This window comes from Primulina eburnea, chromosome 18, assembly GCF_022965805.1.
Source record: "Primulina eburnea isolate SZY01 chromosome 18, ASM2296580v1, whole genome shotgun sequence".
In the NCBI taxonomy this organism is placed as follows: Eukaryota; Viridiplantae; Streptophyta; class Magnoliopsida; order Lamiales; family Gesneriaceae; genus Primulina; species Primulina eburnea.
In genome coordinates this window covers 30,119,956-30,190,721 of record NC_133118.1, presented here as the reverse complement: position 1 = coordinate 30,190,721, position 70,766 = coordinate 30,119,956, and the positions used below count along the sequence as shown (strand labels likewise).

At 36.2% G+C, this 70,766-nt stretch overlaps 7 protein-coding genes and 2 long non-coding RNA genes across 17 annotated transcripts in view; 4 read left to right on the top strand and 5 right to left on the bottom strand.

The window, feature by feature from the left end:
* LOC140819706 (uncharacterized) overlaps positions 1 to 64 on the bottom strand; it is a 1,458-nt gene extending 1,394 nt beyond the window's left edge. Inside the window, exon 1 of the long non-coding RNA XR_012115257.1 lies at positions 1 to 64. This exon is cut by the window's left edge and continues 524 nt beyond it. This is a non-coding gene — a long non-coding RNA (uncharacterized lncRNA).
* Positions 1 to 1,039, top strand: part of LOC140819704 (protein CANDIDATE G-PROTEIN COUPLED RECEPTOR 2-like) — a 4,371-nt gene extending 3,332 nt beyond the window's left edge. The window contains exons 3-6 of one of the 2 annotated variants that reach the window (XM_073179882.1): positions 71 to 230; positions 342 to 444; positions 546 to 627; positions 715 to 1,039. In XM_073179882.1, coding sequence (XP_073035983.1) covers positions 71 to 230; positions 342 to 444; positions 546 to 627; positions 715 to 792 — 423 coding nt within the window. In that variant the 3' untranslated portion in view covers positions 793 to 1,039. Of the gene's footprint in view, positions 1 to 70; positions 231 to 341; positions 628 to 676 lie in introns of both variants that reach the window. The other variant, XR_012115256.1, reaches the window with a different exon arrangement.
* Positions 1,040 to 2,028: 989 nt separating this feature from the next.
* Positions 2,029 to 5,729, bottom strand: LOC140819467 (uncharacterized). 3 transcript variants are annotated; one of them, XM_073179572.1, is made up of 3 exons: positions 5,251 to 5,729; positions 4,178 to 4,407; positions 2,029 to 4,012 (listed from the first exon to the last, which is right to left on the bottom strand). In XM_073179572.1, exons 2-3 carry the CDS (start codon positions 4,397 to 4,399, stop codon positions 2,180 to 2,182), a joined length of 2,055 nt encoding a protein of 684 aa, XP_073035673.1. In that variant the 5' UTR covers positions 4,400 to 4,407; positions 5,251 to 5,729; the 3' UTR covers positions 2,029 to 2,179. The 3 variants fall into 3 exon arrangements, with proteins under 3 accessions (XP_073035673.1, XP_073035674.1, XP_073035672.1); XM_073179573.1 differs by having other exon boundaries at positions 4,178 to 4,410; positions 5,264 to 5,729; XM_073179571.1 differs by having other exon boundaries at positions 5,264 to 5,728.
* A 4,802-nt stretch (positions 5,730 to 10,531) lies between these two features.
* LOC140819260 (uncharacterized) lies at positions 10,532 to 11,592 on the top strand. Its single transcript, XM_073179270.1, has 2 exons — positions 10,532 to 11,044; positions 11,104 to 11,592. Exons 1-2 carry the CDS (start codon positions 10,532 to 10,534, stop codon positions 11,590 to 11,592), a joined length of 1,002 nt encoding a protein of 333 aa, XP_073035371.1.
* Positions 11,593 to 14,944: 3,352 nt separating this feature from the next.
* Positions 14,945 to 16,861, top strand: LOC140819259 (secreted RxLR effector protein 161-like). Its single transcript, XM_073179269.1, has 2 exons — positions 14,945 to 15,449; positions 16,719 to 16,861. Exons 1-2 carry the CDS (start codon positions 14,945 to 14,947, stop codon positions 16,859 to 16,861), a joined length of 648 nt encoding a protein of 215 aa, XP_073035370.1.
* Positions 16,862 to 27,310: 10,449 nt separating this feature from the next.
* Positions 27,311 to 33,949, bottom strand: LOC140819364 (vacuolar protein sorting-associated protein 45 homolog). Of its 4 annotated transcripts, none has more exons than XM_073179420.1 (14): positions 33,811 to 33,943; positions 31,873 to 32,002; positions 31,183 to 31,384; positions 30,932 to 31,011; positions 30,531 to 30,758; positions 30,261 to 30,386; positions 30,074 to 30,154; positions 29,847 to 29,988; positions 29,551 to 29,729; positions 28,747 to 28,902; positions 28,132 to 28,239; positions 27,929 to 28,050; positions 27,694 to 27,825; positions 27,311 to 27,505 (listed from the first exon to the last, which is right to left on the bottom strand). In XM_073179420.1, the coding sequence occupies exons 2-14, from the start codon at positions 31,960 to 31,962 to the stop codon at positions 27,445 to 27,447; spliced, it is 1,707 nt and encodes a 568-aa protein (XP_073035521.1). In that variant the 5' UTR covers positions 31,963 to 32,002; positions 33,811 to 33,943; the 3' UTR covers positions 27,311 to 27,444. The 4 variants fall into 4 exon arrangements, with proteins under 4 accessions (XP_073035521.1, XP_073035522.1, XP_073035523.1 ...); XM_073179421.1 differs by having other exon boundaries at positions 33,788 to 33,908; XM_073179422.1 differs by lacking the exon at positions 33,811 to 33,943 and adding an exon at positions 32,116 to 32,134.
* A 10,326-nt stretch (positions 33,950 to 44,275) lies between these two features.
* On the top strand, positions 44,276 to 47,471 carry LOC140819495 (uncharacterized). The gene is made up of 3 exons (XR_012115228.1): positions 44,276 to 44,858; positions 45,260 to 45,664; positions 45,927 to 47,471. It is a non-coding gene; the product is annotated as an uncharacterized lncRNA (long non-coding RNA).
* Positions 47,472 to 48,088: 617 nt separating this feature from the next.
* LOC140819324 (uncharacterized) lies at positions 48,089 to 57,297 on the bottom strand. 3 transcript variants are annotated; one of them, XM_073179357.1, is made up of 12 exons: positions 56,826 to 57,296; positions 55,855 to 56,004; positions 55,180 to 55,341; positions 54,389 to 54,541; positions 54,119 to 54,271; positions 53,272 to 53,436; positions 53,002 to 53,190; positions 52,541 to 52,727; positions 52,246 to 52,438; positions 51,615 to 51,759; positions 48,759 to 48,860; positions 48,089 to 48,404 (listed from the first exon to the last, which is right to left on the bottom strand). In XM_073179357.1, the coding sequence occupies exons 1-10, from the start codon at positions 57,010 to 57,012 to the stop codon at positions 51,616 to 51,618; spliced, it is 1,683 nt and encodes a 560-aa protein (XP_073035458.1). In that variant the 5' UTR covers positions 57,013 to 57,296; the 3' UTR covers positions 48,089 to 48,404; positions 48,759 to 48,860; position 51,615. The 3 variants fall into 3 exon arrangements, with proteins under 3 accessions (XP_073035458.1, XP_073035456.1, XP_073035457.1); XM_073179355.1 differs by having other exon boundaries at positions 53,002 to 53,436; positions 56,826 to 57,297; XM_073179356.1 differs by lacking the exon at positions 48,759 to 48,860 and having other exon boundaries at positions 53,002 to 53,436; positions 56,826 to 57,297.
* Positions 57,298 to 57,954: 657 nt separating this feature from the next.
* Positions 57,955 to 62,061, bottom strand: LOC140820236 (probable LRR receptor-like serine/threonine-protein kinase At1g74360). Its single transcript, XM_073180574.1, has 2 exons — positions 61,657 to 62,061; positions 57,955 to 61,313 (listed from the first exon to the last, which is right to left on the bottom strand). The coding sequence occupies exons 1-2, from the start codon at positions 61,730 to 61,732 to the stop codon at positions 58,096 to 58,098; spliced, it is 3,294 nt and encodes a 1,097-aa protein (XP_073036675.1). The 5' UTR covers positions 61,733 to 62,061; the 3' UTR covers positions 57,955 to 58,095.
* Positions 62,062 to 70,766: the final 8,705 nt, after the last annotated feature.

Sequence of the window (70,766 nt, the reverse complement as noted above, 5' to 3'; positions counted from 1 at the left end):
TATTTCTGACAACGTTAAATTTAATGTGTGGTGGCACTAAAGGTATGCGGTCACTTTTGTCAATGGACAGGCAATAGTAGTCTTTGGATTTGAGGTGCCACTTTTCATTAATGCCGATGCTTCACATTGGGGGAAATGGAGTGTCCTGTTTGTTCACACTTTGATGCTTACAGCAGTCTATAGCTACATACTCTTTGTGCACTATTCCAAGTGGAAAGATAGGTTGCCACGTGAGTCGAAACAACTTCTTCAAGACTGAATTATTTCCAATAATTTTGTTTCTTTCCTCGGACTAACCTTTTAGCCTACTCTGTATAAAAAAATAATGGGACAAAATGCAGCAAGGCCATCATTCTACAACTACGTGGTTGTCATGTTCATAACAAACGTTGTAGGATTGTTCGCAAATGGACTCACTGGAATTGGTTTTGGCTTTGGACTTTGGTATGTATCATGCTCATAACCAATACCCCTCGACAGACGTCTGTCATTGCATCCTTTTATCAGTGTCCAGTCTGTTTATGAAATTGCGGCTCTTTTTTCAGGTTGTACAATATAATAGTAATCTGTCGCCATTCCCTCTATCTTCCTTTTCTGTACGTTACTTTTCTCGCAGACTTTTTCCAGGTAACTGTGTGTTTTCGTCTGATCAATAGTGTAGCCTGGTGTTCCACAGATGCAAATGATATTAGAAACAAATTAATTCATTTCCAGGAGGAAGATTGGCTTTTGGATAGTGCATACTACTCGGAGATGAAAGATGCAGGTTTTTTCGATACCGACTGGGAATAGATAGTGTGTTCATGCTATGCTATGTGGAGCATCTTTCGATGGCCTGTCCACCTTTGAATCATAAAAATCACGTGGATACAGTGTAACTTTCATACCAATCTTGTGTATATTTCACGATTCTAACAATATTTAAAAACCCAAGTGGTTAATTCAACCGTGTATAGCAATTAGTGTAGTGTCTCAACCAATGTATATGTATCATTTGATGAGATTTTAAAAGAGTTTTTACCTTATTTTGTGAATAGGATCTCTCTATATTGTCGGTATCTGTAAATTCCTATGAGAGGAAAATTGAACCTTTGCGCATAATCATGTACAATGATAAATAAAAATTAATGTCAATTTTACAAAAAAAATGATTGTGACGATTACGAAATACCAATGTTGGTTTAAAATAATTATAGTCTATGTATTATATTTTTAATTTTTTGTACCCATTTTAATCCGAGAAAAGACATTTAGGATCAGAGAGTGTAAATACATTTTGTTGTGAATAAGGGACAACAAACACACAATTTTTCTGACAGAAACTAAACGCAAGTTTAAGTCCATAGATGGAGATTAAATCAAATTTACCCATATATAAATTATATATTGATTGAGTTAATATAATTTAAAATATATTAAAAAATAAAATATTTTTTAACATTTAGTCTCATACTAAAATAACGTTTACTTGTATTAAAACCTGACTATAACGCTTTGTCACACGTCGCCCTTAAAACATTGATTAGAGTAACCGAATTCGTGACAGTAACTAATTCTTTTATATTCTTATTTTTATTTTAACGATGGTACAAAATTAAATATTTTGAGCATAAATTAAATAATCTCTATCAGCTTTTTATTACCATCTTTTAAAAAATTCTAGAATTATTTTAAAATATATTATTGATATATCAACGATAAAATACGACGACGGCAATAATCATTTGTCTTAACCTCTCCTAATCGGTTTATGCAAAAGACGAGATTTTAGTTGATTACATGTATTTGTTTTATCTAATGTCTGACTCAAGTTCTATAAATATTGAAGTTATAAATCATTATGCCACACACACATATATTTATCGATTTATCATATCTATATAATTGATATTTTATTATCATATCTCGCGAGCCAAACGGGTAGAGTTATGCATCCAATTATTACTGTGAAGTCCTACTTCCTAGGTTAATTGAACAAATATTTTCCTTTCAAGTTCCTTTCAAGTTTCCAAAAAGAACAAACTTCAAAGAATCTGATAAAAATTGTCTACGACCAAACATGGTTCATTAAACAACAATTTCATATATACAAAGCTGTTCATGCCTCTAAGGCCTCACAGTTTAATCAGTAACATAAATGATGTTTATCATATCACCTATGAAGAAACAAAATTACACTTCATACCTCTAGGACAAACTCAGATGATGTAAGAAACTTACTAGCACAACGTCTAGGACCACGTTGCCGTTTCTTTATCTTTCCCCAACTCTGCAGAACTCCAACTTTACTTCGAGTCGCCGGTACTTTCAGAATGGAGGCCTTTGTTTTCTTGGCATTTGAAGGATATGATCTGGAGTGGGTTTTGGGTATTTCATTCAAATTCTTTCCTACGTTTCTCTTTGATGAACATGTTCTCTGGAATGGTTTAACCGTGTGATGGTCTTTAGTTGCACGGCCCCTCACAGATCTACAGGACAAAGCAACTCTTTCTTTCTCTTTATTGGCATCGCGAGAGAGATTTAGGGCCTTTTTCTGAGATAGCATCAGTGTCGCATCCTTAAACTCGTCAATCCCATCTGACAAAAGCATGCAGCCATCCTTGTTGGTTGAGCAATTTTGCAGTTCCATAACTTTGTTTTCTTGGTCCTCGGCATAACCAGTCACAGTAGCTATTTCAGCAAGCCAATACAGACAGTTGCTTAAGTTAAAGTCCTGCCTTATAGCTGAGGATATTAAGAGTAAAGTCTCTGCAGCAATCCCATCATTTTCAATCTCAGGTTTAGATTCTCCTCGTTCAGATAAGAGACTAGGAGTACCAAGTAGCATATCCTTGCATTTTCCTCCCGGCGGAAAACCCTCCTTGTTCTCTGGACTCACAGGAGCCTCCAAGTCTGTCTCTCCAGCAGATTGAGTCCCAACATTGCTACTTGACAAAGATTGAAATGTCCCATTGGCGGGTACACCAACGTTCAAGTCTATGTGAGCTTCAAATTCCATTAACTTTTCACCGATCCTTGCATCGGGGTCGACTTTGACACACTTTTCTTTACTCATTTCAAGATGATGAACAGAGCTAGCATTCAAAATTACAGCTTTGTCAACACCAGAAGCTTGTGATATTTTACTTTCGAAAGAGCAAGGAACCCCACTACTATTGTCTGGTTTTTCTACAAAGGAGAGCAAATGTTTTTTTGGATCTTCAATTTTGAATTCCTGATTCGAATTCAGAAGGTCTACTTGAGTAATTACAGTCTCCGATGAACAACTGAGAGGCATAGAATTCAAATCGATACCCACGGCTCTATTTCTATCAACAGAGTCCCTACCATAGCTATCATGCCGGCAGTGTTTAGGTACAACAGATCCTGTTTCTATCTCTCCAGAAGCATAAGGATCGTGGTGTGAAAACTCCAAGTAGCACGGAAAAGGTTCCAAAGGACTAGTCGAACTTGAAGCCACTGATTCAAGTTGTATGGGTTCATTTAAGTCGATCAAAATTTTTTTATCCCGGCATCTCGCATCAAAATAAGTAGAATCTCCGGTCTTAAAAGGACCAAGTGATGAATCCCTTTTAGGATCTTTAGAAACTATTACCTCATTAAACCGCTCTCTCTCTTCTGCACCATGGTACCCAGAATCTGGAAATCGAAGGTTCGAAATTCTTATTTCATGACCTTTATTTATGAACCACGGAGCTTGGACTCTATTATAACTGTTTCTTGTCAGCAGCAAACCAGGATGTGCAGTTGTTGGTTCTTGAAAATTCTCCGCAACAAAATCTGAAGGTCCTCGAAGATTATCTGTGTTCAGAATAGACAGCTTATCATCTATTCGATCTCCAAGGATCCAGCTAGTTGTATGTGATGTTTGAGAAACCTCAGACCGGGTTTGAGACAAACAGTTATTTGATTGTGATGTGGGGAATTGTGCATGCCGAGCAAACATTTCTCTCACCTTGATTTCATCCATTAACTCCCTTTGTCTTCTGTACAATCTGTGTAGTTCCTGGAGCTGGAAGGACAAGAAAAAAGATGAACTAAGAATAGCTACTCTATAGAGATACGTGGAACGAAAAAAGTCGAATATAAATACAGGTTAAAAGAGTAAAACGAAGGTCATTAATGATTTCAATAGATAGCACAGTCACCAGTTAAAACATGATAGGGATATACATACCTGATCTTTAAATGTAGCTTCATGCTTCTGCATTATCTGGCTCAAAAACACCTTGTCATAACCCAAATGTTGATCCATATTATATGGTAGCAAAGAAATACCGTTCCCTTGTTCTTCTCCATTCTTACCATCAAAGACGAATGGGAGCAAAGAAAAACCACTTTCACTCTTATTAAAATCCCTCAGTTGGTAAGATGAAGGGACGTAGCTTGTACAATTCATAGTTCCTCCTACTTGCCCAGAAAGAAAACTTTTAGTCGTTACGTGCCACCAGGAACTTAAATAATTTCACTAACTAACGTATAACCATGAACTAATAATTGGGCATTCCTTGCAATTTTGGGGGTGTAAGAAAATATGTATATGATACTGAAGAAGACAGGGAGTTGAAATGTTGAACCGACTATTTGAGCAAAAATGAGTCAGTCTGTGGAATTCAATGTCAATGAATACAACAAGATAACATGATAACAACATCAGAAATTAAAAGCGCCAAAAGATCAAAACAAAAGAAAAGGACATATAGATAAAAAAAGCAATTGATTGGGCAAATGCATAGAGCCCAAAAGGCCATAAAGAATACAACTTTCCCATCAGTTAACACTAAAGAAAGGGAATCTTTCAAAAACACATCTGCAAAAACAAACAGGCATCCGCAAATTCAGGATCAGTATCTCTATTTCATGGTGTCCCTGATTACCAAATCCGCATTTTCCAGCTATGACCAACAAAGAAGTTTAAAGCAAGAAGCCACAAATATTAAGAAAAGAGGAGATAAACATCAGAAAGCTAATAAAATAGAAATAATTACACACAAATGGAATGAAATGGGAAAAAAATGAAACAAGACATTAGATAAATTTTATTTCCATCATGGAGAAATTCTGTCACAATGGATGGATCCTATCATCAAAACGACAGCCGACCATCAAATTCAAAAATGGAAAGTAAGAAAAGAATCAAGCTTTCCCACAAACACACTGACTACAAATCACAAAAGAAAAACTATCCCAGATGAGAGTGAACAGGACAGAGCGAAATACATGACTTATTAACTCGAGAAGCTAAGAGACCTTCGCAAATTACCACAAAATCCAAGCCCAAAAATCCCACTCGAATCCACCAGCAGCAGCAGAAACAAGAACTACTTTTCACTGGGAACTGAACAAACCTCGAACATTAAAAGCGTGACAAACCAAAAAGACAAAAGGGAGTATTTTTTCAGAGGAAAAATAGAAAAGAAGTGAAATGGTGAGAACCCATTACAGAGAAAACCTGAGGAATCGAGCTCACAGGCTTTGAGAAAGCTGTCACACAATGAGAGAAAAAGCAGCAGGGATTCGGTTGGTGCAAGGAAAGGGGAAGAAAGCCATGAAAAGAAGGCTTGAATTGGTGAACACGCAAAGGCCAATGGAAAAGGGAAGCTCAGTTGGAAAAAGGAAAAAAAATGGAGATTTTTGGATCTGATGGGGTCAGAGGAACACAGTTTACTAAGAAAGTGGGGGAGGAAGAGCATAAAACTTGAATGAGGAGACATGGGATTTGTCAATACCGGGCCCCACGAGGGGAGGGGGTGTACTATGGTGTGTGGGGGATAACAGGGGAATCTTGTTTGAACTTTCAGTGAGTGTTGTTCTTAGGATGATCTTTGGATTTCTGGTAATATCTCGATTTATCAAGATACTGGATTTATTTTAAAAAAAATCGGAAAAACATAATTTCTTTGTTCAAATTTAAATCGATCAGAATGGTATTTAGGCTACTTTCAAACAAGGTTTGTCAGACACTTTTAAAATCAAAGATTAATTTAGAGTATATCTTTCAAATGCTAAAAAAATCATGAATTTATATGGACTTAAATTTCCAAAAAGTTCAATAATTGTTGAGATTTATCTAGTTTGAAGAAAGAGACGTCCTTTCCAAAGAACATTAATTAATATATGACAAAAATTTATGTGAGACAGTCTTATGAGTTGTATTTTGTGAGACATATCTCTTATTTGGGTAATCCATGAAAAAATATTGATTTTTATGCTAAGAATATTACTTTGTATTGTGAATATCGGTATGATTGACCCGTCTCACGAAAGACCTACTCCTAATATATTTGTAGAAATTTTTTAATATATATATATAAGAAAAATTACGTGTTTGCACTCTTTGATCGACAACAAAATGTGTTTATACTCATTAGACCCGCGTGTCTTTTTTTGGATGAAAATCAGTACAAAACATTAAAAATATGATATTAGTATATAATATTTGAGTACCAATTGTTTCAGATCGAGTACTAATATACGACTTCGAGTACCCAAACATATATAACAAATATTGATATTAACGACACATACGTCTTTTCGGATAAAAATTAGTACAAAACATTGAAAATAGAGTACTAATAAATGATATCTGAATAACAATTATTTCAGATCTTGGACTATTATATGATTTTTGAGTACTCAAACAGTCAAATATGTGTAACAAATGTTGATATTAATAAAGTTGTCTATATTTTATACTCAGAATCTTATCTTTTGTACTAGATATAAAACAGTTGATATTCAAATATCATATATCAGTACATTTTTGCAATATCTTGAATTGATTTTCATCATAATATATAAATGTATCATTAATATCAATATTTGTTATACATGGTTGAATGCTCAAAAATTATATATTACTATCATAACAACCAATACTCAAATGTCATATATTAATATCATATTTATAATATTTTGTATCGATTTTCATCCAAGAAAAATATATACGAGCTCAAATAGTTCAAATACATTTTTTTTTGACACGAGAACTGAAACCAAATTTTTGTTTGTTTTTGGATATTTTTGAGCAATTTACCGAATATATTCAGAGTATTTCAGATTTTTTTTTTTAAAACAGGAGGATGTCACTCAAAAATTCTTAAATTTAGAGGGTAAATTTGAATCCTTCTCTTATCGAAATATAATGTGAAAGAATATTAAATATTGCTTTAAAAAAGAATATTATTTAAATTTCAATATTGTTATAATAATCAAGACCATATACTGCCTGATCCTATAAAAGATACAAAAAATCAAAGATGTGTATATGTGTATATTTGACTCATTATGGACCATTGGATCAATATCTCACGGTACGGTAGGCTCCTTTTGGATTTAAAAGTTTTTTGCTTTTAAAAGTGTTTTTTTTAAATGAATTTTAAAATATTTTTTTATGCAAGTTATGCTTCTATTTTTTCAGTGTTTCCCGAGTGACCATCCCATATTCGAACTTTCCCATCGACGCAGCCTGTGGCAATATGTCCAGAACCTGCTAGCCAAAGCAAACAAATGACTCCATCCTGCCTGATGTGACCGGGTGAATTGGGTGTGAGATAAGTGGATAATTTTACCGGGTCGAGTTATATTCTTTCAGGAAGAGGTTCTCCTTGGCTCTGGAAATATTTGCACACTTAAAATAACATAAATCGTTAGTGGGGCGCCGGATGATTTTCCGGCGTAGCCACTCCGATGCTCAAGTCAATATTTTATGAAGAGAGTGAATATTTCGTTTGCAAGAGAATATATCTGAATATCGGATAAACCTGGTATTTATAAAAGGAAATCAGGGAGGACTTGGTTTTTAATGCCCAGCTGCTATTCATGATATATAATTGCACATATTCTGCTTACTGTCAAATCTGACAACCCATGCTTAGTCCGATCGAGTCACATCGCTCTTGCATGCTTTGAAAAGTCTCCTAATGATGATTAAGTCATGACGCCCCATACCTTATGAGTTCATACGTGACACCTGCACTTTATAATGCCTAGGAAAGCATCCTTGTGGTAGAACTCCCCTCGGATGCTTGTCACTCGGGTATTACTACCCGGGCCCTCCCCTCCCGACACCAAAGATCTACCCGAATTCTTACCACCCGGGCTCCAAGATGAACCTTGCCCCTGCTGACCTTATGGGCTACCTTAAGTCCACCCTGGAGATGACCGAGAACAAGATATTCCCGGGGTATCACTGCCAAACAGGATGAAGATAAGAACTTGCAAGGACTACCCACGAATGAATGATTGGTAGATTTGATCCAAATATATAGAAAGTGATATTAAGTTGCATGTAAATATATCTATGTTTGTTAAAAGATGGACATGCTTAGTGTGGGATCAAGACTGGATCTAACCAAATTTTCACTGCCTCGGTAGGAATCTCAAAATATCCCCCTCCAAAACTGAACAGCTCCTATTCAGTGAATGCATCGCCACCAAGAAAAGGACTTTTTACTGAGAATCTCTTCTCTGTTACATTGTCATCATCCTGAGAAACTACAAGCCAATCTGCAACCGAACGTTATAAAATGACGCTATCAAAACGACAAGTCGATCGAACCATAAAATACTAAGTGACCCTTTCTTATTTAACACATACTTCAAACTTACTACGTTAATCTTAATTGCCTCCCATCAACACCCTCACACTTGGATGCACTCAACTCCATGAAATTAGTTTGACTATGAGTAAATGAATTGTCTGACTCCAGTAGTAGGCTAATAGTTTAAACTTACATGGTGAGGAGTCACTAGTCGGTAGTGTTGTGGATTGTAGAGTATGTTTCTTACACTGTGAGGAGTCACATGTGCAGCTAGGAGATGAATGCTGTAGATCCCAGATAATAAGCTTATTATCCATGCCTCTTGTCTCAGCCATTGGAAACCCTCCCTGAGTACTTCATTCCAGTTTAAACCAAAAAGGATTTAATAATAATGTCTGGCGAAAGAAACTTGAATATATGTTCTACTTCACAAAACATCACATGAAAACTTCACAAAGTCCCAGAATAGTTTAAGTTAAATGTAAGTATCGGTTGGAAGGTGAAAGAGTGTTTAGAAAGGGTGGTTGATTAAACACTAACATTTTCACAATCTTTTCTCGATTTATGAGTCAGTTTAGTGATAAACTGATACTTGGGAATATTGTCAGTCGATATCAATCAGTTAATAATAAAAATGCGGAAATAAACTGACTGATAGATAGAATAAAATTGAAATAAGGAGACAGAAGATTTTATGGATGTTCGGAGATTTCAAACACTCCTATGTCACCCTTTCTATCACAAAGATATGATATTCACTAAAAGACTTTGATCGATACAAAGAGTTGTACAGACCCACTTCAATTTTGGACTTAAAAATTGCCAAACTGAAACTCTTAGTTACAAAATAGTTTACAGTACTCAGCTAGACTGAAATAACTTAGCACAATTGATATCTTCAAGATCGAGTATTTCAACAATAACAGTTTGTGCTTGTAAGCTCGAAGTATAGCCTTGAATGTTATGAAGGTATACAATAAGCGTGAGCTTTGAAATTTGCAAAGATTTCAGGAGAGTAACAACTCAGTTGATAGTATATCGATTGGGTTGATGGGATATTTGAGTGTTCAAAGAAATTCTCAGCTGCTCTTCTCTGCTATATATAGACTTTGCCTCCAATGGTAACATGTACTAACATGAATTCGAATGCTTGATGAAAGGAATCATGGATTCCACATTTTATTGAGATTTTTTTTTTGCATTTCTAGATGAAATTAATGATTTGTTTCCTTAGAAATAGATATTTATTTTATGCCATGATTTATACCATCAGGGAAAATATCTACAGGATAGGCCATATCTTGAAAAGAGTTTGATTCCTATTAAACACATTTGTTTCCTTGATTGTAGATTGAGATAATCACGGAAGATTGTGATGCAGATATAAATAGATGAACATGACCAATCAAATTGGTTACACCGAATAGAGAACAGAGAGCCACAACATACAAACCTTCTTGAAGGAATCGTTTCATGATTTTGACGAAATTGCAGATCAAAGGAGGAAACACTCAGACAAGAGTGTTCTTTGCGTTCTGGTGTATCCAGCATATGTTTGGGTGTAGAATCTAGTTTTGGGTTAAAATTTATTTGATGCTATTTAATTCCTTGGTGTGTCGAGGAATTTAGGTTTCGTTATTTTCACTAGTATTGGTTTTTGGTGTAAACGACTTACATAATTTTTCTAGTGAATTTGTTGCCTTGAGGCATCACACAAGTATTCATACTTGTGCATAATTGAATTCTGGTCTCTGGTTATTTTACTTAATTTATTCGTAATTTTGATCAATCAATTTCCGCTGCAGTGTTGTGTGACAGTGTTGCCAACACCGTAACACAACACCAAAATTCTGATTCATATTTAATCAATATTTCCTGTGAACTTATGCGTAACAGCCCTTACAAGTGGTATCAGAGCCAACGCTTGATACACTAAGTGATTGATTCTGGTCTTCTGCTGTCTTTACAGGAAATAATCAAAGAATTCAATGGATCCGTTAACATCTGGCACGACTTTCAGACCACCAGTCCTGGATGGGTCTAATTATGCTCTCTGGAAAGTCAAAATGAGGATGTTCATTAAATCCATTGATGAAAGAGCATGGCAACGAGTTCTAGATGGTTGGCTTCCTCCGAAGACTGTTGACAATGATGGAGACAGTTTAGCAAAACCAGAAAGCCAATGGTCAAATGATGAAGTTCAAACATCGAATTTTAACTCGAAAGCTCGCAATGCTATATTCACCTCTGTTGACGTTAACATGTTCAGTCTCATCACCAACTGTATTTCTGCCAAAGAAGCTTGGGATATTCTTCAGAAACACTGTGAAGGGTCTGAGAGTGTCCGTCGGACCAAACTGAGGATGCTAACCTCAAAATTCGAAAGCCTAAGGATGGAGGAGAATGAGACCATTGTTGATTATGATCGAAGACTTCGTGACATCGCAAATGAAGCTTTCAGCCTTGGTGATCCTATGTCCAACGAAAAATTGGTCAGCAAGGTTCTAAGATCTCTTCCTGAACGCTTTAATATCAAAATTTGTGCCATTGATGAATCCAGGACACTTCTACACTCAATCTGGAAGACTTGATAAGTTCTCTCCGAACGTTTGAAATGAATCTGGAGTTACAGACAAGGAGTAAAGAGAAGGCAATTGCTGTGCAAACCACTGATGATTCGGTAAACAGCCTAATTCAAGAGGTGAATGAATCTGATCTAGGTGAAGAGACAATTTCCTTGATCACCAAGAAATTTGGTGACTACTTAAAGCGGATGAGAGACAAAAAGAAATATGTGTCTGCATTGAAACCCTCATTCGTCCCTACTGAAAGAAACAAAACTTTCGTTCCTACTCAAGGAAATTTCAAATCAAGGAATGAAACATTAGGTCGACCAGAAACAAAGAAACTTGACTCAGTCCAATGCCGAGAATGCTCCGGATTTGGCCACTACGCCAATGAATGTGCCAATCGGCTTCGCAGAAACAAAATCATGGCAGCCACGCTGAGTGACGAGGACACTGATGAGGAGTGTGGTTCTAAGGAATGAGACGATTGTACCTCTTTTTCTGCTGTTCATCGAGATATGTATAAATTGCAGGTTAATCCCCTCGGTGTTGCCACTGGTGTTGCCACACCGGGTCGCAACACCACTTCAAGATCACTATGCCTTAATACTAAATCTCTGGAAAATTCAGGTTGTGTGGACACCCAGGAAGCTGATCAAGAATAACTGACTGTGGAAACTGTCCAGATGATGTACGAAGAACTCTATGATGACTGGCTTAAACGAAATGAGACAAACTCCAAACTCGCAAAAGAGAATACTGATCTGAAGAGAAACTTGTCACGTCTTGAAACTTTGCTGAGTAGGAAGGACGTTGAACTCTATAAAGTCGGAGATGAGCTTGAAAAGGCATCAAAAACACTCTCAAAATTCAATTCAAGCTCTTCAAAGCTTGAGACAATGCTGAATATGGGAACGGGTAGTAGGTCTGGTCTTGGGTATGTTGAAAGTACGTATGAGCATGGAGAGTCATCCAACACCCGCTCAAAGACCACAGTATTTGTGAAAGGAGAAGATTATACTGGCCCCTTACCAACAGACATGTCTCCAAAAATTGTGCCCACTCCAAAGCCAATCTCTGAACAAAAACTGAAGTTAGTTGATTCAACCGCTTCACCCCCAAAAGTTCACTCCCCAGCAAGGGCGTCACAAACTAAGAAGCATGCGCCATCAGCAAAGCTCAAGAAAAGTAAGCGTAATTTTATCTGCCATTACTGTCATAAGCCTGGGCACATCAGATCGTTTTGCTACAAACTGAGAGACGATTACTTGAATTGGCATTCAAATGAAGTGTTGCATAAGGTGTTTCCCAACACCAAGTACAACACTGGAATCAAGAAACCTCCCACAAGGAAAATCTGGGTACCCAAAACTGTAAATCTATGCAATGTTATTTATACCTCATTAAAAACTAACATTTCAGGTGCGTGGTATTTTGATAGTGGTTTTTCCCGTCATATGACGGGATCTAAAGAACACCTCATTGATTATCTTGAAGTTGCAAGTGGTCGGGTGACCTATGGAGGGGGTGCCAAAGGAAAAATTGTAGGCAAATGGACTCTGAAAATGTTGACGGGTTTCCCATACTCCACAATGTTCTGTATGTTGAAGGACTTAACTCAAACCTAATAAGCATAAGTTAACTTTGTGATGATGATTTACATGTTAGATTCAATAAAGATAAGTGTGAAGTCATTAATAATGCTGAATGCTTGTGTTATGACAGGAACCCGGTCTACTGACAATTGCTATCTCGTGGGCGAAGACGATGATTGCCGTAGTGCCAAGGTAAGCAACTTGGACCTATGGCATCAAAACTAGGTCATGTAAGCTTCAAGACCCTGAAAAATCTTAGTAAGTATGAAGCTGTAAGAGGTATGCCCAATTTAAGTTCAAATAATGCTTATGTCTGTGGATCATGTCAAAAGGGAAAACAAACACGTGCTGCTCACCCGGTGTTGCAACACTTCGGGACAACACGGTGCCTTGAACTCCTACACATGGATCTAATGGGACCAATAGAAGTTGAAAGCCTGTGCGGTAAGAAGTACTCATTTATTTGTGTTGATGATTTTTCACGCTTCACTTGGGTAAGCTTACTTAGAGAAAAATCTGATACCTTCGATGTCTTTAAAAAACTGTATGCAAGAATAACCAACTTATTTGATTTAAGGGTGGTTAAAATTAGAACTGATCATGGTAAGGAGTTTGAGAATTCCCACTTTTCATCCTTGTGTGACAAAAAGGGAATAACCCATGAGTTTTCTGCTCCTAAAACTCCCCAACAAAATGGAATAGCAGAAATGAAAAATAGAACTCTTCAAGAAATGGCTCGGGTTATGCTTAGCTCCAAAAGTGTGTCTAAACGCTTTTGGGCTGGGGCTTTAAATACTGCATGTCATATTTTGACTCGAGTCTTTTTACGAAGGGGATCTAGTGATCTACTATGACCTCCTATGAAATTTTGATGGGAAGAAAACCAAACCTTAAATACTTGCATATCTTTGGTTGTGTTGGCTATGTATTGAATGATCGAGATCATCTTGCTAAATTTGACTCCAAAAGCGATAAATGTCTTTTTCTTGGATATTCTATGAATTGTAAAGCTTATCGTGTCTACAATTTGAGAACTAGAACAACGATGGAGTCAATCAATGTGGTATTTGATGATTGTGCTGATTTGAAAGGGAAATCAAAAGAAGATGATACTGAAGGACTGCTGGAAACTAATACTGGTGTTGAGAATGGTGTTGAGTCAAGTACGTCAACACCAAGCACAACACCATCTCAGGATCCTACAGAATCTGTAGAAAATGAAAAAGTTGAGGATGCAGTGATATTGAATGATGGGAAAGATATTCCTAGTAAAATTCAAAAGAATCACCCATCGTCACAGATCATTGGTGAAGTGCACGAGGATGTGCAAACGAGGAAAAAAGATAAGGTTGACTATTGAAAGATGATCGGTCTGGTATGTATGAGCTCCACATACTCTCAGATTAGTCAATCCTGCTTTGTGTCATTAATTGAACCCAAAAATATAACAGAGGCACTTAAGGATGAATTTTGGGTAAATGCAATGCACGAAGAACTTGAGCAATTTGTGCGCAACGATGTGTGGGATTTGGTACCGAGACCCCCAAATACTAATGTTATTGGAACAAAATGGATTTTTAAGAATAAGACTGATGAATCTGGTAACATTGTTAGAAATCAAGCTCGGCTGGTAGCTCAAGGGTATACACAGGTTGAGGGGGTGGATTTTGATGAAACCTTCGCACCTGTAGCCCGTATTGAGTCTGTCCGTCTGTTACTTGCCATTGCTTGTCATATGCATATGAAATTGTACCAAATGGATGTTAAAAGCGCATTCTTGAATGAGATCTTAAATGAGGAAGCCTATGTAAGTCAACCAAAAAGATTTGAAGATCCACACAACTTGGACCATGTCTACAAACTGAAAAAGGCACTTTATGGATTGAAACAAGCTCCTTGAGCATGGTACTGTAGGTTGGCCGACTACTTGATTAACTTGGGCTTCAAACGAGGTGAGGTTGACAAAACCCTCTTTATACAAAAACTCAAGCATGATATTCTGATTTGTCAAATTTATGTGGATGACATTATATTTGGTGCATCATCTCAAAATCTTGTTGATAAATTTGTACATCGCATGTCCTCACAGTTTGAATTGAGTATGGTAGGGCAGTTAAATTTCTTTCTTGGATTATAAGTTAAGCAATTGCATGATGGTATTTTCATATGTCAATTCAAGTATGCAAAAAATCTGATTAAAAAATTTTCGAATGATTGCTCCAAGCACATGAGAACTCCTATGGGGTCAAATGAGAAACTGTCAAAAGATAGTGTTGCAGACGGTGTTGACAACACCATGTACCGCAGCATTATTGGTAGCCTTCTGTACTTAACTACCACTCGACCCGATATCATGTTCAGTGTTTGTCTATGTGCTAGGTATCAATCTGATCCAAAAATCTCTCATCTTAAAGCTGTGAAACGCATACTGAGATACATTGCTGGGACTTTAGAGTTAGGTTTGTGGTACACAAGAGATACAAACACTAATTTAGTGGGTTTTTCTGATGCTGACTGGGCTGGGGATCTAGATGATAGGAAGAGCACTTCAGGAGGATGTTTTTATCTAGGAAACAATCTAGTGTCATGGTACAGTAAAAAACAAAATCGTGTGTCACTATCCACAGCCGAATCTGAATATGTCGCAGCAGCAAGTTGTAGTTCACAACTTGCTTGGATGAATCAAATGATAGAGGACTATGGCTTTCATAGTGACAATATGATAGTTTACTGTGACAACTCAAGTGCGATTGACATCTCTAAAAACCCTGTTCAACACTCTCGAACAAAACACATAGATATAAGACATCATTTCATTCGAGACTTGGTTGAAAAAGGAATAATTCGACTAGAGTTTGTTAGAACTGAAAACCAGCTAGCCGATATATTGAAAGGTTTTCCAACCTTCGGAAATCTCTCAGCATGTGCGTACAATAATGACACACACATGTTGTCCTTGGTGTTGCCAACACCGGCGACAACACCTTTTTGCATGTCTGTTTTTAGGATGCTAAGCATACTGCATAAATCATCCTATTTATTTGTGTAAAGTCTGAACAGTGAAGGCAATTTCTGAAAGGTACTTTCTGAGTATTCATACTTCCAATCAAATGTTGAGGAGTAAATTATGCTCAATCCAAGGCATCGATAGTTGAGGATGTTCATGGAAATCGTGATCTTGTCCAATGTAAAAAAGTGACTTGGAAATTGTGAGCATAAGGAGAAAAACAGAAAATAGATAAATAAAAAAAATTGTTTAGAAGAAAATGGAAAAAGCTATCTAGAGGAGTCAATTGAAGACCGTTCTTCTAGTGTGGGAGCTACCAATTCTAAGTCAAAATAATAATGGAAAAAGCTACCTAGGGGAGTCCATTGAAAAACGTTCTTCTAGAGTGAGAGCTATCATTTTTGAATCAAAAGAAAATTTTATGGAAGTTTGAATAAAACTCAGCGGTGTTGCCAAGAGGTGTTGCCAACACCAAGTTCAGACACATCACAATTTATACATTGCCCGACATTTCGTTGCATTCATCTTATAAAGGCATAATTAGGTCATGCATATTATATTTTGTTTCGTGAAGTCATCAAAATAAGCTGGAGATCAGAATTGACAAATAAAGGTTGATTAAAATCCTTTGAACCAAAATTTTGAGGTTTTGATATGTCTTGTGTTCTGTGGGTTACAAATCGAAGTGGGTCATCAATGGTTTCTTTAAATTCTGAAATTGAATCCGGGATAGAGGCAAACTGAATCCTTGTCGAATTGTTACCGTTGTCCCAGGGTGAATCGGTTACTTTTGTTACCGTTACTATTGCGTCTTTTCGATTCAAATTGTTACCGTTGTTGCTAGGGTTTAAATACCCTGTTATTTGATTTCTCATGGATTAATTTTCCCTCATCTTTCACATTTCTCTGAACACTATGTCTCACGATCACTCACTAATCTTCGGTATTTATCTGATTGTTTTTGTTCCAAAGCGAAATCGTAATCTTTTCTTCTCGCTTATGGCAGATCATCAATTTGATCCACAAGATATCTGTAGTGAAATGGAGGCAAGTCGTAGTGTTCCCCAACGGGAGTCAACACCACCACCAACACCACCGCCTGAGAATCCTACCGACAATCCTCTGCAAATTGTGCCTGTTCTTCCCTAGCCTGCTCCGCTTGAGGAAATTGCTCCAGGAGAACCTGGGAATCCATGGTACCCAGGCATGCCAATCGACTACGAAGCACTTAGACGGGATTTTCCTCCACAGCGCTCAACCTTTCTCCGGCAATCCAAAAGGCAGGCATGGTATAGCCCAATTTTGATGCCCCAAAGAAACCGCGGATGGCCACATATTTCACTCTGGACCCAGATTTTTCGTCCGGAGATGATTCGAATGATGACAATTTTGAGTTGGTACATCGGAAGAGCTCTGCTCCTGTGAAGAAATCCGCTGCTCCGTCCACATCCTCTGCTCCACAGCCTAACAAATCCCCGGAAGTCGGGTTTTTCTCAGAGGACGAACAATCCCTAGCTGACTTCCTTAACAACTTACGGGATGCAAAAAACAAGCGTGCTTCAGTACCTCATAAGGATGAAGCCCAACCAGAACCCTCTGATAACTTTTCATCTGAATCCGTAACTGATTCTGAATCTCAAAAGTCTGGTGATCACTCTGGTCATTCCGTTGACGTTGAGGTAGCTGCTGACGATGTTGGCACTGGTGCTGCACCGGGTGTTGACAACACTGTTGATGAGGACTACAACCTGGCCACTTCCTTCGCTCCTCAATTTTATTCAGAGGCTGCTGTGGGCCAATGGTACCTGTATGCAAATAGGAATTTTGTTGAAGAACACAACATTGATTTTGAGGCGTATGGAAGGTACAATCTCACCACGTTTCTCAACATCCGCAGGCTGAGTTCCACAGTGAACTCTGTAATGCCTTATGTTAGACGACCTGTTCTTGAATTCTATTGCAATCTGACCACCAGTGTTGGAGATAAGAGGTCAATTAAGTACGGGCGCGTCTTTGTTCGGGATGTCATATATGATTTTTCTCTGCACACTATCAATGACTTTTATCACACTCCTACCGACGACGATGTGGATGACCTTCCGCATATTGACTACATCACTTCGGTCATTACAGGGGGACTGGTAACTCAGTATCCGCATCTCCCCGAGCGTCAACAAAACTGACATCCTTCTACTCAGTTCTCCACAAAACTGCCATACGCAATTGGACTCCGTCTACAAATAATACAGTGGTCACTCGTCTTCAAGCTGTCACTCTCTTCACCATAAGCACAGGCCGGAATTTCAACTTTGGGCAGTTAGTGTTTTCTACTGTTATGCAGTTTGCTGAAGGGCAGTTGAAGTCTGTGAGACTCCCGTATCCATCCCTAATTTTTGGTATCCTTGAATCCCAGGGATTTGTGAAAGCGGAGGATGAACATCTCATCAAAATTGGCGAACCCTTGAAAATTGCCTCCGCATATTTCAGAGGGACTAGGGTCCTCGATCTTCCCTGGTCCGACACCGGGGTAACTACTAATGTTGGTTCTTCAGCCCCCTCATCTGCCATTGGGACCGCCCATGCTATGGTCCCGGACACTAATGTTGGCCCAAGTGTTGGCAACACTGTCTCCTCTTCCTCTACACCAGCAGGGTTTATCAAGCTCACAACTTCTGATATCCATGCTCAAGTCGCCTTCGGTATTAAACAGATTCAACAGGCCCGTGACACCATTGTTCTTGCAAACCAGCTGATCTCCCAATCAAATGCAACCATCTCCTATTTCGAAAATCAAATTGCTGCTTACAACTTGTTACTTGGGGGAGGCGTGCATTCTGACAAAAAAGGGGGAGTATCAAGTGATGATGATGATAGTATGGGTGGTGAGGAAACCGAAAGTGATGGTGCCGATGGAACTGCTGACAAGGCAGACTAAGTTTGGTGCCGATGGAACTGCTGACAAGGCAGACAAAGTTTTTTTTGTACTCTTGGGGTTCATGCTAGTGTCTAGCTTTCGTATTTGCCTAGCTCCGTTGCTTATTTTGATTTTGTTCTCTCCATGATGTTAACACAAAAGCAGGCATGTTTGTTTATCTTGTCTCCACTTGACACTACCTGACACTGTCATATGATGTTGTGTGACAGTGTTTGCCAACACTAGCCACAACACTACTAACCAAACATGACAAATTCAGGGGGAGTTACACGTAAACAACTAAGGGGGAGTTGTGCACTGATGAATCATCACTTTTTGAAGTTTTGTCCAGAAATGCAAAAAAGGAGGAGATTGAAAGGAATCGTGGATTCCACATTTTATTAAGATTTTATTTTTGCATTTCTAGATGAAATTAATGATTTGTTTCCTTATAAATAGATATTTATTTTATGGAATGATTTATACCATCAGGGAAAATATCTACAGGATAGGCCATATCTTGAAAGAGTTTGATTCCTATTAAACACATTTGTTTCCTTGATTGTAGATTGAGAGAATCACGGAAGATTGTGATGCAGATATAATTAGGCGAACATGACCAATCAAATTGGTTACACTGAATAGAGAACAGAGAGCCACAACATACAAACCTTCTTGAAGGAATCATTTCACGATTTTGACGAAGTTGCAGATCAAAGGAGGAAACACTCAGACAAGAGTGTTCTTTGCGTTCTGGTGTATCCAGCATATGTTTGGGTGTAGCATCTAGTTTTGGGTTAAAATTTATTTGATGCTATTTAATTCCTTGGTGTGTCGAGGAATTTAGGTTTCGTTATTTTCACTAGTATTGGTTTTTAGTGTAAACGACTTACATAATTTTTCTAGTGAATTTGTTGCCTTGATGCATCGCACAAGTATTCGTACTTGTGCATAATTGAATTCTGGTCTCTGGTTATTTTACTTAATTTATTCGTAATTTTGATCAATCAATTTCCGCTGCAGTGTTGTGTGACAGTGTTGCCAACACCGTAACACAACACCAAAATTCTGATTCATATTTAATCAATATTTCCCGTGAACTTATGCGTAACAGCCCTTACACTTAACTTTCATAACTTATAGGAAATAAACCTGCTCACCTCTAAACTTGATCAATTCCTTATGACATTCTAAATCCCTCGAGACTCGACCTAATTAAATCATTGCACTAAACCAAGACATCGAACTCCAAAGCATTTAATATATTTTTCCCAAAAAAGTGGTACACGGACCCCGTGCCCGGGTCCGTGTATAGGTCCGTGTAGGTACTGTAACATGTGCCGTGAAGAAAAGGGAAGACACGGACCTCGTGTAAGGGTCCGTTTGGCCTCGGGATTTCTGAACCTGCGAGAAATTCTTACACTGTGCCTATTCCACTCAACTAAACCGAATGGCCAAAGATCGAGACGTCGAGATCCATCCTAGGACGCTATGGTGTTGACTCCAACCCACACAAGTCATTAAAATTGCCACCCAACCCGACAAATAACAACAAACGACGCAACCCAAAATCTTGACACTGTTTTCTTCCTACGACCTCTAATGAATTCAAGTGCCTATCGGCACTAACCGACACTCCAAAAACCATCCCAACTACATCCCAACTTACCTAAACGCAGCAGCGATCACCCGTAGATCTCCAACGAAGCCTGCAATAATAAAACTTCAAGAATTCATCAATAACAAATTTTTCTGAAAACGCAGCTTGAGCAGTCCCACGAAAACACCATAACGCACTCAATTTTTAGCCAAATATTTCGAATTTTATATCAAATCGAAGTTATCAAAAAGTTCTACGATTTTTGTGTTGAAAGTTTTCTCAAAATCGTTACTGAAAAATCGCAGTATTTTAAAGAACAGCAAAAACGTTATTTGAGATCCCAAAAATGGTCTCAAAAGTGATTCAAACATAACTGCTCAAACTTCTACACATCATACATGGATTTTACGCATAAAAACAACGCAACACATACTATGACACGATCAATGCAGAAAAAGATAGATTATACGTGCCTTATGATGTCAAAATTTACCGAACCGACGATACCGAAGCGGAGATGGCGCGAGGATTGACCTGGAACGATTATTGGCTCATTTTCTTGCAATAAAATCAACAAAATCTTGTTGGGAATTTAAGGAGAAAGGGAAGGCTGCTGCATTTCTCAAGAACCCTAAGTTTTTTTTGCTCTCAAAAATTTGAAATGGTAATGAATGAAATGTGTGTGTGTGGAATACCGAAGTGTGTGTGTAATGGTGTGTGTGTGTGCGTGAGTTACAACTTAATTAAGGGAATAAATTGCTTAATTAAACTATTAATAATGCTAATTAAAAATGATGCCGACAACGAATTTCTGAGTTCATTGGGATCGGCCTTGTGCACCAGTTCCATTTCCCATGTCTTCACCAAATTTTAATTTGAATCTTTCCATTCCAAATAATAATAAAAAAACCATTATATTCATTCATTGAGTCAATCTTGACCAATATTAATTATATATGTATTGTTATTATATAGAAGTAAAAATTATAACCATCATATATAAATTTTAAAAACAGTTTTTCCAAAAACCAAAAAATACAGTAATGACCAGCATAACTTACATTAGTTCGAAGAGCTAGCTTGTTAACGACATCGTAATTAGGAGCTAGGACCTGCTTGAGACGATAATATAAAAATAAAATATAAAACTGGACATCGAAATTCACGTGAAGAACCTCTAAAAATTATTATGGTAAAAACTACGAGAAAGATGAGAAGAATTCGACTTTAATATTTTTATGGTGTACAATCACTCACTATGTTTCTAAAAAGAACGCATACTCTTTTAATACATGAGAACAAACAACTCACAAATATTATAGAACTAAGCACTCAAATGCTATAAAATAAGAGAAAGAACTCGATGAATAGATGATTTCTGAATAAAGAGAGAGATCTTTATTTATAGGACGACGACTCAGAGACCATTTTTACGAATAAATTGCCAAGTTGTTTCTCCATCATTTCGTGCACTATATTTTATTCATGATGGAGACAATTAATAATACAATTAAGTCGCAGCATTACTTATACTCTCTCAAATATTTCTTACCACATAATTAATATGTCCGTTTTTGTTTGGTGCACTGTTTATTTATTATTTGCACTCTTATATATGTTAATAGTATTATATGATTTTCGGAAATGGTATATGTGGGGACCCAAGCTCTAACTCAATTTTTTTTGGGATTAATTGGATCTTTGCTAGAAAATGTGGGTCAAAATTTTGCTTTTAACATTAAATCAAATGTATATAAATCATGCACAAGATCTATCGCTATTTTATTTCAACAAACATAAATACATATCTTGTTTAGTACAATCAGACAAACTATGGTTCAGTATCAACTACCAACCATATATAGTACAAGTCTGGTAATAAACCACTAGTCCTTCTTCTACGCCCGTAATCTCCACGCTATCTCGATCTCTCATCTTTGTACCCTGATCCTGTCCCACCTGTCGTTATGCACACATACAGACACAACAACAGCCGGAAACTCCGGTGAGACAAATCCCAGTATAAAACATGGTATACATGCATCTACACAATCTAAATCATGAAGTGTACTATCATGAATAAAATCTCTAGCAATAGGTTCCATAATCTATGAAATCAAATCAATAGAAGCATGCAGTTGAAATCAAAAACTCATATCTTTGACTCGACTCTTATCTAACTCTAGGGATCCCGGTGTGAATAGGACGTCACAGTCTGTCACCTACTCTCCCAATCGCGGTGGTGGTACGTCTTATTCCTAGACTTCGGTCCTGTCTGTATCGAATATCTACAATTGGAGTCAATCTGCTCTTATGCGTCGATACCACCGAACATCTAGAAATTTGGCAAATCTGCCAATGACTCTCCTATCTTAATGCTTGAATATAATTCTATACACAAAGCATAAAAATATCAAAACATAAACAACAATCTAGTATGTACTTTTGGGAAACTCAAATCAATTCTGATTCGAGTTGTATCTTCCCGAATCAACATGAATTATACCTTTCGTCGCACAGTCTTTATCGTAGTCGGAGGCTCAATGTCGAATATGACAATATCAACTCTGAAATGATACATTCAAGATGCATTCTATCAATCTCTCACTCAAGTCAACACATATACAAATCGATAATCAATATCGATACAAATCGACGGCATAACGACGTAGTTTCTCGATACCGGTCATATCAACACAACATAATCAATATCAACAACTCATAATCTTCATCATAAACATACATAACTTCTGAAATCTGCATATCTCATTTCGATACATGCTGAATATCATAACAATGTCATATGCTATCATTTTCTCGATCCGGTTTCGATTATACTATGTCCAACATGTCAAGAACACATAATAACCATCATATCATAATTCTTTCAACACATGGAATCTAAATCATGTTGAAACGTAACTAAACTTACATCCTCTTGTAGCCTTGGGTGAGAGGAGCACAAATCTAGGCTCAGATCGAAATTCGGTTAAACGGATTTGTCACAACCAAGTGTTGAAGATGAGGAGGAAAAGCTTGAAGCTTGAAGGAGATTCTCTCGCTGCTGGTCTGCTGAATGAAGAAGAAATGAATCATGAACTAAGTATATATACCATGCCATGTGTCAACATAAGAATCAAAGGTGGATTTCTCGCACAGGGTACCGTGGGTGCGCTCTTTCTTGATCGCAGGTGCGCTTAGATCTCGGCAGCCCCATCAAAAATTTAGAAACAACGACCACGGGTGCGCTCATTCTTTCATCGCGGGTGCGCTCACCCTCCAGTAGCAACAATCCAACTTTCTGCCCACCTACCGCGGGCGCGGTACAAACCAGGGCGCGGGTGCGGTGTTGCTTATCTCTAAAACGCTAACTTTCTGTCCATCAATTGCAGGTGCGGTCGGTATCAAGGCACGGGTGCGGTCCTCTTTCCATGCTACCTTTCATAATTTTGTTTTATCAACCTAATATCTCGGGCATTACATTTCTCTCCCTCTTAGATATGAGTTCGTCCTCGAACTCGCAAGTAATCAATCAAGGTATGTACAAGAAGCAATATGATCAAAATTGAATAAATACTCACATCATGAAAATAGCTCGGGATATCTCTGGCTCATCTCTGATTCTGTCTCCCAAGTCGCTTCTTCAGTGCCATTACAACTCCACTGGACTTTCACAAGCTAAATAGTCTTCATTCTGAGCTGTTTTTCTTTCCGATCCAGAATCTGCAATGGTTGCTCAAAATAACTCAGTGTATCGTAAAGCTCAGCTTCTTCGGGTTGAATGACATGAGAAGCATCAGGAATATATCTACGCAGCATCGATACGTGAAAGACGACATGTATCCCAGATAAAGAAGGAGGAAGAGCAAGTCGATATGCTCGATCGCCAATCTTCTCAAGCATCTCGTACGGACCGATGTATCTAGGAGACAACTTCCGGCGTTTGCCAAATCTGACAACGCCTCTGAAAGGAGAAATCTTCAAAAATACTCTGTCTCTCTGTTCAAATACTAACGGTCTACGTCTGATATTGGCATACTTAGCTTGTCTATCCTGCGCCGTCTTCATTCTTTTCTGAATTATCTTCACCTTCTCAGTCATTTCACGAATCATATCAGGCTTAAGTTCTGGTACCTCAGATATGTCATCCCAATACAGAGGAGATCTGCACCTCTTGCCATATAAAGCTTCGAACGGTGCCATCTCAATGCTCGTCCGATAGCTGTTGTTGTACGAGAATTCACACAGTGGTAGTGAATCTTGCCAACTAATGCCAAAATCTAGCACTACAGCTCTCAGCATGTCCTCTAAGGTTTGGATAGTCCGCTCTGATTGTCCGTCTGTCTGGGGATGATATGCAATACTCAGGTGCAATGTCGTACCTAAAGCCTGCTGCAAACTGTGCCAGAAGTGTGAAGTGAATCGAGGATCACGATCTGATACGATAGACCTCGGCACACCATGCAATCTAACTACCTCTCTGACATATATCTGTGCCATCTGATCATGTCGGTATGTCATTCTGTACGGAATAAAGCATGCGGATTTGGTCAGTCTGTCAATAATGACCCAAATCGCATCATGGCCCCAGGAAGATCGAGGTAACTTCGTAACAAAATCCATGGAAATGTGATCCCATTTCCATTCAGGAATAGATAAACTCTGAAGTAGACCTCCGGGCTTCTTTCTCTCGGCCTTCACCTGTTGGCAATTCAAGCACTTAGACACAAACTCTGCAATGTCTGACTTCATCTGTTTCCACCAAAACTGTGTCTTCAGATCGTTATACATCTTTCTACCACCATGATGGATACTGAACTGACTACAGTGTGCCTATGACAATATCTGTTGTTTCAATTTTGAAACATCTGGCACTACAAGACGGGTTATTCACATACAAGACGACAAATGCCCTGATCTAACCATCTCAATCGACTTCTGAATGTTCTGATCATGTCTTTGTGCTTTTTTTATTCTCATAATCAAATCTGGCTCAACTTGAATCGTAGCCAGTCTCAATGGTCTACTATCTGTATCAAATGCTAATCCAGACAAACAACAATCTTCAACCAAATTCGAAACACCTATCGTCGATAAGGATAGGGAACATACCTTTCGATCAAGGCGTCCGTTGCTGCATTTGACTTCGCTGGATAATACTTGATCTCGCAATCAAAGTCTTTCAGTAGATTGAGAAAATAAACATTTCGATAATTTATTGAGTATTAAATGGAGTGCATGCTTGGTTTTAATTCTTATTTTTATAAAATAGAATTTGTTGTATACATAACAATAAATTATTTGTGTTTTTGTGTCGAAACATTTTATAATATGAGAGTGTATATATATAACTGTATAAGAAAATTTAAACTTCATTTTATTATTTAATATAATATCATATAGTAGTAAAATATTTCGAGAGAATAATAAAGATTTGAATAAACTCCGATGATTGTGAGATACCAGCACTCTAGTTGTCTGAAATTCTTAGGATCCATCAAGAAAGAAAGATGAGTCACATCTCGCAAGGTGATAGATTATCCCAATTGATCAGAGATTATTTTGAATCCGGTCCTGTCTTTTATCTTCCTTCCCAAAGTTCTCAACTTAAAGATGATCTGCCAACTAATTATTAGTCCAGTTTACAAGTCAGTATCTATCTATCTATCTATCTATATACATACACAATACATACATGAATTTTCATTGTTCTTTTTGTTCATGTAATAAATGCATGTTTGTGTGTTCTTAGGAAATATTGGAAGATCACACAGCAGCAGAAATCGAGATTTATAAGAAAGTTTTGATGTACCTGAGAGATGTGGATGAATTAGGTTTGAAGAACATCAGAAAATGGATTGTTTACAGATTGGAAATGGATAATTATGAAGCCCATCTTTGTCAGACTTCTCGGTCTACTCCTTTTGATTGCCCTTCAGGTTCATTAATATTTTCTCTCTACTTGTATCTACACATAATTCTTTGAAAAGGGCTAGCTGGTTAATATATTAAAAATTATTTTTTTTTAGAAGGGAGAAGGGCTTTGTTACAATATATTATTCATGAACCCGAGACTTTATCACAAATTTAAGAATTTGATGCGCGATAAACAAACATCGGAAAATCAAATTTCCATTAGATGGTGGCAGTGAGGGAGATCAAGCCAGATTAATAGTGGACTTAGATTTCAGGATTGGCGAGGTCAACACCAAATTATGAACAACTCAGAGATGTCCTTCCTTTGATATTTGTGGGAATTGAAGAAAAAATGGTTTCTTTGGTTTGCTCAGCCGCCAAACACTACTCTCTTACGGAGTGGAGAAAAGAAAGCCATATGAAATCCAAGTGGCTTTCCACAAATCGCAAAAGGATGTCTGCTGCAGAATTCATGAGTTGCCTCTCTACATACATACAATATATATGACTCAAAATGGCAATGCTTGAGTTCTTGATTTTGTTCAAGTTGATCTGCAACTTGAAACCCAAAGCTCTTAAGGATTTTACTTTTACATTTGAGGATCCAACAAACAAGAACGTTGCCACGGTTACAAAAACTGAGAATTTTATAATGTTTTTTTATGATACCAAAAAATTTACTTACAAAAATGTACGATATTATCAAGAATTGTCCAGTTGCAAGCTGGGGCTGAAGGCAGGGTGCTGCTTGAGTGTGAACATATCATCGCTATTTCTTAATATTATTTAAGAAAACTGCATTCCAGTATATTTTGTGGTATGTCGTTTTCATATGTTATCAAATTTCGATCTTAGTTTATTCTCTTAGATATTTTTGTAATTTTAGTCTTTTTTCCGAAAAGACACATATGTGGTGTATGTGTGGGTCCAACATGGTGTTGATATGTGCAGTGTCACATCATTCATTGATTGACAGTTCTAACAAAAAATGACTAAATTGTCGAGAGTTGAAAATACAAGACTAAGACTAAAATTAGAAAACATAGATGACCAAAATCTCAAGCTGGGGAAATATACAAGATTAATATTGTAGCTTTCTCTTCTTATTATTATTATTATTATTATTATTATTATTATTGTAGCTTATAAACCAAAATATCTCGATCGACAACCATATCCAACTATTTTGGAGCGTTATTTTTTAAGTTAAAAAATTTAATCTCAACCTTGAATTGGCATACATATGTGTGATCTTGAGTATGTTAACTGTACCAAAAGTTGAGGGGCGAAGGTAAATAAATTTCAAGCTACACCAGTGCTGCTTCTAGCAATTCTTTGAGCTTCTTCAAGATCCTTCAGAAACCTATATTTTTTACCACAGAAAAATTTAAGGACAACTTCCGTGTTTTTATAAACGAACTTTTCTTGCAAGTATGGTGTGCAGGATATATAAAATAAGATTTCGAGCATAATTTGTAAGAGGTGGATACAAGCTGAATTTAATTGAGAGGGTCATCAAGGTTATTTATTTAGTTATTATATTAATGATACCTTTTCGAATTGAGAACTGCAGTACCACCAAGAATGAAACGCATCCCAGAATTTGTGGAATTCAACAACGCAACAGAACGTGCCTCCTCGTAAGTAGTCCCACCAACAATGAAAATTACCACCTCTTGTGGCCTGAAAAAAGATAATGCTGTAGAGATTCAGGATACAGTAACTAATACATGTCAATGGGCTTCAGGAACGCAGCTTCATACAAAGAACATTATTAAAATCCCACCTGGCTTGCTGGAAATGATTTCCAACATAGGGGTAATCTATATCTCTCAAACGCCCTTTGACAATGTTCTCCATTGTCTGGAATAGCAGAGGCTGATGCTGAGTATACACGTTCTCCACCCCCTGAACAAGCATGCAAATTTATATTCAGTATGTTCAAACACCTTTTTAATTGAAGTGAGATAGAGAGATTTCTAGACCAACTTTGAGGCCACGGGCCATGTTGAGGGCATAATTTAGAAGATCTCGGTTTCCATAAAGATCCCCAGTTCTCTTATCAACTCCAGCTTGCTTGAGCAGGAATTGCACAAGCTGTCAAACAAACAGAGAAGGGTAAGCAATTTTTTAGAACAATTGACCGGAAAAAAACATATATTTTCCTGCCTAACCGAGCCCCTGGGAGATTCAGGCTTCACATGATATGTCATACCAAGACAACACGAGCATTCAAATGTAAAACAAGAAATAACCCAAGAACTAGTATCCAAAATATCTTTAATTCGTAAAAGTTAAAACCATATAAAAAGCAACAATTTTGCATAGAAAAATATCGGGAGGTTTAACTGACAAAAAAAATCCAGTAGGTTCATAACACGAAGGATGATACAAAACACCTGCTGAAGATCAAACCCATGCAACAGTGAAAAGCCCATGGTGGTGAAGTTTATGTAATGAAACCACTCCAATCCCACAAAAAAAAAAAGAGAAACATGATATACGAGTAAGCATTGTAAAGGATATGGAGGCAAGACAGTATGGCATTTCCACTCACTCACTGCAGCAAACGAAAGTCAAGAGTAAATATTCTATGAGACGTACCCCAGGCTTATACTTTGGAGACCGTGATGCCAATTTATTGAATAACTGCATTAGTTGGACGGGACTATCCTTCTCATATCTTAAAGCATACAGCATGACAAGCCGTAAACGGTCAATGTCAGAGACACTTTCATTATTTAAAAGATTGGTGATAGCCTGCACAGAGAAACACACAGCAGAAGATAATCATGCACACATTTGTTTCTGGTTTGAAACATTACAATGTCTCAGGAAACATGAGATATCTTTTACTGAGAAGAGCTGCAGTCACCTAAATAGCACATCTGTTTATTACAACTGTAACTGGAAACACAGATTTTATCGAACGACTACTGAAACCATCTTGACACTGATTAAGGAAAAAAAATGGATAGTTTTAAAATTTTAAATCTAAAAGACAACCAGCAAAGTTGTACGGGCAACCATTTTCTCATGATGTTTATAATCATCACAACTAAATTTGTATAAATCTCCACAAAGGAATACCAAAATGGTTTTCCCGGGAGGGATTAAAGAGAAAATCAAATTAATAATTAATAAAGATTAAAATGAATATAGTACCAGGCTTTCCTGGGCCCTTCGATAATTGATAGACAACCTTAATGTTCTACATTAGAACTTTGGGCCATCTGTGAAAGGAGCATGAGCAGTCGCAGAAGCCAGATGCAACTTTTATTTTAACACATTAGTTTTCATTAGTTAATTTCTCGCAAACTTTTTTTGATTAATCAAGAAATGGTTTAGGCGGTATGCCAGTGACCATGGCATATTCATTTTACTACCAGAAAAAAGTTTCGTGGGTACCTCAAATGCTGCCCCTTGCCCACCATTGCAAGCCAATTCCTGTTCTGTTTGTGAAACTAGCATTAGTTTCCGTTCCTCGACAATCCTGCTCATTTCTGTGACCAAGGTCACATGCTTGGAAACATTGCCATGCATTTTTCTGTATTCTGGGTAGTTGTCAACAAATTTAGCCATGTCCTCTGCACAAATTCCAAGTAATCAATATATATGAAAGCATCACTGGTTGCCAAAAGTTAAAGGAGTATACATCCAAAACATAAGATTGAAGATGCTGGCAAATGTGTAGGAGTTGTAACCTATTGTTTGAATACTCTGATTGCTTTTCGAAACTTGTTGGAAATCATCCACCAATTTTTTAATATTCATGCCAATGTCTCCAAAATTCTCATACATATTGGTTTTAAAAAAGGCATCTTGCTCAGAAGACAGCACGACCTCCTGAAAGCACAATTTACCACCTAAAATTCAATGTTCCATGCTCGTGTAAGCATAACAGTACATGCAACATGAAAAGGAACACAACCTGTTGGTCCTTTGGGAACTTTCCAATATTTCCGAGATCTACCTTATTGTCCTGAATGCCTATAAGTTCATGAACCATCGCCTACAGATGATAATAGTAAAAAAGTTATAACAGTGCACCTCTCAGTTATTAAACCCCCCACCCCCCAAAAAACAGTAACACCCCTTCTAAAAAGGAAGACCATAACCTGATATGTCCATTGATTGAGAAGAGGAGTGACTGGGTCATCCCTCCTATCCACAATTAGCAACAATGGGGAAATTTCTGCTCGTCGAAAATCAAAAAGACCACTTTCCTGTTGGTACATCAGCTTCTGTTGTACGCAGGGATGAGAAGCTAAAATCAGTTTAAAGAAAAAGTTTTCTAGGAAACATTAAGCACAATTAACCAAAATAATTCCGTAAATACACGATAAACCAAATCATTATTAGAAGCTACAAAGTGGTAAAATTCTCACCAATGCTTCTTGTGCAATCCTTTTTGAGATATCGGATGTTCGTGAATATCGAATAATGGGTCTCCGTTTCAGAGCCAGGAAGATGGCAGCAATTCCATCAACTGCTCTATCACAAAAATGCTGTAAACTTGACGGATCCACAACAACTGGGATCATGTACATGTGGTTTGAAATCATATTGCATGTGAAATGATAAGCATCAACGGCAACAAAGTCTGCATAGAACTCCTGAAGATTGAGACAAAACCATAAGAAATGGTCACCCATGAAACTCAAAGTCGAATAGTCCCTCTAGAATCAATAATTAATCTTCAACTGGTAGAGATATAGCTTTCATATTTCCAGCCAATTAGCTTCCCAAGAGATTAAAGCAACAAAAGAAACACTGATATGCAAGTTACCTGCACTTGCTGAACAACTTCGTGTTCATCTGAATCCGCTAAGTTATGAAGCTGAGTGTCTTTTAACATATTGGAAAAGACTGTGAATGACATAAACAAATAAATGAACTTCAACCACTCGTTTAATTGCATTCCAGTAAAAGTTGGATGCCTTGAAGAATTTCACAACTTGACAATCTAATATTGACTTATAGTAAAAAGTAATAAACTTCTAAATAAACTAAAGACATTTGTTACATAAAAAAACATACAGAGGTGATATTCCCCAAATCTAGGGGTAGCCAGCTGGCGCCTCATGAGTTGAATATTTTCAGAAGTAGGACGAAGAAAATAAACAGCTTTAAGGTGTGACATGGGTTCTTTTGACATGGAAATGGAATCCACTAGTTCCACCAGAAACACTTCTTTTTGTAAAAGCTCTGATTGTGAATATGCAACACTTACAATGCTAACCTGCAATTTGTCACCGAACCAAAAATAAATAAATAACACACCATAGGCTAAGAGAACATTTGCTATTTGGTGAATTGCGTTGAAATATGCATCGACAAAATAAGATAAAAGACACAGGCTTCCATATTACACATAGACTTTGATCAGTTTATCAAGCTTAATCTTTGTTTAAAAGTTGTTTCCTTGCTCATTAAAGAGAAATCGAGAAAAGGAATCCAAGTTCCAAATAACAAACTGTTATCGGTCAATTAAGCTCATTTCCAGTATAGAACTACTAAATAATTTCCTCCACGCGGAAGCACTCAACCAATACTTACACTTACAATGCTAATTCACCATAAAACAACTAATTAAACGCTAATTCCAAAGAAATGCGTGACCATAAGCTGCCCCATAACTAATTAAGAGCTGAATAATGCATGAAAACCAAATAATGAACATAAAAGGCGCAACTGAACAACAACAGCAATAACAGAAGAAATAATCACCGTATGAGAGTCTAAAACGATAACTTTCATCCCAGAAATATCTTGTAACATGCGATTGATGTAGTCTCGAACTACCGTAATCAGCACCATTTTTGCAAATTCATACAATCGAAATGCCCTATTCTGCGATCTGATGAATCGTACACAACGATCTCGGGTGAGATTTAAATTAATGAAAATGAATAGAGAGCTGTAGACGAAAGATCAAGAATGAAGAATAGTTGCCCGGAGAAGGAAACACACGGCGTCGTTTCAACAGATGACAAGTTTACCCTGAATTTACATAAAATGACTATCACCACATTACATAACTAACAATACTGTTCTCAGAATCTTGAATCACATTGTTATTAATCATGAAAATAAAAAGAAATAGCAAGAACACAAAATTAAGGTGTATAACACATACAGTCTGCGACATAACACAAAATTAAGGTGTATGCAGATATGGGAAGAAGTCCAGTAATATGTTGCAGATAGGAACTAAATCAGAATCACAAACGTATGCTTTGGGAAAAATTAAGTCAAGCAAAAACGAAGAAAAAATTAATTGGTTCAAGTGTACAATATATTCTGGGTGTTTTTTAAGTACTTTTATAGAACGTAGTAATTTTCACATTTAGACAAATGGTAGAATCGGATTTTTTATTTTTTATGAAGCTGAAGCAGAAGCAGAAGACCAGAAATTGTGATTTTGGGTTTATAACAACGCAATTGAAATAATCTAGGCACCAAAACATCACTTTGAATAGATGGCTTCTCCATCAACACGCATTCTTAAAAACTTCAGTACATATGCAAGAAACAACATCTAGTCTAAAAAACAAGTTTAATACTGCAACCATGAAACAAAAATTAATAATAATAACAGCCTAGTAAAGTAGTTTTACCGGTTTTTCATGAACCAACATGTCAGTGTGGCAAAGGGAGGCAAAGGCCAAGGTGGTTATTCACCCACCACCTCTAAGCTTACCCCCATTGCGCTAGTCATATACTAAAAACACACATTTTAAAAATTGTGATTTTTGGTTCCATCGAACATTACAATTGGACTATAAACAGATACACATCAAGCTCCCTACTTCCCATACAGATGATGAGAGCATCTATTCAAACAGATCACACAATAAGGTGAGCATGCATGAGCTGGAGTTTTCATTTCTTTCCAATCACGTACCAAGCAAATATTTATTCCTCGCGATTTGTTTAAGATTATGAAATATGGCCTAACTAAACCCAAAATCTAGCTAAAAAATAAGGATTGTTCAAGTCTATATATATACATCAATCAAGATCTTAATCAGTCGATGTGAGATATCTTAACACACCACTCACGCAAAGGAATAAAACACCACTCGCATGCACGAGAATGAACAACTGGAGCGTGATGTGGAACATCTAACAATTTGTCAACTATATATGCTTAAACCTATTATAATTCGGCACATTGGCATTCAAAAGGGAAATGATAAGCCAAAGACTGTCGTAGAATTACATCAAAACGAAGTGATAAATAAGACATTGGAGCAGTCTTCCTACGATATAACTGATCACTTCCATCACACAGTGCTGACATAGCTGACAGCAAAATTTGAAACTCTAGACCATGTTTAGCATTCACAAAAATTGGGTACATAATTTTACCGGGAAACCTACAAAATCCCCTGTTAATCACCCAAAAACACATCAATCAAGCGTTCGAACGACCTAAAGAAAATATAATGTTGATCTCTTATTAACACTAGCCAAAGAAAGTAGCAGAAACCCGAAATCCAATATCCCAGACTAAATTTAGCTCAATACATCTCGAATACAACACAATCACCGAGGAAAGGAGCTACCATATTCCAATAAAATCCAGAACCAAAAACCACAAATAGAAAATCTACACGCATGTAATGAAAAACCCACGCACGAGAGAGTTGAGAATTCTCTTGCCTTTCTTGAATTCGTATACAATATAGATTGTCTCCGGCGATTGGGGACTCGACGATCGGTGGAGGTGGGTTTGGGGAAAGAGGAATAACCCCGATTAAGTGATAGAGATTATGGATTAAGTGATATATTAGGTTTTTTATTATTTAAAATAATAATTTAAAGAGGGGCAAGAATGATATTTGAAGTGAGAGGACTATTTTCTTAGACGACTTTTTGATGGTTCATGAGATTTTATCTATGTGGGCACTATTCTCATTTCATTTTAACGGGTAAAATCTTGCCACACATACAATTTTAAAAAAAAAAATGGGTCCTATATATGAATGGACAAATCTTGGTCATTCATCTTATAATGGGGACAATGTTCATATGGGTAGGATGAAATAAACATTTTTTGATGGAGTCTATTTTCCTAAATTTTCCCACATCAGGTCAATTTAAAATTTGACCTCCATTAAATTTTATTTGAATAAATAACCTCCTTTCTATTTTGTTTAAAGTAATTAATTCCCTTAACGATTAAATGGTATCAGAGCTTTAGGTTGATTTATTTCAAACACAAAATTTATTTTATAATTAGTAACTCAATGTTTGAGGAGGAGAATTTCAAAAAAATTATGAATCTGAACTTCAGTTCGAGAAAAATAATTTACAAGAGCTATTCCAATATTTTGGAATATACACAAGACCATCTAACCTTGGTTAGATATCAGGAGCAGCAGAGGACACAACAACACCCTCAGGTAAACTTATGATTAAATCTAATAAGTTTTTTAGAAATCGTACCTGATTCCTCTAAGCTCACCTCAGATCTTAGGGAAATACAGAAAACAGTACAAAATTATGGCAATATGCTATATTTTGAACCTCAACGAGTTGAGAAAATTCTTGAAAACCAGGAAGAAATTCTTGGAATATTAAAAGATATTTGAACAAGAATACAAATCCTAGAACAACAACCAAATTCTAGTAGAAAATCTTCAGAAAGAAGGTCACCACTATCCTTTGGTAATGAACCTTTGTTACATCAAAGAGGAAAGACCAAAGTGATACCCAAACCTTTAACTGAAGAAGAAAAAATGATCAATCTAATCAAAATAGTCTCAGAAAAGAAATTTATCTGATGACAACTTTGGAAAGGATTGGTCTAGTTGATCTACAAGAGCTTGCAGAATCTTTTGTAAATCTAAATGTTGTAGATCTAAAGATGAATACAACGGGAGGTGAACAACCTTCTATAACTTGGTCATCTTCTCAAGAACCACCAACAGAAAGTGTGGGATCTCAGAATAAATATGAGAGAATCCCAATCAGACTTTTATACTGGTGGAGGATCTCACACAGCATGGACAAGGTCAAGGAAGAATCAAATTCCTTTGTACCAAACACCCTATGAAAAATCTGTTTTAGAACCTATACATCCTTACGGGGTTATGCTTAACCTGGATGTATTAGATTTCAAAAACAGGGAAGAACTCATAGATGACTGGACATCATCCACGAGAATTATAGCAGGAACACTTGATCTTGATAAAGTAGGATTCATCAGACTTATGGAGATGAGTCTTATGAGATCAATGAAAATTGCTTGGGAAATGACTTCAGTAGAAACTAAAGAGTCAGTCCTAGCCGGAGAATCTTTTAGCGAGATAGTCGGAAAAATGGCTACCCTTTTTAAAGCACAGTTTATAAAGGTGGACTATTTTAACAGTCAAGATACATAGAAGAGAAAGAAATATACTCAAGCTCTGTATAGTCTTGAATTACATGATATATGTTTAGTGGATGAGTATATTATGTTATTCACTAAATATAGATGTAATTCAGGGGTTGAAGAAGATATAGTTATGCAGCTTTTCTTTGCCAAGATGCCAAGTCCATGGAGAGAAATGCTAATAAGGGAATATATCACTGGCAATCCAGACACATTGGCACGAAGAGCCTCTTTCCTTAAAGGAAAATTGGCAGAATGGTGCCATTTGGCAGCATTACAAAAGAATTACAAACGCTTAAGGGGTATCAACAAAAGAACTCATTTGTGTTGTAAAGAATATGATCTTCCAACAATTATTGGAAGTAAACCACAAAAGTATAAGAAGAATAGTTTTAAAACTCATCCTTATGCTAGAAGTGGAAGAAGTTCTTGGAAACCAAGAACAGTATGGTCTAGACAAAAAGTCAGATCTTATAAATCTGGACAAAGAAGTAGACCATCAAGAAGTAGGATATCTTCTCAAGTATCTAGTACATCTCAAAGCACAAAAAGAACACATACGAAGAAAACTTTCAGAAGAGCTCATACTCGAGCTAATGAAAGTTTTAAAGACTGTAATTGTTGGACATGTGGAGCAAGAGGTCATATCTCAACCAACTGTCCAGAAAATGAAAAGAGAGGTATTAAACGCTTTGATCCAACCCCGGATATTGAAGAAGCAGTTTATTACAAAGATCTTATTCAGATATACCGGTTTGAGGATATTGCCTCAGACGAGAGTATATATGAAGAAGAAGAAGTCTTAAGTCAGGAAGAAACTGATGGAACTGAATCGGAATCTGACTGAAGACGAGGTGTTTCGGCACGAAACACATGAAGATCTGTCTTGTTTCTTTAACCAGACAACAATCTCTAATAATATGGTCTAAAGATCATGAAAGAAAATCCTAGTCTTCAGATATATCAAGGATTCTCTGCAGGACAGGTAGAAAAGTTCTTAGGAATTATGTGCCTAAGAAATAGAAAACATCATCTAATCTATAAAGTTTCCAGAAGGGAAATGACAATTCCTATGGAATTTACAGGAAATAGAATGAAGATGCAATTAATTCCTTCCGAAGAAATTAAGGAAGAATTACAAAAACTCAAGATAGAAATAGCAAGGACTATGTCTTGGATTCATATTTGAGCAATCCAAATCATGATAAAAGCTATTTTTAAAGAAGGAATAGATTCCCCTATTGATATTACGATATGTGATAAAAGAATGAGAAATCTTCAAGATTCAGTACTGGGAACAATCTCAGGAAATCTCTGTGCAGGAAAGATTGTAGGAGTAATCTATCCAAGGATAGCCTACAACCTGGAAGATCGAGATTTTAGCCGAGCCTTGACATTACATCAGAATTTCAAGGAAAAAAGCCTAATGAAAGAAGGTAATAGATCATATTCTATTACCTATCCGATTTCATATGCTCTATCTAATACACATCATTCAGAATTTTTTATTAGAAATGAGTTCATTGAAATACCAGAAATATTTGGAAAAGTTGCTCAGACAATTTATCCAGAAAGAATTGAGTTTCCTTTAATACAGGAAACAGATATCCAAATACAAGACAAACCGATTCTTCAAAGGAATCAAAGTCTTAGATTGGAATCAAGAATATTATCTTTTCAGGGAGATAGAATTACTAATTACAGGTGGGGAAAAACACATGTTCAAGAAATCTAACAGGAGCTAGAAATTTTTTATACTATAGGAAAACTTAGATGTCCTGAAGGATGGAAGGTAATAGAAATAGTATTTGATATTACAAAACAAAGGAATCAATTTCCTTGTAATACCATATACTATCTAGAACAACATGTGATAGGAACTTACTAAGGAATAATTAATCTTGAAGAATTGGAAGTTCATATCAAAGAAATTCCAGGAAAAGAACCTGAAAAATTGGTTCTTGGACTAGAGTTTCTCGATGAGCATAAACCCTGGAAACGTTTAGAGCATGGAATAGAGTTTATGGCAGAAGATAGGATGTGGAAAATCCAATGACCACAAGCCCCTTCTCGATATACATTCCAATAGGAATGTTATACGAACAATATAAGGCAGAATATTTTGCTGCTTATATTGATTCAGGTGCTGGCATATGCACAACAAAAAGAGGAGTTTTTCCAAATAATTTGGAAGAAGAATTACCAAAGATTACTAAAAGAGATTTTTCCAGAAGAATCTTAATCTTATGTAAAGGGATTAAGATGACTGAAATTATAATTGGCGGTGCTGGACAGACACTTTGGTATAAGGTAAAAACACCACCAATTTATTTTCATGATACAAGAGCTGACATTCTGTTAGGAAACAATTTCCTACAAATGTTAAGTCCTATACTCAAGAAATGAGACTAGAAGATTAGTGTTCACAACACTATGTGATCACAAAATCATAATCCAGAGACTACGAGAGGCATTTTATCGAAAATTGCCAATCCAGTTTCGCAGCAAGCGTGGTGATGAAGGAAAACTTATACAACCAAAAATGAAAGATTCAAGAAGGTTTGGAGAAACAATGCTCCAGTTGAGAGCAGATAAAGAACTCCAACCAGAAGAAATAAAATACCTTAAAATAACTCTACATAAGAATGAGGTAGACTTTAAATCTAAGGTATCCTTGGAAGATGTCAAGAAAATGATCAAAGAAAATTATAATGAAGATCCCTTGGCATGGTGGGACAGAAATCAACTTAAAGCTTGCCTTAAAATTAAGGAAGGCAAAGAGTATGAATTTGTCCGTTGCAAGCCTATCCCAATGAAAATAATTGATCAGAAGGATATGTAGAATATAATCAAGGAACATTTGGATATTGGTTTAATCAAAGCAGGAATATCACCATATAGCAGTCCAGGTTTTCTGGTAAGAAATCATGGTGAGATAAAACGAGGAAAACCCATATTGGTTATTAATTATCAAGAAATTAATAAAATTCTGGAGTTTGATGCGTATTTTATACCTAGTAGAGAACACCTAATCAGTTGCATAAGGAATGCGAAGGTATTCTATTAATTTGATTGTAAGTCCGGATTTTATCAAATTCGGATGGAAGAAGAAAGCAAGAAATTTACAGCTTTCTCTACACCTCAAGGGCATTATATTTGGGAGGTATTACCAATGGGATTGACTAATTCACCTCAGATATTTCAAAGAAAGATGGATAATCTTTTTAAGGATTATTTTAAGTTTATGTTCGTTTATCTTGACGATGTTTTAATAGCATCTAAAGATATGAATGAACATGTTAAACATTTAGAGATTTTCTCTAATGTTTGTAAAAAAGAAGGACTGGTTTTATTTGAAAAGAAAGCAGTCATTGCAACAAGAAATATTGAATTTCTCGGAATTGAAATTGATGAGTCAGGAATAATTCTGCAAGAACACATAATGGAAAAAGTGCAGAATTTTCCAGAAATTCTCAAAGACAAGAAACAACTTCAGAGCTTCTTAGGAGTTGTTAATTTTGCTGGAATGTTTATTAAAAACCTAGCAAAACATAAAAAGATGTTTAGTCCATTATTGAAAAAAGATGCTAGATTTATATGGACAGACGAACACACAAAGGGACTAAGCCAATTAAAGGAGATTTGTAAGAATCTTCCCAAAATGGTTATTCCTCAAGATGAAGATGATTTGGTTTTATATACTGATGCCAGTGACCATGGGTGGGCAGCAGTTCTTACTAAGCTCACACCCGATGGAGAACTACCATGCAGGTATTGTAGTGGTCTATTCTTTGATTCAGAAGCCATAAGATGGCATATCAACGAGAAATAATTCTATGCAGTAAAAAGGGCTTTTGAGAAATGGCCTTTATTTTTACTTGCAAAGAAATTTACTTTGAAAGTTGATAACACGGGTGAAAACTTTCTTAAGGAATAGAATAGAATCTAAACCTGAGAAGGCAAGACTATCAAGATGGCAGACTCTATGTCAAAATTATATTTTTGATATAATTATTATTAAATCTCACGAAAATATTTTTGCAGATTTTTTAACAAGAGATGGACAACATTGATATAGATACTATCATCAAGATGCAGAGGCATTTGACGGAACACCTTGAAATGCTTCAAACCGAATTCAACAAGTTAGCTGTAAACACAGAAGTTGCGGGAAGGCTACAACAAGCCGATAAGAGAATTATCTCTGATCGAATCACAGGAGGTTTACAGGCATATACTCAGTTATGGTCTGTAATGCAAAGACCTATCCTCCAAGGCATTGAGAAATCACTGATTTACCAAATGGAGAGTTTTCGAGTACAGGACTCTATACCTGGAGAAGGGGATTCAAATACCCCTAGCACAAGTGTTAAGTCGGGATCATCTCCAGATGAGTCGGCTGAAACAAAAATTGAGACTCCAGATCCTTATCTCGAGTCCTCAAGTCAACCTTTCACCTCAGGGATTGAAGAGGGAGAGATCAACCTTAGGCCTCGTAATGACAAAGGCAAATCTAAGGTTGGTACTAATGAAGTTACAATTTCTTCATTTCAGGTTTATCAAAAGAATTGGGAGAAATTAAAAACAAGAGTTGGCATTAACCCAGCCACCAATAGGGTTGATGTTGCAGGAAAATATCCTAGGTATGGATGAAACCTAATTAATATCCCAAGGAGGTCAAAGCTTGGTATGAATTCGGGGCTCTTGCCTCAGTTTATACTACATCACCCAGCTTTCCGAAAATCTCAGGTCTACCAAAATGGATCCAGAAAGCTGTTCATGAAACTTGGGTGAATAATGATTATTTGTCCAAAGGAGATGTTTTGGAGCTATACTTTTTAAGTACATCACCAGAACCAGTAGGGAAAGGTACACGAAGCCTTTCACTTCATTAAGTTAAGGAGGCCAGATACAAATATTCAGAAATTTATTAAGGACCCTCCGACAGAAGAAACCCCTCTGGTTGCTTCAATAACTGAAGACGACATTTCAACCAGAAGAGCTTGGGGCATATGGGTCTGTCTCACTGAGATAGAAAAAGTCAAGTTTCCATTTAAGTTTTATAAAAATTCGTTAAATGGATCGTTCCTGTTAAATACCATGACAGGAAAAACCACAAGTTTTGCAGAGGAAATATTTGAAAAGAAAAGAAATCTTCTGTGGAACAGCATGCTGCCGGCTAGTAAAGAAACTCGCCGAAAGTTCTGTTATATGGCAACATAGGAAGATGGTCAGAAAACATCTGTCTTGAATGCCAAAATCAGAAAGAAGCGGAGTTCGATAAAAGTTTCAAACCGAGATCTGATCGGAAATATTTTACCGAAGCAAGGACAAGTGGGGAAGAACCACAATCACATTTTTCTCGAGGATATAAAAAGTCAAAGATTTCTCGACAAAGTTAAAAGAAACGTGTGACCAACCCACTGGTGTAAAAATAATCCACCATGTGAGTGGAATGACAGAACCACCAATAATCGGTGGAAAAAGACAGAAAACATAAGATACTCTATATTTAAAGAATAAAGGAATCCAATGAAGAAAACAAGACAACTGGTCCCCAAAAATTCATATTATAAATAAGGATAGATGGGAACTCAGTAACTCACACCAAAAACCAAAACTTAAAAGATGTATTTTATATATCTGAAAGCTTTGAAAATGAGACTCAAGTATAAGAGAAATCAGCGGGAAGCTCTGAAATGGTTAGTCCAACATTTCAAAGAAAAAGGAAACGAGATTACCGTAGATATCTTACAAACTCATCTCTACTGGTATTGCGGAGAGATAAAAGAAGATGAAAAGTTAATTTCTAGATTAATAATCTAGAAAAAGACATTTCAAGAAAGTGGAAGGACTATCCCAAGGAATCACTCAACCACTACATGGTCCATATGCAAGCTGTAAATGTTTATCAAGATTTGGAATCCGAATTTCAAATCCGAAGAAGCCTTCTATAAATAAGCAGGTAGAAGGAAAATGAAGGCATCACTCAACCACTTTGTTTTTCTTCAAGAACATTTGTAATATTTTCTCTTTCAAGTTTATGTGTGTAAAGAATTCAGCTACTATTAGTAGCTAAACAAGTTCCTTCTCCTCTACAGAAGGTTACTATGTATTAAACTATTAATAAATGTTTGTGTTTTAATAAAGATATCTTTGCTCTAGCCCCTCTCATGTATTATTTTCAAAATTTTATCTTTTGTTGTACACCTTAAGGTAGGAAACGAATTAAGGTTGTGCTAAGTGCTGTTGAAGGAATCTGCGTAACCATCTGTTGCGACTGCATGATTGGATTGTGAGGAGCAATATGTAAAACACGGTGGATATAACTCGGTGGCACTCTGGTCAAAGAAGTAAAATATTTAATTTAAATTACGGAAACATGATTGGCCGTTAAGGGAATTAAGCTAGGATTAGAGGAGATTAATTGTCTTTTAAAAAGAAGAGGTTAAAATTTTAAAACCTATATGTCAGAAGGCTATAAAACTAAATGCCCCGACCAGCGACTCTAATTTTTGCAAATCGCCACTACATCGTGAAAACCTAGCTCTTCTTTTTCTTTCTTTTTTTCTACCGTTCTTTTCATTCGCTCAGCATCAATCGTTCGCGTCTCAGTTAAGGGTTAGCTCTTCCGTACTTTTTTTTAGTTTTTTGGGCCCTCCCCGTTTGTATAATTTAGGGTTTGAATTTCTGTTTGAAGAATATTTTAAATATGGAAGGAAGATTGCCCTTTTGTATTGGCATCAATTGCTACTGATGTTGGGAGTTGAATTTAGTTAAACATTGATGGAAGCTTGTTATACCATGTACTGCTTACTTTTAATAGTGATGAGCATCTTTTCCTTATTTTTCTTTGTTTCAATGATATTTGGTACTGAATTGTGGCTTTACTCTTTCAAAGTAACACTTTTTAGTTAGTATTTAGGTGCAGCTATGTACCTGGAGAGGCATCCTGGGATGCTGCGTAGTCAAGTGAGACTTGGTTCTGTGTGTGGAGATGAATTTTCCACAATGGCATGAGTTTGAGGGTTCTTGCTATTTCTTTTTTTTTTTCATGATTAATAACAATGTGATTCAAGATTCTGAGAACGATATTGTTAGTTATGTAATGTAGTGATAGTCATTTTATGTAAATTCAGGGTAAACTTGTCATCTGTTGAAACTCAAAGTCGAATAGTCCCTCTAGAATCAATAATTAATCTTCAACTGGTAGAGATATAGCTTTCATATTTCCAGCCAATTAGCTTCCCAAGAGATTAAAGCAACAAAAGAAACACTTATATGCAAGTTACCTGCACTTGCTGAACAACTTCGTGTTCATCTGAATCCGCTAAGTTATGAAGCTGAGTGTCTTTTAACATATTGGAAAAGACTGTGTGAATGACATAAACAAATAAATGAACTTCAACCACTCGTTTAATTGCATTCCAGTAAAAGTTGGATGCCTTGAAGAATTTCACAACTTGACAATCTAATATTGACTTATAGTAAAAAGTAATAAACTTCTGAATAAACTAAAGACATTTGTTACATAAAAACACATACAGAGGTGATATTCCCCAAATCTAGGGGTAGCCAGCTGGCGCCTCATGAGTTGAATATTTTCAGAAGTAGGACGAAGAAAATAAACAGCTTTAAGGTGTGACATGGGTTCTTTTGACATGGAAATGGAATCCACTAGCTCCACCAGAAACACTTCTTTTTGTTAAAGCTCTGATTGTGAATATGCAACACTTACAATGCTAACATGCAATTTGTCACCGAACCCAAAATAAATAAATAACACACCATAGGCTAAGAGAACATTTGCTATTTGGTGAATTGCGTTGAAATATGCATCGACAAAATAAGATAAAAGACACAGGCTTCCATATTACACATAGACTTTGATCAGTTTATCAAGCTTAATCTTTGTTTAAAAGTTGTTTCCTTGCTCATTAAAGAGAAATCGAGAAAAGGAATCCAAGTTCCAAATAACAAACTGTGATCGGTCAATTAAGCTCATTTCCAGTATAGAACTACTTAATAATTTCCTCCACGCGGAACCACTCCACCAATACTTACACTTACAATGTTAATTAACCATAAAACAACTAATTAAATGCTAATTCCGAAGAAATGTGTGGCCATAAGCTGCCCCATAACTAATTAAGAGCTGAATAATTCATGAAAACCAAATAATGAACATAAAAGGCGCAACTGAACAACAAACAGCAATAACAGAAGAAATAATCACCGTATGAGCTAGAGTCTAAAACGATAACTTTCATCCCAGAAATATCTTGTAACATGCGATTGATGTAGTCTCTAACTACCGTAATCAGCACCATTTTTCCAAATTCATATAATCGAAATGCCTTATACTGCGATCTGATGAATCGTACACAACGATCTCGGGTGAGATTTAAATTAATGAAAATGAATAAAGAGTTGTAGAAGAAAGATCAAGAATGAAGAATAGTTGCCCGGAGAAGGTAGCACACGACGTTGTTTCAACAGATGACAAGTTTTTCTAGGATAGATGAGAAAAATATTTAATCATTGCTTAACTAAATTATATTTTTAGGAAAATAAAAAATGCATTCAAATGGTAATAGCAATTTACGATATAAAATTAGTTTTAAAAAAATATAATTTAATATTGTAAATAATTTTGAAAAAAATATTTTACTAACGAAAAAACAATTAGTAACATCTGACATCATTTGTGACGCCATGCGATTTACCCATTTTAATTACTTTTGCCAGATTTTGCTTTCAGCACATCAGACCAGGGACTCTAATTTTTGCAAACCGCCACTCCATCGTGAAAACCTAGCTCCTCTTTCTTTTTTTCTTTTTTTTTTTTTGCTACCGTTATTTTCATTCGCTCAGCATCAATCATTCGCGTGGGCGGGTGTCTCAGTTAAGGGTTAGCTCTTCCGTTCTTTTTTTGTTTTTTGGGCCCTCTCCGTTTGTATAATTTAGGGTTTCATGGTGTCTTCTCTTGAAATTTTCGTTTGAAGAATATCGTAAATATGGAAAGAAGATCGCCCTTTTGTATTGGCTCTCAGTGCTACTGATGTTGGGAGTTGAATTTAGTTAAACTTTGATGGAAGCTTGTTATACCATGTATTGCTTACTGTTAATTGTGATGAGCATCTTTTCCTTATTTTTCTTTGTTTCAATGATGTTTGGTACTGAATTGTGGCTTCACTCTTTCAAAGTGACACTTTTTAGTTAGTATTTAGGTGCAGCTATGTAACTGGAGAGGCAGCCTGGGATGCTGCGCAGTCAAGTGAGACTTGGTTCTGTGAGTTGAAGATGAATTTTCCACAATGGCATGAGTTTGAGGGTTCTTGCTATATCTTTTTTTTTCCCTGATTGATAACAATGTGATTCAAGATTCTGAGAACAGTATTGTTAGTCATGTAATGTAGTGATAGTCATTTTATGTAAATTCAAGGTAAATTTTTTATTTTTGTGATAATTTATGCTTGAGTAGTTTTTATCCTCATTGATTTGAGGCACATTATTCTTAATTGTGCCTAGACTGGTATTGATATATGTTAGCTATTTTATTCTTTAGATTATCTTTATAAAACATCACAAAAAATTGTACTTCTATTCATTTCTTGGCAAACATGACTGCGCAGATGTGCCTCAACAAGCTTTTGATGAAAAATTTGAAAAAAACTACTTTTTGTTAATTGCTTTGGACTGATTCTGCTGCACTCCTTTATATTAATTTTGCAGGTTAGCTGACGTAAGTTTCCTAATGAGTGAAAGGAGAAAACGTAAATCATTTTGGGATACAGAAAAAGATGCCAAACACCTGTCTGGTGTGAATGAACCTAATTCTTGGTCTGTAAAGGAACGCCATGTAATTACGATGACAGGCGTTATCATGGCTTGTCTTCATCCGGAACATCTTCCATGCAAAAGTCTATGGATAATTCTGGACGAGCTTCTTGGGAAACCAATGACGATAACCCAACTGTACTAAGGTGATGGCTTTGTCAAAAGACGACAAGATGATTCTGAAGTTAAGGAAATAGGTGGGGTTAACAGATATTACAAGGATATGTCTCCAGGATTTGACGGAACTGAAAGGCGTAACAGTAACAACAGTTTTGAAGATGATCGAAGCCATTCACGTAGGTATGTGATCTTACATATTGTTTTCCCATTATTGACGTAAATAATTGATGATTGTGTGATGTTGATATTGAGAGTTTTCTTTGAGTCAATTTGTGCTTGTATTAATTATGGTCATGCTGTGTTTCCCTTATCATATATCACAGCTATGAATTATTGTGAATTTTGGTATCGTTTTATGATATTATTTAGCCAAAAATACGAGCCATGTTCCATGTTTTGGATCTCAAATTTAAGCGAGTACTCTTGTGCTGTTAATAAATAGGTACCCTGCAAGAGGCAGAAGCCGGAGCAGAGGCAGGACAAGTGGCAGGAGTCGAAGTAGGAGCTTGAGCAGGGGTAGAGGTAGGGAAAGGGAAAGGGAGCGGGGGAGAGGCTGGAGCAGGAGCAGGAGCAGGAGTAATGACAGCGCAAGGGGTCAGAGCAGAAGTCGTAGTCCTATCGAAGATTATCGACGCCAGTCTTATGGATGGAGTGACAGAACAAGAGGCCCTGATAAATCATCTCAAAGTTGTAGAGACTTTGTCGTAGGAAGTTGCAGGAGAGGCAGCCAATGCAGATTTCTTCATCCTAGTAACATAAGCCATAGGGATGGGGATCGCTTGGAAGATGACCCTGCAGAAAGTTGGAGAAATAAAGTTCAAAACATGCTTACAGTAAAGGTCCTGAGTATGAAATGCAGGATGATGGTTCTGAACCTAATCGTGGAAAGGATGAACCGTTCTTAAGAAAAAATAGAAATGCATTTCCTTGCAAGGACTTCATGAGGGGGAATTGTCGTTGGGCGGATTCTTGCAAATTTTCTCACCATTCTTCTTCTGGTGAGAGTTTTGGAAAAAGCTTTAGTGTGAGATCTTTTGATAAGGACAATGGTCACCAGTCGAACCAATACGAGAAACCCATCTGCAAGTTTTTTACTGCAGGGAGGTGTGATAGGAATAATTGCAGGTTTTCTCACGAAGTCATCAACAAAGGCAGTTTGCATGACAAGAATAACTGGTAGGATAAAACTACGAGAGTCTCGGATGCTGTGAACATTGTTGGATGGGGTGAAAAGAATGTAGCAGAGACAAAAGGTACTGGTGATATTAGTAATGAAATGGGCAATGGGACGGAAAAGGAGGACAAAACTTGGGGAGTATCGGAATGGAACGAGAGACATCTGAATAGAGAGAAACAACCTTCTCCTCCCCGGGAAAGTAGTAGTCATGACCAAGACATAGGCTATACTGAATCCAAGGATAAAGTTGGTGTGGCAAACAAGCTAGAACAACTCATCTTACTCAACTCTCAGTTGCAAAACCAAGATGAATTTTGAATGTCCAGCAACACAATTCATTGCAGGGAGATCACAGTTTCTCTGTCAGAGCCTCGCAGCAGAATGCTTCTTCCACTTCACATATTCAACAGCAGCATCCGGAAATGTTACAGAATGATCTTGTGAATCAGTTTGTCTCTGGTGTTCTTGACGGGGTGAAGAACTCCCAAAAAACAACTCATCCTGATTTTTTCTCAGGGCAAAGCTCAAATGAAAAAGGAGAAAGAATGTTTCTTGGGCATTCTTCAATGTTAAACGAAACTATTAGAGGGCAGAATATGCTCTATCCTATGCCATCAAATGAAGTAGTTTCTGTATTTATTTCTTTTTATTGTATAGGATGAAGATAACAAAGTAGCAATTCACACCTTACTTCAAAAGCTGCACACTCGACTGATTAGGAATGAGCACTACGGACTAAGCATCAAAACTCGTCCTTTAATTATGTTTAACCCGTATATTAATACATAATCCATGAAACATATATATGCCAGTAAGCTTGTTCAGAGAATATTTATCTTCTTTATTTTCTTCTAAGATAGAGCTTTTTAATATATTATATTTCAATTATATCGATTATCATTTCAACGATCAACTTTTCTCATAATGATATCTATGTTATCTAATATCGTCATAACATGAGCCAATTTCACACTCGACAATAATGTTACATCTAAAGTGATGTTTGAACGCTATCAAAACGTACGACAGATCACAGAAGTTTCAATGCTTATAAACTGTATTTGATGGATGTATATTGCAAGTCTAACCCCGTAAGGAATTTTCTGTCAAAATTATTTACATCTATTTCTCTCATATACCCCAATATCATCTATTTTTCAGCAACTCTTTGGATTCAAAGATACAGAACCAGCCACCCACAGCCTCTGCAACAAAAGGTCAGGATTCAAGTTTGAAGGTTCTTCACAAAACTATGAATAGAGAGTTCCTGTGAACAAGCATATAATAACCAGTTGCTGAAAGATTTTCTTCCCTTCACCTGTCAAAAATAGTTGCAAAATATGGGAAAAATATGAGCGGGAACAAGGGATCATCAAGGGCACATGAAAGCTGGTAAAGAGTACACAGGATGGGAATATGCCTTGCTCTCAGTTTTCTCGGAGTGGTAATATATGAACTTCAAATGTACCAAAGCCCGTGAAGGGACGCATATAATATACACGTAATGACCATCTAAGTAGAAAGAACAAAAACTGTGGATGCATATCCGCTGGCAAAAGTGGTAGCATAAAAATACTACTTCCAGTTGCGAATTCCTAGTCAGAAACTATACAACTTTCAGTGTCCTAAGATGGCAACTAAAGATGGCAACTAAAATTGGATTTTATCAATTTCATCATCCTGCTGCCAAATAGAATTTCCACATGGAGATTGGTGACCAAAACTTCTGCCCCTTCTACGTCACTGCAAAACAAAAGAAATATAGCAACTTATAAGAACCAGTAAATTCAAAATACAACTGAGAACTTGAATCTTTCTATGAAAAACTTCTACTAAGAAAAGTACAAGAGACAAGAGAAGATTATTCCTGGCTTTCTTGTAATCGTTAATCATGAAATTTCAAGTTTGGGAATCAAAAACAAAATTGGTGCAAATAACACATTATATTTTACATAACTGCAAAATAAAATAGAAGACACCCTACACCCCAGATATCGGTCATAATAAGAAATTTTCTTCCTATATTTTGATGGCATTGCGCAGGAAACGCTACCGAATAATAATAACTCTTCACAAATAGCAAAAAAAATTACTTACCATATAGTTTTCTGGACATCTTTCTCATCTCACAACTGATTAATGCCTAGAAACAAGTAGGTTAACAGATGTCATTTCTTCGGATCTACCACTCATCTCCTCCTGAAATAAGGTTTAGCAAATTGAGAGCCAATAATCAATTATCGCAGAATATGCAATAATAACAGAACTACAGATGTTTCATGGAAACAACTCATGAAGCTCATGATAATTACACAAACACAAACTCCTATCACTTTTTTTGTTTCTTCCGCTTCACTAGTGGAAACTAGATCAGATCCCACCAACACAAATATGACTCCGCCGTACTCATCACTTTCTAAATCATCGACTTTATCTCCGAAATAAAGACCTCATTTATCACCCAATTAAAAATATCATCAGCCCAAAAGTTGCTTCAAATGTTTTTTCGAAACCCAAACGTATCTTCAATTCGTGCTTGTTGATTACTCTGCGTCTAGAAACATTTTCCATGAAGAAGAATATTATTTTAGTGTTACATCCTCAGTAAAGCATGAATTATGTTCATCCTCTTCATCTTTACCTCAATGGCCCCAATGTATTTAGTAACAACACTTTTATTATACATGCTTAAAAAATAATCTCTTTTCTCAAGGCCAACCACATCTAAACTACGAGACTCGTCTTTCAAAAAGATATCACTCCACATGAAAAGCTCATTGCAAAAGCAAATCCCTTGTACTAAACCAAGATTATATTTGCATTAGAAAAGTGGTGAATTAGTGATTTGAAGTGCTTAGATTGGCAATCCAAACAATTCCTCGTTTTTGCACCTAATCAATGGAAAGAAGGATAACGATAATAGGGAGATGAGAGAATATCAACGGCCAGTTACAATTCTTAAACACGTAAAAACTTCTATATCACAAAGAAGGTAATCGAATCGTTTATAAATATTTTGTATATCAAATGGTAAAAATGATAACAATTAGCAACTCAATGCAAGGCAACAATGCATATAAACATTCACGTACTAGTAACATCAGTCTATCATTCATCTATCTCATAGCAGACATAACACCGCAGTAAGTCGTTAATCCTCCACGTTGAACTAAAAATAATTCTAATTTTATCCACAGTAGTTCCAACATCGAAGCCTAAATTAGCAGAAACACTATGATCCAGTCCATTAATAGAAACAACCTCAAACAAGAATAACCTGCCCCCAACACCACCTTGAAATTCAATGAATTAGATCAGAGACAGCCAAATACATCACCGACCACCGCCTTCTAACAACATACAAACTGGAAAATAAGGTAAAAGTAATCCTCAAATCCCATACGACTGAAAAGCCTCAAAAGACGAGGACGGGGGAAAAAACTCCACTCTGGAAATTGTTGACTAGGATGAAACTGATGCACGATACAGGTGATGAACCAAGTGGTCAGGTGTTCCATAATCTATGCATGCTATTTATTAAGCAAAGACTTGTGTGTAATGGTATGCTTAAGTCCACTCACAATATTACTCTGTATTTCCAAACAGTGGATTTTAGAGATTTATATTGTAAATTTGCACCGCCTTCAACAATATCAAGGAGATTCTCACGGGTTACATCAAGACCCCACATAAAAATCTTCTCCAACGTTTGCTTGGGTATTTTATTGGCTTGTCATGATAAATAATTTCCATCAAACATTTCATAATGCACAGACATGAGCCGAACTATAGTTTTATGACATTAAAAGGATGGGGCTAAATTCCTATGCTTGGATTATTTTATTAGATTTATCAATAATGACATCCGTGAAAGTTTGCGAAAATATGTCCACTTTATTTATTATGCATTCAAGAGATTATATATCGAAAACCTGACAAACTACAATGAATGAATGAATTTGGGCAGAAACTACAAACTTCCATCAAATACTTCCATGATGGAGGAAAATACACGACAAATAGAAAATACGCAATTTTCCAAATATAAACATTCCAAATATAGCTGCATATGTAAATCGAATCTTTCCACGAATTTTTTCAATTCGTTTGAGGATATGAGTGCATGGCCTTGTAAGAAAACTCAAAAATATTGTATGAATTTTCTGAGAGTCGGAGAGAGCGTGACCTTCTCATTCATCACTCTAAAGCACAAACCTTAGCACCGGTGTAAAAATGACACCTTCCTCTGGAACTTCATCACTCTCCCCACTCCCACCCACTTGCACAAGCTATGGGTTTAGGTTAAATTTTGTAAAATGTCCACAATTGCGCAAAGGGTCGCCCAGAGGTATTATATGCCCATGCTGGTGTTGTGCTGTTTCTCTAATGCTAATATGCCAGCTAAAACTAAGAATATAACATGGTCTAGGATATTTTTAAAAATTTTAAAACTATGGTTGATCAACAAAATCAACAATATTGTGGACAAAAATTGTAGTTTGCTTGTCTCAAAAGTAACAAAAAGAGTAGCTGCAAATTGATGACGTTTTAAGCATAACAAATCAGGATTCAAGAAAAAATTGCCCACGAGACAATTTCAGGAATTATCCATGGAATCAAAGTATCAAACACAATTCCCCATGTCACTCTTATTAAGGAAAACCAAACATTACTGGAGTGAAATTATTAAACTTACACATGGCATCGTCCACTCAACTTAACAACATAAAACTAAAATTTGCAACTGAGAACTGGAGATTCTGGAGTTAATAAACTATATAGATGAAGTCAACGCAATGAACGCATGCTGGTCTACAGTTGCAATTACATGTCCACACCCAAGAGTCATCCACAAAGGCATATCGTCTAGGCCATCATTATCATTTATATTGGACGTAAGGAATCCCAGACCATAAATTGACTTGCAATCACCCAAATTTTTTTACAGAGTACCTCAGTTAATGGGAGGGTCCTGATCCAAAGAAACTGCTGATAGATTCTCGGTAAAAATTTCCAAATTAGGGGAAAATGCATCCTTCGTGGGATCATTTCTCACAACAGTATCATTGACCACATATGGTTCTGAGGCTCCAGAAACCTGTTGATAAGACAGGAGAAAGAATGATCAAAACCTTACCCACTACACATCTTTTTTTTTATAAGAAACGATTGATTATTATTAATATTAGTTTATGTCCATTACAGGAAGTGGACTAGAAGTCCACTACTAATGAAAATAAACTACACATCTCAATCTGACAATTCACAAAAACACACAAAAATAGAAGCAAAAAATATTACCAACTCCATGACAAAATCAGATTAAATGTGTTTGATATTGAGCTATGATTGCTACAAAAATTAGAACCGGGTCCTTGTTTGCTTTAAAATGTAATTTGAAAACTAATATAACATGCTTAACAGGTGGAATTCAATTAGTGAATGCAACAATTTGGAAAACAATTTTCCACTCAAACAGGGCTCTATGCAGGAATCAAATTAATTCTGTATCAAAAAGTTTATTCATCATTTAAGGGGTAACAAGAAACAACTATTCATCATTTAAGGGGTAACGAGAAATAACCTCTGGGTTTATTGACAAATCAACAGGTGCTAGATTCATAATTTCTGAATCAGCAACTTCCGCTCCTTTTTCTTTCTTAACATCACCTGCTTGACTAACATCATATGCAAAATGCTCCTTAGGTTTCTCACTTTCTCCAGACAAATTGTGACCGTTCAGACTTGGATCATCATTTTGTGTTCCTTTTTCCTTCCTGTAATAAAATGGATATAATTATAAGCCAGATCAAATATTGGTCTAACACAGATTCAATGTAAATTAATAGACTATATTCGAAACAACTGTACATCTTCACCTCTTGCAATGATCAGATCCTGCAGTAAAGGAGCTTGGTTTGTTGGAGAATAGCACTCCACGAAGAGGCTTTCCATCGATGATAGTTTCAATAGTATATCCGTCCTGAATGCTTTTAGTGACTTTAGCTTGGAAGGTTCTCTTCCCTAAAGGAGTCTGGTATTCATTCAAATAGAAATTTTGCCGTGCTGCAACAAAATCAATGCATCATTTAGTAGATATCAAGAGCTCATAAAATAATTTAAAGAATTCCATTTTCTAAAGCTTTTCTAAACTAAACAAATCTGGAATCTGATCAGAATGGAAACTTGAAACGTAAAGCTGCGCTGTTTGATGATGAAACATCTTGCGAAAGTATTATACTTCATATTAATCAGATACATACATATTTTCCCACCCAGCATGGTCAAGGGTTATCATAAAATCAGGTTTCAGCTGAAAACAATAAGCAGCTGTTTTTACCTGGTGGCATATAACTTGATATCGGCATGGGTTGATAAATGGTAGTATCATGCAAATGTTCAAGTCCAAAGGCAGCCTTTCCAAATGAATGAGGACCAGAGGATTGATCTTGGCATTTCAACTTCAATTGTTTCCTCAGAGAGAGCTTCTCTATCCGCCGCTCATCTCGCTCAACTTCTCTAGAAAGCCCTGGTATTGAAATTCTATAGAACAGAAAGAAAAAAAACAACCTGTGGAATATCACCATTAAAATAAGGGAAAAGATCAAACCTGTGTGCAAGAAATACATGTCATCTAGTGCCTCAAGATTCTTATCGCAACCACCAATAAAAACAAGTACACCTCCCATCTGTGGATCCAAATTTTCACCGGCCATAGAAAACCTGCCAGAAGGGCCTTCCCCAGTGGACACTATTTTCACCCACGTGCCATTTTCTACCAAAAAAATAGTTCACAGTCGGTATGAAAGTCAGGTGATCATCATATTCAGCAGCCATGCTCACAACATCGCTCAAATAATATTCTACTACCCAGCAAATTGATTATAATGCTACAACATGAGCTTCCATCCCCCCCCCCCCATTTTTTTATCAATTAGTCTACAAATGATACCACAAACATCTTACGCATAAACATTCAACAAATGACATCCAAAGTGAAAATTTTCGATTTATATAAAGACTGGTAAGTAATCTTCTATAATGGAAACTAGTTTCAAACTCACCTAGTAAAGTTTTCAAACTTCCCACGAAGAACCTTCGGGGAAGCAATAGTGCAAAACTCATTACAAATCAACTTTAATACAAACCGACAATTACAGGATTTGATGTGAGTCTAATAATACAAATCCATGAGTTTCTCAAAAAGTTATAGGTTAAACTGTACAGTAAACCTTATGATATTGTAATTTGTGAGGTTAATGCTTTTTTGCCGCAGACAATCCATTCCCATTAGTTTTCATAGTCATTCTCACATAAAAACCACAAAAGCATACGGCACAAAGTAGAAGCCGTCCTTCTCTTTGTCCCATGAATCATCAAATTTGGCTACTGGGTCCAAGATATCATGTGATTATAAATAACAGGGTAGTACATAAATAAAAAGAAAACTTACATACCAATGTCCAGCATATATAAATCTTGATACAAATTTTGCTCATCTGAAAATCCTCCAAAAACAATCAAGTTCTTGCCAAAAGTAACTGTTGTATGACCACCTCTAGGAGATAACAATTGGCCAGTGGTGTTCAGCTTGCACCAGACAAGAGTATCTATTTGCAGCAAGGATGAAAAAATAATCACATCAACACATAAACATAAATCACAAAATGTATAAAATTTTGTGCTGAAGTTGGTCATAGATAATGATGAAAAAAAAGTGGTGGCACCTGCATCGAGTATATGGACATCGGACAGATAGTAATTGCATGAATCTTCTCCACCTATCACAATAATTTTTTTCCCCCAGGATGAGCATGTATGGCTATCCCTCTTGCTCGGAGGAGTGCCTGAAGGTACTACACTTTTCCATGAAAACGTCTCTGCAGACAATGGAAGAAAGAATTTCAGTAAGCTGATTTTCGCTTAGTTACCCCTGATAAAGCACGGATGTTCTTTTTATGACAATGGGAACCACGATCTAATTCCTTAAGAGTGCGAGAGTAAATCGTAAACCCAATATGCACGTCCAATAAATCATGCACAGTGGTTAAGCAAACAAAAAGTTGTGTGTGCTGTATTAAGTTGACCGACCAAAATCTATTTTTATTGGATCATCAAAGATCCAATGACGAATCCCCAAGAGATCTAAGTAAAGCCTTTTTATAATAAACAAATAAAATTCAATAACAATTTTCAAGCAGAACCAAAATTCCCAATTAATTATCTAAAGAAGCTTCAGATGAGAAAAAGAAAAACAGGGACAGCAATGGGGAAATACAGTACATGTATGCAGGAAGTATGGCGTGATATCCATTCATTTTATTTTCTTAAAAGCTTTGATCTAGGAACCTCTTGTATATCATTTTGTTCACTTCATTCATAGTTAAGGATTTAGTGTCTACGAAGAAAATATTTCACAATGCCAACGAAGAGACAAATACACACGACATGACATAGAAAATCGTATGTACTTGTTTACATCAAAGTGACTGTATGAGAAAAACAAGAAGGTGCATACCAGTATTTAAAATGTAAAGATCATCATAATAAATTTGATTGTTCTCAGATTTCCCACATCCACCAAATATGAAGAGTCTTTTGCCAATAAGTGCTGCACTGTGACCTTCTCTTGCTTCCGGTCCATCACCTCTTACACTTGGAGTAATCCACGAGTTCGTGGCTAGCGTGTACAAATATATGCAAACAAATAGATAAAGTGCATAATGGTTGGGCCAAATTTTGGATGTAATTTTAAGGTTCCACATTTATAATAAAATTAATCACGAGAAGAAAAACAAAAAGAAAGAAAGGAAGCATTATGTATCTCTAAAATTTTAGATTCAAATAGTGGCTATCAACAAAATAAAAAGGTTCATCGGATGTCGTGACATTTTTCCTCCTCACAACACCAAATTGCACCAGAAATTGGCTGGAAAATGAATAAAGCATGTCAAACTTTAAGAACCTACTAGGCATCGCTATCGAATGGAGATTATCCGTGGATAAAACTTAGACAGAATTATGTCTCTATTCTTTTAGCGACAACAAAACTAATTATAGTTTTCAGTCAAGCAATAATTTCTCCATTCAACACTATGCTACCGAGTAAAAGGGAAATTAAATGAAATCTTGCGGCAAGTACAACTTTATTATACCATATGGGAAAAACTGCAAGTACTATAAGCAAACTCACAAGTGTCCAATATATGCAGATCATTAAGCGGTCTTCTCCCATCTGTACCACCAAACACAAACAGGCTTTCTCCAACCGTGGTACAGCTATGGCTGTCCCTTGGGGTAGGTGGCATACCATTCATCATGGGCTCACTCCATATCATATTTACTGCTCATAAAATATACCAAACATTAGAAACTTGGACATTTTTGGAAGACTACATGCACATACACTCTCACACCGATGATCACATGCATATTATGCAAAAATATGTTGTTAGCACGCTACGGTGATGTAGACATATTATGACTACTGAATTACTACTACAATGTAGTCGCTGAGAAACTTTGACATACGTTAATTATTTAAGGTGCATATTCTTTAAATTCAGATTTCATGCAGATATTACTCTTGCTATGGATATTGCGTTGCATGAATTGACTTATGCCCATACTATTGGTTTTGTGCTCACCCCGTTTCGTAATTCTGATGCATGCTAATGAATGTACATATATTTTGGAGAAATTTTCATTGATATCTGTGAGAATACAGGTTCTGAATTCTTGGATTTTGTTGTGTTCCAGTCTACGGGAAATTATGTCAACTTGAAATCTACGGGAGATTGTCAAATTTTTTCAAGTATTAAATCATAATTGTATGTAACATGGGTATTAATTTGGGAATGTCAAGGCTCAAGACAATAGCCACCGCACAACAAATTCCACACCTTAAGTCCAACAATTAAAGCAACACACACACACACAAAGTGTGCCCCTCGCCTTAGGCATTGTGAGGACGCTCTAGACTTGCAACCTAAGTGAGATTTGTGCTGCTAATAATTATGACTCCAAGATTTGTTGAAAACGCTAGAAATCGTTGGAAACTCTAGAAATACGCAACCAGTAAAATAGAACCCAAAACTGTGAACACAAAGGCCACAGCCCTAAAACAGAAAAAAACAAAAGATATAACATCAAGAGAGTACACACCAGTGTCGAATACATGAACGCTGTTGGTCTGGCACTGATCTCTGCCATAGCCACCGAACACATAAAGAAGCTTCCCTCCTCTAATGGCGTTACATGTGTGACCCCATCTCACCCCAGGCCCTCCAATCCCACCTCGAGGATGCGCCTTCACGTTGTCCCATCTCATGAACATGCCCCGATTATCCATTCTTTCTACTAATGCAAGCAGTCTTGATCTTGAAAACCGAACAAGTGAAATTGGATTTTTCGGAAAAAATCGCAATGCCCAGTTAATATTCGAGAGAAAAGATTCCTACAACGGATCGTTCACAGGAAAAATGTGAGAAAACTTTTAAATTTGCTTTCTTGGGAAGTGGGTTCAAGGAGTTGGACATTAATTTTGGTGTTTAATGGCCTAAACAAAACATTTATTGTGGTATTGAGTAAAGCAAAGCTTGAGCTTCAAAGGGTTTCTCTGATAAACCAATAAGCATTGTTTGCAGGCCATGAATTTTTCATTATATTTTTTTTTAATTTGTTAAATAATAAAATGTTATTTTTTTTTAATAAAGTTTTTTAAGATATAATTTTTCAAAAATATTATCTTCCAAAGTTAATAGAAAAAATGTGATATTTGAACTAAAATTTTAAGTCTTTGTATCATATATATATAACCATAAAAATTCTTGCGAGACGGTCTCATGAGTCAATTTTGTCAGATTTATTTTCCATTTTTGGTCATTTATTAAAAAGTATTACTTTTTATGTAAAAGTATTTTTTATTACAAATATGAACAGAGTTGACTTGTCTCATGATAAAGATACGTAAGATTGTCTCATAAAATACATATAATTATATTAAAATCTAATTCTTGGATTCATTTTAAGTTTTATGTTTTTATATGAAATATAATAATGTTATAATAACTTTTCTATTTAGTTTGGAATTAGGTAAAAACTTGTGTGAGACAGTCTCATGAATCATATTTTGTGATACATATATCTTATTTGAGTCATCCATGAAAAAATATTAATTTTTATGCTAAGAGTATTACTTTTCATTATGATGGGAAGTTTAGAAATGTAAATATCTCGTTATGTAATGAAAGATGATTCCATAATTTTAAGGATTTTTTGTTATTTATTGGAGTTTTTGTTTACTTACAACAAAAATCATAAGGTAATGTACATATTATTGCATGTTTACTATTTGTTCTATTGCTAGCATTAACTGATGGGGAGACTATATGTTCTTGGATCCACTCTAACAAGCCACACTAAGTAATTTGCATCAATCTGAGGGAAGAGAAAATTCATCGTTTTGGCTGCAAGAAATTTTGAAAAGCATTGATAAAACTTCCTTCATGTTAGGCCTAGAATGAGGGCTCTCAGCTGTACACCAGACACCGGTTTGAAGCAGTTTACTCATCTGTCCTGCTCCTTCTGCTAAGCCTGATACTAATAACGCGACCGGTATAGTTGTCCTGTTGTAACTGTGTCTCCCGTCTCCTACGACCCGTTTAGCCCATTCGACCAAACATTCTTCGCCTCCATCGACAGCCCTTCTACTAGTTGCTAGCTCCATCACTAGCACGCCGTAGCTATAAACATCACCCTTTGTTGTTGCTTTCCATGTCTGCCCATATTCTGGTGCAACGTATCCCACGGTTCCTGCCACCATCGTGCTGACATGGCTTCCTCCAGCATCAACGACCCGTGCTAGGCCGAAATCTGTGACTCGCGCATTTCCACTCTTGTCGAGGAGTACATTGCTAGCCTTCACATCTCTGTGGACTATGGTAGGGAAGCATTCATGGTGTAGAAAGACTAAAGCTCTTGCTACGTCTATTGCTATCTCTATACGTCTTCTCCAGTTTAAGCTTACTCGGTTGGTGATGAGATCCTCTAAGCTTCCCCCTTCCATGTACTCGTAAACAAGTAGTTTTTCTGATCCATAGAGGCACCATCCATATAGAGGAACGAGGTTTGGATGAGGCCAACCGAATGCATTCCCGGTTAGGACTTCCATTTCCGCTCTGAACTCTCTTTCCCCTTCAATGCCTTTTGTTTGAAGTTTCTTGATGGCTACTTTCCTGGCATCAGGTAGAACTCCTCGATAAACTGTTCCAGATCCTCCACGACCGATGATTCTGTCCTCTGAAAAGCTTCGTGTGGCCTTCACAATGTCGGAATGAGTGAAGGCTGTTTTATCTAGGCGAATGACTTTTATTGTGTTTGACAACCATGGTGAAGATGTACCAGAGCTTGATGTAAATTCGAGCTGCTGTCCTTCAGAATCCTCTAACAGATATCCAGATTCATGAACAGGGCTTTTTAGGGTGAGGTAAACTATGAGAGCCATGAGCCCACAGATCAAGAATGCAAGTATTAAAGCAAAAAGAACTACTCCTAGGCCTTTAGGCTTCTTTTCTGATGCACCCATTATTCCAGATGAACCATCAGTAGCATTGTCGATGAAGGATGGAAGGTGTAAAAGAGGATCGCCGAGGAACGACCATTTTTCAAATGTTGATAACCGACCGGTCTGTGGGATCACACCAGATATGTAAGGATTGTAGGAAACATTGAATTTAGTTAAATCATTCAAGTTATTCAAGCTATTAGGAAATGCACCCGAAAAGTTGTTATATGACAGATCCAGATTCTGCAAGCACTTAAGGTTGCCAATCTGCCAAGGAATTTGGCCAGAAAAATTGTTCCCTGTAATATTGAGGACAACTAGTGGCAGCTTTCCAATCAATGAAGGTAGTGTACCATTGAATTGATTGAATCCCAAATGTAACATACTGATATTCAGCATATTTCCAATTTCTAGAGGCACCTCACCAGATAAGCAATTCCCACTAAGTTGAACATAGCCGGATATCAGAGTAGTTCGAACACTAGACCCCGGTAAACAAACAGAAAACAGACCATATCCTTTAAGAATCCTGTCCCATATGCCTTTACAGTTCTTTCTTGTTAAAATGTTGTTCACAAAGCTAAATGGAGGGTAATCTGCCGGTATCCATCGCATCAATACCAAGCATTCCCCCGAGCCCAGAATCTGGTGGTTATCTTTCCTGTTTAACAGAAACGTAGTTGTAGAGCTCATGCCAATTTTTGTCAACTGAGGTGGTATTGATCCTGAAAGCTGGTTATTTGCGAGATTCAGCCATAATAAGCTGCTGCAGTTCCCCATTTCCGGTGGGATTTTGCCTGTCAGTGAATTGTTAGCAAGCATCAGCCACAGAAGTGAGGTTAAGTTCCCTAAACTTGGAGGAATCCAACTTTGTAACATATTGAAAGAGAGATCAAGTGCTTGAAGGCCAGAAAGATTTCCGTACTCGCTGGGTATGCTTCCTGTGAACTGATTGTAGGCAAGAATCAAGAACTTTAAGCCTGCCATTTGGGATATTTCAATCGGTAATGGACCAGCCAGATCGTTGTAACTCAAATCCAACCGAGAAAGATTGGATAGTCCAAGAACACCAGACGTGTATATCCCTCCCGTGTACAAATTTGTATGCAACAGAAGAAATTTCACCTGCGTGAACCTTCCAAAAATTGTCTGTATATCGCCTCCAAAATTGTTCCTGCTCAGATCAAGAAACGTCAAGTTTCTGAGGTCTATTAAAGTTTCTGGAATATCTTTTGAAAAGTTGTTGTTTCCCAAGTAAAGTTCTCGAATATTATGTAGTGATCCTATCTCCTTAGGAATAAGCCCTGTAAATTTATTACCCCACAAACTCAGAACCTCCAGGCCTCTGCAGAGAGAGATTTCAGCTGGAAATTCTCCTAGTAACTGATTATCCGACAAATCCAACAAACGCAAGCTGCAATTCTGAGTGAAACTCCATGAAGGAACCATGCCAGAGAACTTGTTCTGAGATATCGAAAGTTCCTCAATCCTATCAAGTCCAAGCCATAGATCTCCTTGCAAAGAATTTGCACTCAGATCAAGATACTTCAAATTACTGCACGTTTCAAATATGCCACCTACCTTACCAGTGAAATTGTTATCTGAAATATTTGCAACCACCAAATTATCACAATTTTTGGGTATACTCAGTCCTATATCAACTTGAATTCTGTTAAGGGTCAGATCAAGAACCTCCAAATTTCCAAGAGCAGTGAAGTTGACTGCACCATGTAGAATGTTGTGCGACAAATTCAAGAATCTGAGGTTCAGGCACTGGCCTAAATCTTCCGGTATGACCCCGCCTATCGTGTTCATGGACAAGTCGAGATAGGATAACTCTGTTAAGGCAGAGAAGTTTTGAAAGAGATTGCCACTTATACTGCAGTCAGAAAGATCAATTTTCGTCACACGATTGGTTGTTTCATTGCATGAAATTCCAGACCAGTTGCATGGAGACAAGTCTTGAGGATCCCACTGTGGGTATATTCTTTGATTCATAAGGACAGGATTTTCTTTCTCAAGATATGCTCTAAGCTCAAGCAGTACTTCCCTATCAGTTTGTACCGAGTCTCCAATGGCAAACTTTGCTGTAAATGAAATAATATCCCAAAAAATAAATATATGTATGTATGTATACAGTATATATATATTGTAGAATGCAAGTCAACTCAACATGATCATCGTCGAAAAACCCAACTCAAATAAACAATAAAATCTGCAGAATTCTTTAAAAATCGCCAAAACCAAACCGAAAAAACACTTTAGGAAACATGTGATTGAACAAGAAAACATACTACCCCAAACACTATGTATAACAGGTGAAATAATAGCAAATTTCACGTATAATTTGATCAAAGATCGCAAATTTTCTCATTGTACTTAGAACTTTTTCGACCCCATCGAATTCCCAGTCCCTTCAGTTAAAGATACCTGTAATGATGATCAAGAAACAGAGCAAAGCAGCACGAAACAGGCACAGATCAGTTTCCTCTTCTGGCATGATCATTTGAACATAAAACCTCAATCCTGCCTTCCCCGTCTCCTTCGATTTTCGGGTTCTTTCAGACAAGTCGGTGGCATTTCATTTCACGTTCGCCAAATTCAAAAAACGAAAGAACACATGAAAGTTCAATGAAAACATGAAGAATTTTTTTTTAGAAAGTCGAAGCTTTTCAAGTGTAAGTCGAATAACAAAGAGCCTCCAGAAGCACCAAATCCAAAACTTGAAACAGATGCACGTACGCCAAAAAATATATACTTATAACTCGATCCCAAGCACTATTTGAATAACAAATTTGATTTCAAGATTATATCAAGAAGGAATATTTGGATTAACACTTCTTGTCGTCTTGTTTTTTCTTCCTTTTGTTTAATTGTGAAAAAGAAAGGTTTATAGTTTTAAATTAAGCCGCCCAATTTGACGTGAGATTTTGTATAATTCAAGAACAGAAATTTTCTTCGATTTTCTTGATCATTGACCGATAAACTTAACGAGGAAACAATCTATAGCCAGTTTTTAGAAGTACACGCAGCTTTGTTTTTCAACTTTTGAACAAGGTGAATTTACATTGCATTAAATCAAGATTGGTGGTCTAGATTAGACTTCAAGATTTCAAATCATATACCGAGTTAGAATTTTCTATCTACTAGTTTCTATTTATCTTGGGGACATCATGATTATGGTAATGAGCATTTGCTTATTTATGATTTTGGTTTATCAAATTTCGGTATTTTAATGAGTGAGTCTCATGTGAGACCGTCTCACGGATCCTGATCTGTGAGACCGTCTCAAACAAGTTTTTATTTTTATGTTTTCTTTGTTTTTCCTCTTCAGATTCGATCATTTATCCAACCTTGCAATGCTGATGTGAAAATCATATATGTAGTGTGATATTCATACTTCCAAAGAAAAAATGAATAGAATTGGCAAAATCCGAAATGTACGTCAATACCAAATTTTGACAATACAGAACAATATAAAAATTGTAATTTTCTCTATATACGGATTATATTAAAGTCAAATTTGGGAAGCACACCGTTATTTACTTATTTTCCTTTGGAAAAATTCTCGCTAAGTTGTGTTTGGAAATATGGATTCGAAATCAATAAATTTTGAATATAGTTTGACCGCTTATAATGAAACAATAAATCATCAAATTTTAAATATATATCTTATTTATTTGTATATCTAATTCATTTGATTTCTTTAAGATATTCACACATCTTTTTCGTGTTTATGCATAAAAATGCCTAAGGTTTATGTATAATCACAACCCAAAAGAAACGTTGATTAGAATAATCCAAGGAAGAAAAATCTTTGGGATCAATATTTTAGGAGGCTTGACTGAAGAAGAAAAGGTACGTTAAATAAACTACAAATTTTTCGTGCTCATAAGATGTAAACAAATTTGTTTTCATTGGTTGGTCAAAGCCCAAATGAAAGCAAGCGTGTTGTGATATATATATATATATATATATATATATATATATATATATATATATATATATATATATATATATATATATATATATAATATATATATATATATATATATATATATATATAATATATATATATATATAAACTTATGTAAGATCGTCTCATATATCAATTTTGTGATATAATCATATTCGATCTGAACCATGAAAAAATATTATTTTTATCCTAAAAGATGTATCATGTGAGACGATTTTATGGATATATATTCATGATGGATGACATGGTCCATATTTGAAGACAAAAATAATACTTTTGACATAAAACTAATATTTTTTCGTGGTCGAGTCGGGTATATGACCGACGATTTTTGTTGGGAATAAATCTTACAAGTAATTGTAAGATGAGTTCAAGTATGTTACACATAGAAATCTATGTTCAAATGCTAGAATATAAATTATTTTTCCAAAATTAGGCTAATCAAGTTTGAGTGAGATGAAATGAGATAAGTTAATTAAAACTAACGCAAAAACTTGTGTGAGACGGTCTAATTGGTCGTATTTGTGAGACTGGTATCTTATTTGGGTCATCCATGAAAAAATATTACTTTTTATGCTAAGAGTACTACTTTTTATTGTGAATATGGGTAGGGTTGACCGGTCTCACAAATTAGGATCCGTGAGACGGTCTCATGTGAGACTCGCTCAACAACTAAAATAAATTATCTAAAACAAGACATCCAAAATAAAGACACCGAAAGACTAATTTAGACAAAAAATTAAATTCTTAAAAACAACTAAGGTGCAAAACAATACGGGACAAGTTTATACTTTATGTGTCAAATTCGAATTCGAATTCAATATATTAATTACTTAATTCATGGCAAAATTTCTCAAAATATCTATTAAACAATTCCTCGAATTAATAGACCTAATTAAATCTAACAGTCTAATTATTTTCAACTGGATTTAACTATATTTAATTGCATTAAATCGCTATGGAATTCCATTTTTTCAACCTGAAGTCACACATTGAAACCGAATATTATTTATAGTCGGGTTAATCATGTGTTGATTGATGTAGTGAAACAAATATTAATCTATCCCATTTCGATTTTAGATTAATCAACAATATATAATTTAATTGATAAGATTAAAAACATATGTAGTAAGCAACGTCAATCAATTAATCAAAATAAACAATTAAGCCAAATAAAACTCAAAACCTCAAAAATAATTTGTTTCTCTCATATCGTGACTTTAGTTTACAAAAGTCTAATCCATAAATTCAAAACAAAACTAAAACTCAAGTTCAAATTAATAGGAGAAAACATAATCAAGAAAAGATGAGAATAATATCAGTTATTTAAGCGTATCATGTTCTTCAGAGAATATCGAGGTCTTCCTCTATCTTGTTGTTTAAAAAATTTACTTCCTTGAAATATTTTGTTATCAATGGATTCTTCAAAATATGAATATAATTTAAAACTTTTCATCAGTTCTTTTTTTAATTATCAAGATTCTTTGACTTTATCTTCAAAATTAAGCTTTTTCAACTTTCGATCAAATCTACATATAATCAAATTAATTCAGATAAGTGCAAAATAAGAAATAAAATTCCAGATAAACACGAATACGAGTTTGAACAGTCATACATAATAGCTATTTTTTACATATATAAAAGAATTTATTTTAAAAAAAATTAGTAAATTGCAATGTGTGGATTTATATGTTTTTTAAATTTTTGAGGTAATTTTTTTGGGAATTATTTAAATATATTGAGAAAATAAACATTGTGTTCGGTTTTATTTAGAGAAATTGAATTGTTGATAAATAATTAAGGCCCCTCTCATGTTTTTCAAATCTTTAATACAAGAGTATGTCTCATGTGAGACCGTCTCACGGATCTTAATCTGTGAGACGGGTCAACCCTACCCATATTCACAATAAAAAGTAATACTCTTATCATAAAAAGCAATACTTTTTCATAGATGACCCAAATAAAAGATCCGTCTTACAAATATGATCCGTGAGACCGTCTCATACAAGTTTTTGCCTTAATACAAAGCTTCTTTGTTTGTATGTGTGCTCGACATTTGAAAACGCGAAGATTAGATATATCATTTTTTTCACGGAAGATTTTCAGCAATCTCACGCTTTTACATAAATAAATAGTGTATGCAATCATCCTATTGAATAGTTTATAATTTTTTTAAAAAAAATTTAAGTTAAAAGTGAAATAATAGTAAAAAATTATGAGAAATTGATGAGAATATTAGGAAATTTGAAAGGGAAAAAAAGAAACGTTGTATGTGTGTGCGTGTATTATTTTGATGACTTGGTAAGAAGATTGCTGGATATATTTTCTTTGAAAATTATCTGTGGTGAGAAAAATGGTGACAAATATTCTCCCCCAAAATAATGAATTACATTAATTAATTATTGTGTTCTCCGTTCAATATTACTCGGTTTATTTATTATAGATTATTGATTAATAATTAATTGATCATACAAAAATATGTATTAAAATCATTAATCATTCCAAAAATTAACAATTTATGAATAATTATTCTTATAATGAAAGGTTAGGTTACATGAATTTTCTTATGGAGAGTAATTTTTTAATTTCCAAATTAAAAAAACTTCAAATAAAATATATATCTAACAAATCATAATCTTTTTTGTCTTAACAAATCATTATATCATTTTGTACATTAAATTAGAAAAATATTTTAATTATTTTTTTATTAAATTATTTTAAAACTATTCTCATTATGTAATGAGATTAAAAAATATTGTAAAAAACTAAAAGTGTGAGTTGAACATTTTATTATAATAAGTTTAAAATTGGCGACTAATTTGTTTATATGAAGACAAATAGTCTTTTATGAATAAAATAATCCATTTAAAAAATAAAGTAGAATCCTTTGACTTTGATGTATTCATATATACTTATAAATTAACATTTCAATCTTGACCACTCCAAGTCCGTTAGAAGTAAGTCCTACGGCTAATCAGCAGCAATAACGGAAGCAGCATAAATTATTGGATTTATGATAAGTTCCTTGTACCAAGAAAAAGAAATGATTAATAATACAATCCACAAATGAATTATGAATTAATTATTCGATCGATAGGATTAATCAAGTCGAAGTAGCTAAAAATTTCGAATTTCAATAATACAATCCACAAATTTTCTTATCAGCTCCCTGGATAGAGGGAGGCAGATGTATTGGAATATCGGCCCCCTTCTCATCACAAAGATTAACATCTTGACTCTTTGAATTCTTTATATGGGCGTAATGAGAAACTCCCTAAAGAACTTCCTCTAGAGACCCGCTCCTCTGATCGCCTAGGTTTTTCACCTCTTTCTCTTCTCTGAGCCTCCTGTTTTTTTTTTCTGCTCTTCTTCCATATTAATGTATTTATCTGCCTGGGACAACAAATCATCAAAGTCCCGAGATAATCTCTTCACTAAGGATCTGAAAAAATCCCTTCCTACAAACCATGTGTGAAGGCAATAGTTTTGTCTCGGGAGCGCAAGATGGTACTTTCAGCATTGCCTTGTTAAATTTGCGGATGAACATCCGCAGTGATTGATCCCTACTTTGCTTAATCTCGAACAAGCTGAAGACAGTCTTCTTGTACCTCTTACTGCTACTGGAATGATGCAGAAAGACCCTCTTGAAATCTTCAAAACTCCGTATACTCCGGGTTCCGATCTGTCGAACCATTGTTGGGCAAAGTCGAGCAACGTGGTTAAAAAAGTTTTACACTTAATTTCATCGCCATAATAGTGCAGCATGGCCATATTCTCGAACCGAGTCGAGTATTCTTCTAGATTAGAACTGCCATCATATTCTCGGATGCTCGCAGACTTGAAATGAGCGGGCAATGACTCATTGATAATGTGGGAAGAGAAAGGGCATTCTCTCGGTTGGACTTGGGGAACACATGAAGATCCAGCTTGCCCTTCCAACTTTTTCACTTTTTTCCTCAAGTCTTCTAGCTCCTCGGCCATAGCAGGGCCCTGGAGCATTCTTTGCTTCTTCATTTTTTTCCTGGAGAGGGAGACTTCTCTCCAGCCCCCTCTTTGTGATGTGCTCGCTTGTCACTATGAGGCAATTTTTCCGCTATAACCTTTTGGACGGCTGCTGCTATAAATTGAGTGAGTTGATCTTGATTTATTATAAAGGTGGGTTGAGGCTGACCTTCTTGAGGACTTCCGAGTCAGAGGGCTCCTTCCGAGCGTTATCCATTTTCGTGGATTTTCTTGTAGAAACATTGATCAACGTCTTATATCTGATTTCCCACAGATAGCGCCAATAATGATGACCGGATGAATCGGGTAAGAGCTTGATGGGCGATAGCATTGAGTCTGGTTGATGAGCTGGAGATGGTTACCCGGGCACCTGGACCTGCACTTTCAAGGGAGAAAGAATATTAATTGGTGCCGGAAGATTCTCCGACGTGACCACTCCGACACTCAAGTTAGTGAAGCGTTTTTTAGATAGAATCTTGTAATAAATGTTGTTGGTAATATGTAAGTGAATAATCCCTTTAATGCTAAACAAACGTGATAGTTATAGAAAAAAAGTCAATGATGATCTTATTTTAAGTGTCTGCTTACTAATTATAGAAGATTGTCACTCATACCCTATTTTCTGACACCAACTGCTCCATCCACTATGTTCCTTGATTTGACAACGATGATTACCTAGTTGAGGTATCCCATACCTATGAACTTGAGTGCGATGCTTTTATCGAGGTAACCCGGATAGGGAGATATCATCCGAATTTTGCCCAAGAGCCCGGGTTCCCTTAGTCCGGGGAAATGATGCTCTGGGCATCCACTTGCTCGGTCTCTTATATGATATTACTCGAAGAATTCCATGACCCAAGATATTAATCTATTGTCCGGGTTATCCATTATCGGGGCTCATCCGAGGGTATCATAGTAGAAACCTTAAATTCACTTTCATTACATGTTATCTAGTAAATAGTATTCATAACTTGAAGAATCCATTTTCATATTCCAAAATGGTCATTTCAAAGCTTTGGTAAACTTATTTAATAACTTTCTGGTTCCATGCACATGTTCCCTACTCGTGGGGACAATTTTTATAATTTTCATCTACACACGATGAGGGTCATCTGTCACTAGTCACATGAACATGTATTCAATCATATTATACAGTAGAAGTAACATATTTTTACGATGGTATTGTCTACTTTGAGTATAAATTTCATGAATTTGTTTTTAGACTTTACGCAAAAGAGCTCGTACCAACGGATAGATAGTCAAACTTATATTAACCCATGATATTTCTCTAGATATTCCAATGTTAGAATTGGTTGCATTCTCAATAATCCTCCCCTTAAACAAAGTTCCACCATTATTCTCATGGTCTGAGCCTCCCCTCAAGTCTATCTGGCCCTCCAATCAAGCTCATTCCTCTTCACTGCGTGCACACGTCTTATATGAAATACTGGGAATATCACCCACCTCGAGAGCTCATCACGGAATTATCAGGAGCCCAACCTCCTTTGTCTAAGTATTCGAGGATTTTATCCGCATGGAACTGTTGTATCATTTGTTATACAATGAAAGTCACATCACATATATTCGTAATGATATGATATTATCTACTTTAATTATAAACACTCATAAATTTGTTTTGGACTTTACCCAAAAGATCTCATACCAATAGAGATATATTCCAACTTATATTAACACACTAGCTTTTCTCTTGATTTTCTAATGTGAAACTTTGATTACATTCTCAACAAATTATAATGACATGATAAATATGCATTTATTCTAATGTACCATAACAAGATACATAAAAAAATTCAACTTAGTACAAAAATGTTTGTTAATAACATACATTTATGACAAGAGTGAGTCTCATGTGAGACCGTCTCACGGATCTTACAGGTCAACTCTAACGATATTCACAATAAAAAATAATACCCTTAGCATAAAAAGTAATATTTTTTCATGGATAACTCAAATAAGAGACCCGTTTCACAGATACGACCCGTGAGACCGTCTCACACAAGTTTTTATCTTATGACAAATATATTTTTATGAACCATGCAAATAATATTATTACCCTATTAATACTTACCTAACCAACATTTTGGATTTAAAAATATTTTGTTTAAAGAAGTGGTTTTTTTAATTTGGTTTTTAAAAGTTCTTTTTTAAGTAATAGATGAAAATCATTTTTTTAATATGAGTTATTTTTTTTTTTGAAACCAAACATTCATTCATCAATAATTCAAATCAGAGTTATTACAATCATGAAGTAGAATATCTGTAATACTCTCAAGATTGTCGTAAGAAATAAAAAGACTAGCATAAGAAATAGCCGCCCTAGCCAGGGTGTGAGCAGCCATATTCGCTTGTCTTCTGGCAAAGCGAACTTCAAACGAAGGTTGTTGACAGAGAATGGAGCAACATGTAGCAACAATCGATCCAAATTCACTACGATCCGTCCCCTTTGAGGCTACAGCATCTACCACCAGTTTAGAGTCTGTTTCAAATATAATATTTTGTACTTCCAAAGAGACAGCCCAAAGGATGGCATCAAGCAATGCTTTCGCTTCAGCTTCTCGTACCTCAAGCACCCCATAACAGGTTTGCATCCTAGAGATCATAAATTCGCCCTTGGAGTCCCGAATTATTGCTGCCACCCCGGTCTTGTGCACTTCCTTAAAAATGGCTGCATCAATATTGCATTTCATAAATCCCGGAGGCGGTCTGTGCCATCGCATTTCTTCAGGCGAGGGCCTCATCTGTGTAGGTGTAACTTGGGCCAGTGTTCGAGCATATTTCCATTGCTGGAGTAGGTCTGATGCTAGTGAAATATTAACACTAGCTGGTCTATCCACAGCGTTCCAAAGTTTGTCATTCCGATACCTCCATATGCTCCACAACACCATGGCGAATGTGGACTTTTCTTGAGGTGAGCACCGTTCCAAGCTTTTCGAGAACCACTGTGAAAAAGATTCTGATGTATTAGCACATTCCTCAACAAGATGTGTCAATTTAGCGAGGTGCCAACAATCCTTAGCATAAGGGCAGTCTATGAAGAGATGCCAATTATTCTCGATACCCGATCCACATAAGACACAACAAATAGGAACATTCAGACCTCGGTTTTGCAGATTATTGCGACAAGGAAAGCAGTTGCGCACAATGCGCCAAAGGAAGAACTTGATCTTGGGTGGTAATACGAGCTTCCACATCTTAGCCCAAGTCCCAGATGCAATGCTCGGGTAGCTAGATTGATTACAAGTATTCATAAGAAGCTTATACCCAGATTTGACTGAGTATATACCATCTCGGCTGAAATGCCAAACACGCATATCTTCTGAGTGTGGAGATACAAGGGGAATTTTTGTTATTTCCTCAATATCTCGTTGTTGAAAGGAAGCATGTAGCACATCGATGTTCCATTGATTTGCAGATGGATCGATCAAATCTGAAACTGTCACAAGATGTTGTTCCTCCGGAAGCTGAGTTTGTATATAGAAATTTTCCGGATCACGCAGCCAAGGATCATGTAGGATATTGATAGATCGGCCATTACCTATTT

What these genes read in the sequence shown, in the direction of transcription:
- LOC140819467 (XM_073179572.1), bottom strand. Translation starts at nt 4,399, where the DNA reads ATGAATTGTACAAGCTACGTCCCTTCATCTTACCAACTGAGGGATTTT. An exon ending in AAGCTACATTTAAAGATCAG is followed by an intron (nt 4,013 to 4,177) that starts GTATGTATATCC and finishes TTGTCCTTCCAG; the next exon opens with CTCCAGGAACTACACAGATT.
- LOC140819364 (XM_073179419.1), bottom strand. Translation starts at nt 31,962, where the DNA reads ATGGTGCTGATTACGGTAGTTCGAGACTACATCAATCGCATGTTACAA. An exon ending in CTCCAAAGTATAAGCCTGGG is followed by an intron (nt 28,240 to 28,746) that starts GTACGTCTCATA and finishes TTTGTTTGACAG; the next exon opens with CTTGTGCAATTCCTGCTCAA. An exon ending in AATCATTTCCAGCAAGCCAG is followed by an intron (nt 27,826 to 27,928) that starts GTGGGATTTTAA and finishes ATCTTTTTTCAG; the next exon opens with GCCACAAGAGGTGGTAATTT.
- LOC140819324 (XM_073179355.1), bottom strand. Translation starts at nt 57,012, where the DNA reads ATGGATAATCGGGGCATGTTCATGAGATGGGACAACGTGAAGGCGCAT. An exon ending in TTTATATATGCTGGACATTG is followed by an intron (nt 53,437 to 54,118) that starts GTATGTAAGTTT and finishes TTTTTTTGGTAG; the next exon opens with AAAATGGCACGTGGGTGAAA. An exon ending in ATTTGTCAATAAACCCAGAG is followed by an intron (nt 51,760 to 52,245) that starts GTTATTTCTCGT and finishes TCTTATCAACAG; the next exon opens with GTTTCTGGAGCCTCAGAACC.
- LOC140819260 (XM_073179270.1), top strand. Translation starts at nt 10,532, where the DNA reads ATGGATCCGTTAACATCTGGCACGACTTTCAGACCACCAGTCCTGGAT. An exon ending in ACGAAAAATTGGTCAGCAAG is followed by an intron (nt 11,045 to 11,103) that starts GTTCTAAGATCT and finishes TGATGAATCCAG; the next exon opens with GACACTTCTACACTCAATCT.
- LOC140819259 (XM_073179269.1), top strand. Translation starts at nt 14,945, where the DNA reads ATGGGGTCAAATGAGAAACTGTCAAAAGATAGTGTTGCAGACGGTGTT. An exon ending in AGTTTACTGTGACAACTCAA is followed by an intron (nt 15,450 to 16,718) that starts GTGCGATTGACA and finishes CGCTTATGGCAG; the next exon opens with ATCATCAATTTGATCCACAA.
- LOC140820236 (XM_073180574.1), bottom strand. Translation starts at nt 61,732, where the DNA reads ATGATCATGCCAGAAGAGGAAACTGATCTGTGCCTGTTTCGTGCTGCT. An exon ending in TTTCTTGATCATCATTACAG is followed by an intron (nt 61,314 to 61,656) that starts GTATCTTTAACT and finishes TTTCATTTACAG; the next exon opens with CAAAGTTTGCCATTGGAGAC.